A 72089-nucleotide genomic window follows, 5' to 3' on the forward strand; every position below is an offset into this window, starting at 1 on the left:
ACAGCTGTGCCACAGGCAGGGTCTGGCTGTGCCTGCTCTGCCTTCCTGGGGCAGGGGGCCTTTCTGACCACCAGAAGGTGAGAGGGACCCCGGAGCAAACCTTGGCAGGCTGTGAGGTGGCAATATGGGTACACAATGAGAGCAGTGGGGTGCATATATCCCAAAAGCAGAAGGACTTGGACACTTAACATCAAGGGGAAACCAAGGAAACCAAACACTGCGAGTTTTCAAGTGGCAGCTGAAGTGAGGTTGACATTTTTCCTTCAACCCATGAGCAGAGTCAGACAGATGTGAGTCAGCCTCAAATATTGTCTTTTCTCTGGTTTACAGCAGACACATACTTTAAAGTTCTGCCATATCATCCTTGTCATGAAATCTCCTGATTCAGAGACTTCTCTAAACCACCTAAGATTTTTGTGTGTGCTCTCCCTCCCCAATTGCTTGGAGTCCTGAAAACCACAGCCTTTGCTGGCAGACAATAAGTATTCAACAAGAAAAAAAAAATAAAAAAAAGAACGGCTCTTGAGGAGGCTTAGAACATGTCTCAACATTTTCTGCAGGTTTTTTCCTTTCTTGAGGCGATCAGAGCAATGCCTGAGTTTTGCACCTGCCATGGGCAAGTGCCTCTGTCTTTTAGTGAAATAACTTTATGCATTTTTAGTGCAAGCCCTGGCCTGCTTCGTATCCTGCTTTACCTGAATGATTATATCTTTTTTACTTCGTTAACTTTTCAATAGGCTATGAAAACAAAAGCTGTCACTCTGATACCTGCCATTTGATATTCAGCAATGCCTTCAGTACAAAAAGACCCCCTCCATCTCTCAGCCCCCGCCTCCAAGCATCACTTGGCATGATCCTGCTTGTAGCTGTTCACTATATCAATATGTAAAACCTTCCCCTGTCAATGTTTCTTTCAGCAGCAACCCTAACATCTGCAAGTATAAGCTTTGCTGCAGTTATATGAGTGAGTTTGATAGAGAAGTCAAATTTACTGTCCAGTGAAATGTCAGGCTGTGACCATTAGGGCATCTCAGGAAGTACCTGTTTGGGCAGACAAATCTACAAGGCCCAAGAAAACTTCTCTGTGTACGTACACAAAGGAAAATGTTATAATTTGGTATGGTTGGGCTTAAGAACTCTGGGAATTCCCAGAACTATGTTTCAGATTCACAGAAATCATAAAAATTAGTTCTGCGGTTAGCTCATGTTCTGTGGCAAGAAAAGAAGTCTTCTAAAGTCTGTTTTTCTAAGATATCTAGGTTTTATTTGACTGTATATCTAAATTATTACTTTGAAAGCCTCTACATCTATTAATGCTAGTAAAGGGATCCCTCTAGACTTCTGCAGTCCAAAGACAGACTCTTGGCTCTTCATAAGGGCCAGCTCTCAGAAGACAGATAGGGGGCTTAGAGTGGGTGGGCTATAACATCCTCATTTATTCAAATAACCTTCACTCGAGAGATTCCTCAGATGAGGAAAATCTGCCTGGGAAACACAGAGACCACATAATAGAGCAGTGTACAGCTCAACAGGCAGGAGGGTAGGTAAAAGTAAACAAAAGGATGTGTGTTTTGGGGGAGGAATATTTTTTTGGATGGATTCAAGCTGGAGGTGTAAGGGTACACAGAAAGCCACAAATTGCTGAGGACAGAGCAGTTTGCAGATCAAATGAATCTAATGTTGCTTTGGGATGTAATGGCCGTGATGAACTGATTTGCCAGCACTTTCTCCTGAGAAGAGATGGGAGAAAAACTCTGAATATGTTTCTGGTGGCCGCAGGTCTGGTGATTCAGGGAGCAGCTTTTTCAGTCACTGACTTGTTTTCTGCTCTATGTCCAAACATGGGTGCAGAGACTAGGGAACTGAAAGTCTGGGTTTCAATTGAAATGAATGCTTCTGGGTATCCCTGTTTAGAGTGAGCAGCTCTAATCCTGGACATTAAGAGAGCTATGGTTTGGGGCAGTGTTGGGCCTGTGTCCTCTGAACATGAGTCTTTTTATGTCCTCTCAGGTTGGGCAATACAACAGAAGGTTTTGATAACCTGTCTTCTGATGCCAAGGTAAGACAGTTATGAAAATGTAAATCAAATGTTTTTAGCATATCAAAACTCCAGTGATGTGAATGGGAACTAACAGGACCTTGCATTCTCAACAATTACCAAAATCAGGCCATTTCTACTTTCCGGTTTAACCGTGTGTCTACCTTCCTACATTCTTGCTTCTCTGTTTCACATTCATCTTTCTAAAATCCATTTTTCTTGCATCTGTCAAAGATTGTTGCAGACTGTACATTAAAACAGAAGATGACCAAACTCACTGTATTAATCAAAAAAATTCTCATAGATTGCTCCCTTTTTGGAAGAATTAAAGCGTCTCTCTGGAAAAATTTGTCTTTCCTAATGGGATTCTGAAGTATCTAGAATGCTGTAAGGATCTTATGGATAAATGTCAGTGCACCTCTCTACAAATCAAGCACTATTTTGAGACTGTGAATCATGATTTAATTGGATTTTAGGAAGAAGCCTGTGCAGCTAAATGCTCTAGGAAAGACAGAGAACTCTAAGAATGGACTTTTCAAAGCTTTTATTTGTTCCTTGCAAAAGTATCTCTTAAAATGTTCAAATTCTTGTCCATCTTATATCACTGGGGTTTAGCACGTTGTAAATGGTTTTGACATGAATCAAACATCTCCCTTTCCCCTTGGCTTTGAAACTCTTTTCCTGAAATTTGACTGGGTCTGTATAACCAGAGTCATTAATTCCTACTGTAATTTTATGTAGTGAATTTGTGCAAAGAACCTGGCAGTTTGACAGTAAATAATGATTCCAGGTCAAGAAATATGCTCTTAATTATTTCATGATCTCAGTGTCTTAAGGGAAGGCATTGAACAGGCCCTGGAGCAAGGAAATAAAATGTTTCTTAATTCCAAAAACCCCCCCCTGAATTAATTTCTGGGCTTTAGATAGATAGCATCTATTCTGTTCTTTAAGGTGTCAAACCTGTATTTCTTTGGCCAACTCTGAACTCAAGCACACAAAGTAATCCAAAGAAATGTTTAATTTTCTAGAAATATGTGGCCATATAATGAATCTTCTTGTTAAAATGGGGAAAATAGGGCATATTTTGGGTGCTTACACTTGAGTTTGGAATACCAGATTGCAGCACGTTTTTGAAAATATGACTAACATTTCAGGGGAATGTGATTCCAGTTTTCAAGTTCCACTGTTAGAACCTGTTGCAAGCTGGTGGTAAAACTCCTCTTTTGGCCTCCCAAATAGTGGCCCTACCTACAGTACAAAACATTCCTAGTTCTATCATCTTGGCATTAATTATCCTAATCTCTTTTCTAATGTTCAAGCTGTTAATTTAACCACGTTGTCTAAACTTGCATTGGAAATGGGGCTGGATTTGTTGCCTTGCATGTGCAGACAGAAAAGCTGAAGGTAGCTTATCAAAATAAGTATAAGATAACAGAACTCTGGGTTGGTAGAAAAAAAAAGAAAAGGAAAAAGAAATAAGATATTTGTGAGCTTTTTTTATTTTCAAAAATTGCAGAATCTGAGTTTATCTGAAGCTGGCTTTAAAAACAGGTGGAGCTTCAAAAAATCCACCTTCCTGAATACTTTCTCAAATAAAGAAAAACGTAATTTCTTAGCTCTGTCTGTGGGGATTTAAACACAGACCACTGAGCTATGAGCAGGATTTATGAATGTCAGATTCACAAATATCTTACTCTTCCTTTTATGGACCATGAAAATTGTTCCTGTCCATATTGAATTTTCATACAAATGCCAGTTTGCACACAGAAGTTTTGTAAGCATCGGTGAGTTAAATTAATCTCTTAATTGGCTGGCTAAGATTTCCAATGCAATGCAGACAGAGTGCCTTAATCCACATGAAACTGGTAAAGCTCCATAAAAATCCTAGTGGCAAACAGGTGTTTGTCACTAGATTCATTATAAGAAATCTTGTGGGCCAGGCCAGCTCAGCAGATGTGGCAGTGGCTGTGTGAGGTGTTGAGTGACCTGTCCCCTCCTTTCAGAAGGTAACGTGCTACCTCTGACACAACTGCCTTCAGACCACATAAGCAACTTCAGATTTTATGCTGACAATTCAACACTTTGCCCAAGCTTTAATCTAGAAAACTGTTGGCTTTTTTGTAGGGGGACACAACTGAGGAAATTAGTATGTAAGAATGGAAGGGGTCAGACTGGACAGGTACAATGGTCTGTTCTGGCCCCAGATGGTGGAAACTGGGAGCAGAATGTGGCATCCCCTCTGCTTGATTGACAATGAAAGAGTAGTACCATATAAATAATAGTTCCAGTAATTGTACATAAAATATACGAAATGTGCACTGATACTACAGTGTAAACAGTGGCTTGTATCAGTAATTTTATGTAAAATATGAATTCACATGGAACTGCCTTTTGTTGTTTGTTATACAGAATACATGCTTTCTGCCAAAAACATTGAGCAAAAATACATGAGGATAGGAAGGAGCTTTAAATGTTGAAAACCCTTGTGTCATCCCCTTTCCTCTGCTGCATTTCCTCTGTTTGAGAGCAAGGGCTCAGGGCCCGCCGTAACGGTCCATGTCCTAGCAGGGCTTTTCAAACATGGGCTTTTGCTCCTTCTATGCACTCCTCACTTGGCTGCCATTCCTTCTGACTCCAAAAGGAGCGAGTACAAATTAAAGAAAGAATGCAGCCCTAACGCCTACACCCAGAAGCTTTCAAAACAGAAGGCTGCTACACCTGTGGGGATAGAACAAGTGTATCAGTGTCCTGGGCTCTGCCCCGGCTCGTCTGCCTTTGTTAGCTGGAATGTGCCGATGAAACAATCAGGTGCAGTAGGCGCGTGGCAGCCTGCTTAAAAAACGATTCTTTGGAGACAGGGAGTGGGCTGTGAATCATGCATGCACATAATCTGATGATAACAATTTTAAATGTGGTGATTAGTGTATAATGGAAAGTATTGTGCTATTTGGTATGATTTGTCTGCCACTGCACTACCCAGTGTTTAAAAGGTCCCATCTTCTAGGCAAAACCTGATTCATTCTGTAGCAAAAGAATAAGGCAACTTTACGAGTGTTTAGGTACTTGCATCTTCCTCACATACCATATGCATGTGTGTACATACACAGACCTTTAGGCTCGCTGTCTCAGCCTAAAAGCATGGACATGCTCCTGGGCAGCTCACAAAACAGGATACCTCACCGTGGAGCTTACAGGCTCGGTTGTGAACTCCTAGTACAGGCAAAGGACTAGTACATGTGAACTCCACATACAGCCTTCAGGTGCCATGCAGGCATCTAGAAGTGCAGAAATGCCATTGAGAATACCACCCCAGACATCAAGATGCATCAAGTTGTTCAGCTTGACAAACGTGGCCAGCAGGATGCAGCTTTATGACTGGTCCTTTGCTTCAGGTACCTTTTGTGAGACTACAGCTCCAAGTATACATCTGTCCCCTTTGAATGCTGGGAGAACACGAGTAATCATCCATGCAATTGAGGGGTATTGGTGTTAAAAACATTAAAAATAGAGTGGGAATCTCTGGGGTTTGGTAGGAAAATTGTGAGGCAGAAAGGCTGTGTTTCAATTGTGCCAGTGATCAAAATGCACAATTATTTTTTTTCATTTTGGCACTAGACATATGTCATGTTTACTTTTGGTGAGATTCATTTTGGTGGTATCTTGTAGCATCAACTTTCCATTTCAGGTTTTAGCTCACTGGGCATTTATAGTCCAAATAGATTCAGGGCAAATACCTGTTGACAGGGAAAAAAAAACAAAGGAAGAAAACAAAAATAGTGAAGAAAAGCCATGGTGAGGCCAGGTGCCCTCATGAAGTCCTCTGACAAGATGAATCATGATTTGGGAGAATTAATAACTGTAGACAGCATTGTAAGTTTTTCCTTTTCTAAATCACTGAACCTGCATGTGTCCTTCCCATGAATACATAACAAATGTGATCAGGAAGTGAATTAATAGATCATTTGGCTTCTATTTACTCATATACAGGAGTTCGTAAAGAATACCTATTTTTCACATAGCTTTAGGGCCAGATGTAGTTCTTGCTTTGGCCAGCCAAGGTGTCAATCATGTATGAATGACATGCATAGGAAACCCAAAAGTGCAATTATTTTGGATATAATGAAAAGTTACATAAAATACATGAGTGCAATTTGTGCTTATAAATTTCATCTCAGTTTTAATCTTGAACAATGCCAGCTAGGGTGGAGGCTCTCCATCCAGCATTGGCACCCTGCTTCTGTTTGACTGAAGGATGTATCCAGAAAGATATTTCCATAATGAGACTTTGGATACCCCACTGAAGTGGCTGCCTGGATACTCATGTGAATCTGATGTAATCATGTTTGAAACACCAATGGCCAACTCTTATACAAGTCAATTGGATTGTAGACAGAAGTATTACTTTCCTGGAAGCATTTGCAATGAACCAAATCTTCAGTGTATGCACACACACCACACACACTCACACACACACACACACAAAGAATAAAAAGGAAAAAAAAAGGGGGAAAAAAGGTGGAGACTGTGTAAAAAGGGCAGCTATTGTTGGCAATGGAAAAGCTTCTAGACCCCACCTGCCTTGCTCGTGCCAGTATCTTTAAGTACCACCTTTCCTGACATGTTGACTTCACATTGCTGTCAAACCTGAGTATTAGGTGGATAGATATGCAAGCCCACACTAGCAGCCAGAACATTTAGGGGAAGTGTCAACAATTTTCTGCAAACACTGTATGTGGTATCTTGCTGGGAGTTTGCTCAGGAGCACATGCACAGTGTGAAGCAATGTGCTTGTATTTTACAAGCTGCACGTTGTGTGCCAGTCAACTGCACTGCCCAGCAATGGAAAAAATTACATTGATGGGGGATCTCTGACAGCTGAGGATCAGACAGTCGAGCCTGATGCCAAACAATAATAAATGTACATGTTGGGAAATCTCCCTGGATAACCGAGGTTACACTCTGACCTAAGTGATAGAAAAGTAAGAGAATAAATGCTCCTGCACACTAGTCTCTAAATCCCCAGACCTCACTGCGATGTAATAAACCTGACCTGATATTGCCCACAGTGCTGGAGATCCTGTTACCTACTCAATGAAAGGCTGCAGCTGCACAGGCATTTCAAGCAAGTGCAAGTCTGCTGCGGGACGGAGCAAAGCTGCAGCACCTGAGCAGCATCCTAGAGCAGGATCTAGGGCATGGTTGCTCGTTTTTGGAGGAGCCATGAAACCAGTAGCCAGGGCTGTTTAACAAAACTTAATCCTGCTTTGTTCATTGGGCTGCGGGCCTGGGAGGGGGAAGGTTATGTGTCAGGAGGTGCATTTGATGAGAAACTTTGCTGGTGAGGGCTTGTGAGTGGGACAGAGCACAAAGAGGTGTGTTGTGAAGTGAGGTGGGAGTTAACCTCTATTTGGGACTTAGCAGGAAAGGTAAGGTGGGGCAAAATTGTGATGGGCTTTGAAGATAAGGCCAAGAAATTTGTGCTGCATATGACGAAAAAGGGGAAGGGTTTACACCAAAGGTAGCACATAGCCATCAGTAGGAAAGAAAAGGTTAGCAGCAGCATTTTGATTATCTCAAGGGGGACCCTTTTATGGCTGTTAGAGCAGAGCAGAGCGGATTACAAAAGTCTGACGTAAGTTGTCCAAGACTTGGACAAGAGCTCTGCCCTTAGAGTTGGGTCTGGAAATCCTTGTCAGTTATGCTTAGCAGGCATTGTAAACATGCAAGGATAGACTTGTTTCTTAGCCTGGGGAACTTAAACAGATACACAAAAACCCTGACAGCTTTTAAGTGTGGCTCTCCTGTTTGTACTAATCACTGCAGCCCACTCTTACTGTTTCAAACCCAATAAAATGAGGAAATGAAAATGAAAACTAGCTCTGCTCTATGACTATCTTATCTCATTGTCGACTACAAGGGTAATTTGGCATTTTAAACCAATAGCTACTTGCTTACAAAGCCCCTTTTAATTAATGGAACTGGAAAATCTCTCTCAGAGCACAGATGTTAACCCCTTCGAAGTAATGTGAGTGAAGTCAGCTGCTTGTGATGATGCACAGCTCTCCCAGTTGGACAAAACTATACATCCTAATTCCAGGGTTCAGTTAAGCCCAAAGAATGGAAATAAATGTACACATGTTTCAAAAATCCTCTCTGACCGCTCTGCTTCTTTGTTGTTCTCCAGGGCAAAAAACCATCCATAGAACAGGGGCATTTTTTTCCATTTAATAACAGTGATACTAGTAATAATACTTCTCTTCTATTATATAAAATAGCCATCACAAGGGAAATTAAGACAATATTGTTTTTCCATTTGGAAACAATGGATTTTAATTCCATGAAAAGAACTGAGACAATCACAGTCTTCTCCCTACAGATATTCAGGCTGAAAATGAGGTGGAATACATTATATTGTAGTCTTAATGCATTCTTTTGATGAAGCCACAGAAATGCCACTAGCAACCTATGTAAAAAACTTACATACAGATTTTTCAATAAAATTTTCTCAGAGATAGGAGTTATCTAATATTTGTAGCAGTATACAGGGTATGTAATGAATTAATAATGTCTAGTATGTTCTAAAGAAACATATTTATATTGACCCAACTTATTTTTATGGTAAAACCTCCATTGAATTTTATACTACTACCATACCATGCCAACTAGCACCAACAGGTATGTAAGCTAAGGTAGGAAAATGAATTCTTTTTTTGTGGGTCGTCACAGCTTGCTTGCACTGGGGTAACTGGAATGCAAAGATCATACTGAGAAATCCTGTTATAAACAAGCTTGAAAAGAGGCATTGTACTTAAGTATAGCAAGAAAATTCTCAATAAATTCAGACCTTAGGGAAATTTTTGAATAATAAGCCCAACTTTACTGAGTCTGTGGTGATGGGATGAGGAATACAAAAACATCTACACATGATAGAGCACAGTGTTTAATTTGTGCAGGCCTGGCCTGCTCCCAAGTAAAACCTGCCTCCCCAAGTTGCTGAGGCTTGAGAAATAAAAGAGATACTTGGTGGGCAGATCAGTATTGTCTATGAGAGAGTCAAAGAAACATCCTGGGTGAACAGGGCTCCTGATTAGACCCCCTGTTTTCCAGATTTACCTGTGGTATCGTGTAAGAGACCCACCTGTCTGGAGATGACTGCAGCTCTGAGATTATCCTCTTTCCCTGACCTCCCTCTTAGCCACTGCAGCAGGTCCCTAGTGAGGTGGTGGCTGAGGTGTGAGCCAGAGCCAGGTGCGGACCCAGCTGCCCCCTTTCCCTCTCAGCTGCTGCTCCTATGGAGGAAAAGTGGGAGCTCAAGTGTGAGTCACCAAAGGCTGGGAGATGTCAAGGCACCTCCTGAACCACCTGCTGGCAAACACCCCTTCCTCACATCAGAAATAAAGTAGTTTGAATTAACTTTCCTATCTTTTGAATTCAAGAATGTTGTTTTGAACAATATAATGTAAGAAAAGTACTGGTGCTGTTTTTTTTTAAAAATAGTTTATCTGCCTCAACAGAAATATTATTTACAGGTGTCTGTGTAAACCAAGACACCATGGAAGAACTTCAGCATTGTAGCTGAAGACAGACTTGTGGCCCACTAAAAAAAGAATAGAAAACTGAAATACATTTTCCTCTTCCCTCATGCCAGCCCATTGTTAGAGCAGTGTGACAGTAAGTCAGGAGGGGCACTCTTGAATCACTTAATGCTGGTATATGACTACACTGTATGGTATTTCTTTTGTTGGCCATGCTGTATTTGAATGCCATATTTTCCTCTTGAAATGCTTTTATGATTTTTTTTCTCTTTTTGTTTTGGTTGTTTTCCTCTGGGCTTTTATATCCACCCTCCCACCTCCTCCCAAAAAAGGAGGAATTAAAGAAAAGCCCAAACCCCAGCAAGCTGCAAATGCTAAATATAATATTTTGTTACATAGGTTCACAAGCAAAGCTCTTTCTTTGGCTTATCTGTGTATTCATTCCACATATGTAGTGTCCAAAATTATGATTTCCCTCACACAAACCCATTTGCTCAAAAAAAAAGATGTTCAATGTGTTGTGTTCAAGCAAGAGCTGTTTAATTTTGGGTTTGGCGTTTTGCTGATTTAGTGCCCTTAGGAAGTATGATACATATCCATTCATGCATCATCTGTAAAAACTTGTGGATGTACATCCTAGCCTTTCATTAACGTTAATGGTGCCCAACCCCTGAATGTACACTGTGTCTTAGCACTCCACAAGTTAACTGAGTTCATGCCATAAACATCTTGTTCCCATTTTTGTAGCACAGGCTGACATTTTGGTGAGGAGAAGTGGAGGAGTTAAGATCTGCAATCTGACTGTGCACCTGAGAAGTTATTTCCTGCTCTTAAGCTGAAGAGTTTTCAGTGGATGCAGGCATCTGAAGAAAAATGCAACACTGTTTGCTTCCATTCCAACTATCTCCTTACAATCTTGCTAATTAAGCTGCTAGCAGTTGTATTAGGTGTGTTATTTTATGTACAATGTTGTAGTAATGAGATGAATGTTTAGCACCTTCTGCAGAGTGACGCTTGTACAAGGGCAGGGTTATATTTCCAATTGAAATAATATATTTAAATAATATGCGGAGAATGCACTGTTAAATAGAACTGATGAAATCTTGAGAAGTTTTGAGTCATGTGAAGCATTTTGACAGTTAAATATGAAGATATCATGGGCTTTTTTTTTTTCCTTAGAAGAAACCCCAAGTACCAAACTGTTATCAAGCTTATAGAATCTCCCCTGGGATTCAGCCAAAAGTCAACTATAGAGACAGTTCAGTGCAGATGTAACCAGCTGCAGGATCCCCTAATATAGTGGGAAAGAATCTGGTGTGAACATGCCACTGAAAGCTTTTTTGGCACAGTGCTTGTTTGTGTAATTCAGAACTTCAGCACAGGGTTTCTTTAATAAAATACTGATTCTACAGGGGCAAGATAACTTCCTCAGCTTGGTTAGCACTGGCCTGATGAGAAATTGAAATACATTTTTCCTAATCCTCCTTCATCTCTGCAGAAATCACTTTTTGATTGAGGTCGAACTTTAGCTTTGGCAAGTCATGCAGGCTCTCGTTAGGCTCTGATTGCATGCATATGATTGTCCAAAATGCACAGTAGGCAAAGGGTCAAGGATACAAAGGCTGCTGTTGTTTTTTTTTTCTTTTCCCCAATGCACCCAACATTGTGGAAAATATTTATCAGCCTTTGGTTTGTGTCCCTGAAGCTTCCCCCTTGATGCGCCTTTTCAGTGTTCCCCAAGGAATCCTGTTAAATTTGGATCCACTCATCCATAAAGTGGTGTGTGACTCCTATTATTTGTAAAATGAAATGGGTGGCAAGATGACAGTGGCTCAGAAAAGTTAAATCTCTTCATAGACCAGTATGTTTTTATTATGGGGTAACCACAGCACATGTGAATATCTGAAATACATTTAATTGCTGCAAACAGAGATGCTCTTTAGACACAGGCTCTTGTTACTGAGAAGTGGTGTTGACAGTCCCAGAGGGTATTTTGGGACTAAAGCCTCTGCAGATGAGGGTAAGGAAAGAAATTAAGACTCTGTTAGTATGTGGATCCGTGGCATCCACTTTGTTACAAGCACATCAAGGGTTGTGACTCACTAAATATGTGATGAAGCCACAAGATGAGGCAGTAAAAGCCTGCAAGGTGTGTTTGGCTTGGCTTGGCCTGGTCCCACGAGCTACTGGGAGGAGAAGGAGCTTCCATATGGGAAGAAACAATGGGGATATTTCTCTGTCTGAGAAATTTAAAACTCTACATCTACAGATGTATGCTATACAAATTGTTAACATCAAATACATTAAATGCAATCCTCCTCTATCTCAGGCTGAGAAAAGAGCTACATTTTGACTTATTCAAATAAGTGCAATTGTTGCCAGATAATTTTTATCTGTTAAATTAAGTCTGTTAATTTTCGAAATGGCAAATGAACTCTTTTTTACTATATTAGCTTTTTTTTTTCTTTCTTTTTTTTTTTTTTTGGCAAGGAAATAATGCACTGAAGAGCAATGCTCTTGAGAACTGATGAACTCAATACAGGGCGTGGCTGGTGGGGAAAAAAGCTCGGATGTGTCAGTGAAAAAAACAGTTATAGCAATATTGCTTCCTTTTGGGAGCTCTTTTTGGGAACTGTATCAAAAACAGAGGCAAACTATTAAATAGCAAAAATATGAGTATTTCACACTGAACAGAAATACTTTCAAAGCACTTTTTTGAGGGTCTGTGTTCTCCTTATAGTTCCTGAAAATTGTGTTTTACAAAGATGTCTCCAAAGGGAAATCTAAATCTCCATTTTTCCATAAAGGAAATACTTAATCCCAGTTGGCTATTCTTCCACTGATGCCATTTTTCTTTGTCTTTCTCCTTTCTTTTCATTCTTTGTGCTTTCTTTTGCTTCTTTAATTTTTTGTTTTATCTTAAAAAATCAAGATATTGGCAACAAAAATAATTATACTTCCCTCATTTAGAAGGACATTTAAAATAATTTTTTTTTGTTGAATTCCTGTCCCACCCTTATACTTGTGTGTAGCATGGATGTGCTCAAACTCCTGAAAGTAATGCAGATTCTCTGTTCCTTTTGCAAGTTGAAGACTCCAGCAGCAACTCAATGATAGTGTAATCCAAGAGGTGTTGTACTGGTAGCCAAGACATTCTATAGTTTCAAGTGAAAATACAGCCCTGCAGATTTTCTTCACCATTTCTTCCCACAAAATGATTTTGAGGGAAATTAGAGTAGTAAAAAAAATACACAGTGTCAGTGAGTTAGTCCTGACGTAGCGCACGGAATGCCAGTTATCGTACGTATGTGGTATAAAGTAACCTTGGTAGCATGAGACCAACGGGAGGACAGTTCTGCAGTTTGCAATTACTCACTCAGCATTGCTTTAATATGCAGGCCTGCATCAAATAAATAAATAGGTTCCTTTTTTTTTTTTTTTTCTTTTAATTGATTTAGGCTATTTTTAAAAATAAGATGATCTGAAGCCCAAATTTTACTCCCAGAAGGAAAACATTTGCAGCTTCAACACAGTTCTTTGTTAAAGCATCACTTTGATTTGCAGCTAGGAATCCTCAAGTGCCCTTAACTTTGACAGCTATTGACAGGAGTGGAGAGCACTCAAGGTGTCAGCCTCCTTTAGATTGACAGAAAGGCTTTGAATGGAGCTATAAAGCATAAGCTGCCATAAAGCTGAAGCCAAAGCCTTTAGCTGACTGTTTTAAAACCTCATAACCTTGGTGGATCAGGCTCTTGAGACTGGGAAGGTTTGTAACACACACTAACTAGAGGGTTACATACTGCAGGGCAATGTATCCAAATACGTGGGACCACAGCAGCATTCCCCGAGTCTGGGAATGGTCCCAGTTTATGTGTCAGCTGCCCTCTCATTTGACATACCAGGTCAGGGACCCAAAGTGCACAGCTCAAGTTTTAGTGCCTGAGTTAAGAGCCAGGGCTCTGCAGCTGGGTGCTTTAAGAACATATATCCAGGTTGGGCTGACAAAAGCATAGCATTTGTAATATATGCTTACTAGTGGTTACCTGAGAACCTTGAAAAAGTCCACAATTAGAAAACAAGACTGTAAATATGCAGAGGAATTTTAAGTGATTAGTATTTTCAAATAAACCAATTTGTTAATAACAGAAAACCTTTTTTTTCATGGTTCAGATTCAGAAAAACAGTTATGCTCACACTTAGTGCTAAGTATAGTGCCACTTGATGGAGAAAGTGAATGGTGCTTGAATATGGCATTTGGTGGCCATTAAAGGATTTCTTTTAATCAAAGCCTTTAACTGAATGAGATTATCAAGATGTTAGATTTTTTTTCTCTGGAACAATCTGCAAGGGTTTTCATGCTGTAAAATAGCTGGATGGTGACTATGTTTTCCTCTGACTATGTCAGAGAAAAAGTGTTTAAAAAGAATCACAAGTATCTGACACAAACAGCTAAATCCATGCTCCTGTATGCTTGATTCTTCCCTCCCCTTCAAAATATCATAAGCAAGAGCCTTTAATACTGAAATTGATAAACTGTGTGCCATGTTTTCATTTTGTTAAACTTGAAAATAAAATAAGTGCCATTGTGTGTGTTTAACTGGTGTAGGCAATAATGTGGATTTTATCCACAGAATACTTGTTTTTTAAATTATTTTCTCAATCTACATATATGCAAATTCAAATTGTCAGGTATGTTAGCTGTGATTAATTTTTAAAGGCCTGTCCTTTGAAATAAATCCTAATATTTGGTCCTTGAAGTAATATGTTTATTTCCACTGGATGTTATATTACGATTTATGAGATTAGTTCTACTCAAATGGGATTTTGCACCTTCTTTTGGGAGAGTAAAAAACTCCATTTCAGAGAAATCTTAGTAATTCAAACCAAACATCTATTGCTTAGTATACATTGCTTTTATTCTCTCTTGGGTCACCTGAGGCAATCCTGGACTAAAGGAGGCCATCAGATGGCTTCTCCCAGGGAAACATTTGTGGAATTGTCTGAATTGTATCAATGTCACATCTTGGTTTTGTAAAGACATTAACCAAAGTAGGAGGGCAGAGAGACGTTTTCCACCTGCATATTTTGGAATACAGGCCCACAAACAGGACGGCAGCCTCAGCTTTTCTGTGTACGACCAGATTGTTGGACTTCATTTGGCTGTCTGCTATGAATCTAATTTATCTGTAACAACAAGGTGGAACCAGAGGAAATATATTCCTGAGCGTTTTTGTTTTTCAGCTGCTTCTGAGAGTGTTCTCTCAAGTTCCATTTCTAGATGCTGTGGTGATAAGTTTGAGAAAAGTAGCTTTCCACATGGATATTTCTCCTTGATTGATCTTCCTTTCTTTGTGATCCTTGAATACAGACTTTTTTTAGACCTGAATTTCAGTGCTAGGTACCTTCTCTTCTCCTTAATATAAGGATTAAGCTGTTCAACTGAAATCAGACTTATGGCACTATTCAGAGTCAAATCACCTTCCTTGGGGTTAATATAAGATGTATTTACATTCTGTGATGGAAATCTTTCTCTCTGTGTGCTTCTCTTAATCTCTGTGTTATATATGAGTGAGTGTGACTTTGTTGAAACATTGACACAATTCTGTTGCTCTGGATTTCTCCACGTTCAACTAGATACAACTTTCCTGTGTTTCAAGCTTAACATATAATGTAAATGCAGTCTGTAATGATATGCATATCTACATATCATAATGCAGATCTTAAACAACTGATATATTCTCATATGGATAGCACCTTTAAAAGCTGACGAAAATGATTGGAGAGAGCAGAGGAAATAGAAGAAAATTGAACTTCTGCTTTATATAGTTGTTTAACTTGAAAAAGTGTTCAATAACTGTCCTAAGAAACAATGGCATAGTCAAATGCAACAAGTTGGTTTTATTGAATTGAGATAACTTCTACTGTTCATTTGTTCAAAGTCAACAAAGCAAACATAATCTGTTTCATGCTAATTAGAGAATCATCAGTAGTTTTGGTACTACAAGTATTTTGAGTCCTCACAAAATATAAATAGCCTTCCTTAAAATATTGCTATTTTCCAACAATCATCATAGGCAATGCAGACATCTAAGTTTTGTGAGCTGAATCTGCTGAAGTCACTTCCACAAGATCCAAGGGCAGAGGTGCTGAGCTAAGGATTACATTTTTCCAGGAGGGAATTGCAAGGACTTTGTTTCTTTCTCTCAGAATTAATTTATTCTCTATGCCAACCAGCGGCATGACTGCTTCTTCTTCAGACTACATTTGGGATATGCTATTATTCTCTTGCTGGTTGGCATTTTTTTCTCCCCAGTTTTTCTTTCTATTTGTTTGAGGGGGTATCTGTCTCCCAGAAGAGACGCTCTTCAAACACGAATTGCTGCTTTTTGGGGGAAATATAAAGGCTTGTTTCCCAGATGCCACATATTTTTTGTGTGCAATATGCATACTTGCCTGTGTGCATGCATACTTGTCAGTCTGTATAGACACACATGCACTCACACACGTGTTCTCTGCAACCTGAGTATCCTGGTAAGAGATTCAGGCCCCCTTAACTGTTTGGAGATTTTTTTCTGTTCTACTTTCTTGGCAGAGACACATCATTTAGCTCTGCAATGACTGAAGCAGAGTTCAGACTGCAGGGACAGAGACCTTCTGTCAGAATATACAGGGAATGTGTTACCTATAGTCACCTAGAAATCAGGTAGCTGCCATACCTATTCACAGAATAACCCTCACCTCTGTGGGGATCCTCTGACCCTTTCTGCAGCAGTGCTAAAAATAGTTCCTCAGGACTTTTTCAAGATATTGGAGAAACCTCAGGCTTGATTTAAAGTGTGAGTTTGAAAATTCTGAGCAGTGAGCATAGTGTGACAGAAAAATTATGTCCCAAATATAAAGGTATCCAGACTTCTTCAGCAGGCAGCAGACCACCTATGTGGCAGACTTGAGGTTCCTCCACAGCCACTAGTTGAATTTTCTGTGTATATGCCAAGGGGAAAACACTGAAAGGGCATTTTCTCTAACTGCACATTAGGGTCTTCTGGTCACTGCCCAAAGTGGAGGAATGATGCCTAGCAAACAACATTAATTACATATGCTGGTGATGCTCAGGAAAATGCTATTTAGCAACAGTTTGCCACCAGGAATGCTCCTCTGAATGGTTATGAATTCATGCATGATTAACACTTCATGATATTCTTCCAGCACTTGTAATGTACTTCAACCAGATCTCTAAAATGGCAAGTGATGTTTTTTCCACTTCTCTGTTTGTGTTTCTCTATTTGCGATCCAAGTGCATTATTGGCTAATGCAAAAGGCATCTAAAAAGGCAAACCAAAACAGTAGGCTGTCACCTCCAAGTACCTGGTATCCTTGTGGAATTTGAAACACATTTTGAGCTTTGGCATTAGCAGAAATGAAAGCATAACTTTTTACACATGCTAAACATTCCCCCAGACTCTAAAATATATTTTACAATCCATGCCAACTTACCTCTAGGCAAAGGGTTCCACAGGCCTTTGGAACTTGTCTAATTTTGATAAAAACTTGTGTGTACTCCCTTCACTGTTCAGTGTGTGGATATTAGAATAATATCTTGACCATCACAGTATAAATTATGTTAGGATGAAACATCTGTAATAATTTGTAATGATACTAATCTACAAAAGAAAGACAATTTTATGTATACATCTGAATTGCAGACTATATGCAAAAGCCAATAAACTTGGCTTATATTATAAAAAAGAAAAAAGTATACAGTATGCTAGATTTCATCTTATTTGATATTTACAAATCACATACCTTAAGATTATTGTAATTATAAACATGTGAATTGATCAAATTAAAATAGGAACTAACTTGGAAAATAAGTATTTTCCTCAAACCAAAATTAATATTTGTTAGGTTCAAAAACGCTTTGAACCACACAATCTGTTTCCTCAAGTCTTTGATTTGGCTTTCCTGACCCCAGGCATTCACTCTTCCATTGCCTTTCAGAAGTGCACTGACTTCCCCCTCCTTTGTATGATATCTAATGCATTTTCCTCAGTTTCCTACACACTGAAAACTTCTGCAGTATTTTCCAGATGACTGGAAAATTTCTGCAGTTCTCCTCTCCCACTTCAGTGACTCCCTTGCCTCTGGAGGACCTCGTGGCTGATAGATCCATCAGGATAACTACTGAAAGCATGCCACTCTCTCACCCCCATCTACAGCTAATGGGCTCTTTGCATTCCCTAATCAACCACATACTACAATGTCCTGTTGGTCTTGGATGGGGTAGAGTGGCTGGTATGGGGATACATTTTGGATTGGTGCTGAACACAGAGCTGATACAGAGATGCTTTTGTTATTGTTGAGCAGGCCCTGCACAGAGCCAAGGCCTTTCCTGCTTTTTGTAGTGCCACGCTGGTGGGGAGGCTGGGGTGCATGGGAGGGTGGCAGAAGACACAGCTGGAGCAGGTGATGCCAGCTGACCAAAGGGATGTTCCAGACCGTATGACTTCATGCCCAGGATATAAAGCTGTGGGGAAAAAAGAGGAGGAAGAGATGCTTCAGGTTCCAGAGCAGAGATTCCCCTACAGCCCACAGTAAAGATCATGGTGAAGAAGATTCTCACTCTGCAGACTCCACCTCCATGTGGACATGGAGGTCCACAATGGAGCAAATATCCACCTGCAGCTCATGGAGGAACCCACACTGGAGAAAGAGGATACCCAAAGGAGGCTGTGGCCTTGTAGGAAGCCTATGAAAGAGCAGGTTCTGGCAGAACCTGTGGCCCCCTGAAGAGCCCACACTGGAGCAGGTTTGCTGGCAGGACTTGTGACACCTTGGAGCCCCATGCTGAAGCAGTCTGTTCCTGAAGGGCTGCACCCCATGGAAGGGACCTATGCTGGAACATGGGAAAAGTACAAGAAGTCCTCCCCCTGAGGAGGAAGAATAAGCAGACACAATGTGTGATGAATAGACTGTACAGGATTTTAGATGAATTTCTTTAATTTTTGAGTAAATCTGTTATTGATAGAGTTAAATCAGGACAGAGTGAAGATGAAACCATGATCAATATACAGAGTCTCTCTGTCTGTGCATATATATGCACCACAGTGTTGCAGTGGTTCTCAAAAATGAAATTTTACTGGTAAACCCTGAGTAATGAATCCATGTGTCCTATGGACCACAGCTGAGGTTCTCACCCAAAAGCTCCTGCCTCGGTGTGGGACGTGATATAAAGCTGACTCTGTTTCCTGTGGTGACTATTTTCTAGGCCAGTTCCCCAATTTAAGTTAGAAGACCACGAGTAAACAGAGGCACAGTGTATTTGGCAGAGACCTGGTGTTAGGGGTGAAATAGGAATACCTGCCTGGTGCCCCCATCAAATCCTCCTCCAGCCATCTTCCATTTCCACAGCCTCGAGTGCTGGGCTGCTCCAGCGCATGGGCCTTGGGGCATTTGCATGGTTCCATGTCCAGAGGTACATCCACATAGGCTGGGTTGTGTGTTGCTGCTGGCTAGAGTTGCAGCCATGACTGCATAGAAAAGAACAGGATGTTCACGGTTACAAATGCACCACTAAGCTCTATTTATGTGTTTTCTGATTAGAAAGGGAGCAACTCATAATCTTTAATTAATGTTTTCTCATATGTCCCCAGTGAGATAGGGAAGTATGAACTCGGAAGAGAGACATGAGTTAACATTAGCCATCTAGAAGTTAGCTATCAAGTCTAAACCATCCATCTGGGCTCACTATTTAGGCAGGACAAAGAAAGAAATATATGGAGTAACTCTGAAGACAAATGGAGTCAATGAAGATAAGGTGAATCAGCATTTGGTTAAATCTATAGGAAGCCTGGTTGTCTGTTGAGGCATCTACTTTTTAGATGGCTGGAACAAGAGGAATTCCTTCACAAACATTTTAATAAGATACCTCAGGAAGCATTGAAATTACGCTAGGCTCCCCGACGCTAAGACAAGTCTTAACTCTCTGTCTTATCCATGCTCACATGGCCCTGCTTTGGCCATTTTAAGGGCTACCCTGTGCTAGTGATGCAGCACAAATTAGCTGCACAAGAGCACTCTCTGGTATCAATATCTACCTCGGATTTTGTCTACACACACAAACACTGATGCAGATATACTTTGGAGGCACAAAAGGAAAAGGATTTTGACTCTGCATTTTCCAAGAAATTATGAATTGACAGAAAAGATACCAAGGGAGCAGACTGAAAAAACCCTAACCCTCTCTGCTGAATGTGATTGGTGGATGTTTCATTTATCGGTAACTCATTCTGAATTGTTAATCTATTCATACCTTGCTCTGGTGCCCTGCTCTCGGTAACTGCAGCATGCAGGACTAATATTCTCACTAACTCTTATGCATTTGGCAATATGCTCTTGCCCAATTTTTACCGCCCCCCTAAGGAAATAAGAGCACTGTGTATTCTAGGAAAAAACACACTTTTAAAATATTCATATTTCCATGGTTGTGTGTGTGTCTGTTGTGTAAGTTTTCCTTGGTGGCAGTGAACAAAGTGCTCTTCTGTGGAGCAGGCTCTCCTGTCTCCTCTAGCAGACTCAGTGTCTGTACAGGGAATTCCTGTTCCTGGCCCAAACCCACAAGCCCTCGGCACTGGAGGACAAGGTCGGCCATCTCACACTCTCTCTTTCTCCTGGCCTGATAGTTGATCTCCGTGCTGGAGAAATGGGCTCTGAAGGAGAAAAAGAGGGGGGCCAAGGTGAAGGAGAGAGAGAGCACGTGTATGTACTTCTAACTTGTCCTGGGAACTTTGGCAAGCATTTCCTCCCCAAAGAAAGTTTGTTCAACTTTTGCAGAAGCCCTGATAGTCTCTGATTTACTTGGCTCTTCATGTAGATGAATTAGTGGTACTGAGTGTGTCATTTTACCAGCACTGTGACAGGCATCTCATTTCACACCTCCCATCTTCCATTCTGCCTGTGAAGAGTTTTCTTTCCCTTGTTGTAGCAGTGACTGAGAAACAGCATCCACTGCTAGGCAAAAATCTGCCTACAGAGAGCTTCCTCTGTTTAGACTTCAGTCAGAGGACCAATGAAGCATACTTTGTGGCTACTTATGGTCAGGGCGGTATGCATAGTTTTTTATAAGCTGCACACTGTCAAGACAGGTAATTGTGTAACCTTAGCTGCACTCTTTTTTTTCCCCCTTCCCCTAAGGCTGGAGTGGCACCTTGCATTCCAGCTGGTGCCGAGAGCAGGGCTAGCTGTGCTGTTCTACAATCTGGCTCGTGCTCTGTCCTTCACTGAGGAGGATGGTATCAACCCTTTAAGGCTCTCCCCTGGTGCATGTTCCTGGCTGATTGCTCTCCCTTTCATGCACAGTACAGGAAACTACAGGGCACAGTGTATGAGGCACCTTTTTTATCCTCTGCAGCTATGCTTTCCATTGAGAGAAAGGGTAATTATCCTATTTCTGTTTCAGTGTCAGGTACCACATGGTTTATGCATTTGTCTCTTTGAAAACATGTTTTGCTTTGATGTTTGCTTTTCTAATGGGGCTAGTTTGCATAATACCTTCTGCTGCAAAAGAATGCTGAATCTACAGATGAGCTATCACTTCTCAAAATACTGATTGCTATCAGCTGGCTTGCCGAAGGCCTTGGCTGTGGCTCTGCATGCGTGTGTCTGTGCGTGTGTGCACAGTCGGGGGAGGGAGGGAGAAGGTTAATTTCCTTTCTTTGACCAGTTTTGACATAATGCCTGAAATGAAAGAGGTGGATCCATCAGAACATTAACATTTACCTGCTTTCCCGGAGCTCCATAGCGAGCTCTCTACCTGTAAGGGTGAGGTTATACGTGGGTAAGGAGTGAGATGACAGGGAAAAGGGAAATGCTGTATTTGTGATACTGGTTTCTACAGTATTTCTGTCACAATCTTTTTTAGCTGAATTTTATACCTGTGGATTTTTCCCAGTGTTGACCTTTAGCAGTGAGGATGTCTAAAGTCACTTAGATAAAGCATACAGATGCAAAAGTCAGGTCAGGGGACATGAAGCAGAATAGTTGTAGGGAGTGTTAGGGGATATACATACATATATAAATATATATTTATATGCACACAGATACATGCATACATATGAGCAAATATGTGTGTGATATTTGCAGTGTGCTTCTTCCTTTTCTCAAATGATAGATTATAACTCACCCATGCAGACATCTCTCCAGTGAAATTCCCTATCTGCTGCCTACTGACCTGACCTCATTGCTTTTCTGTGCCTGGCCCTGATGCCTGATTAACTCATAGCAGGCAATAGGGATGTGGGGAAGGAAAGAAATCCTCATTTCCTCCTCTGGACAAAGAACCTGAACCACAGACTGCCCTTCCTCAGAGAATGCTCTGAGACAAAGCAGGGAACAGAGCTTAAAGAATTCCCACCAGCAGCAAAGCTTGAGAGTCAAATTTGAACATTTTGATCTCAGCTTGTTGCTTGCTGGACTAAAGCTCTAGGATGTTTTTTTTTTTTTTCCATAAAATTCAGGAACTGTCCTTCCTAGAGCATTGCACACTCCTCTGCCTTCAGGATTCATGTAAAACCCTCAAGGATTCAGAGCCCTATTTCAAGAAATATTCCTGCATTCCAATACCATCTGAATATATCTGTTTCTATCCCCCAGAAATGGGGTCCAATTTTTAGAGAAGAAACTTTCTCACAAGATTTTTGGAACTCCTTGGCTTTAGTGAGACAATTGGAAATACCATGAGAATGATAATTAAGAAAAATTTGTGCTGACATAATGCCTTCCATCTGTAGATCTGAAAAAGCTTTATGAACATTAATAAATTCATCCCCTTACTACCCTGTGAGACCAGGATATTATTGTCCCTGCTTTGCAGGGGGGTAATGAGGGGACTGTTAGGAATCTAAGGGCCTGGTCTAGCACTCACTGGAGCTTATGGGAAAATTCCCAGTGACTTTACTGGGAGCTGGATTGGCCTGCTGGCAGCTTCCTTCAGGCCACACAGTGAGTGAGCGATAGCTTTGGGAACGGGACCCAGAGCCACAGGACTGCTTTGTTCCTTTCCAACCCTTGACTTTCTTCAGGTCTTTCATTACTTTTCTGTCTGGATGAGGTGCCTGAAGTTGAAAGCATAAGGCAACAATATAGAAGGTTCATTTATAGCATTTCAAACCTCAAGAGAAAGCTTGGCTCTTATCTAGTCTGAGGGAGGAGTTTTAGCAAGACCCAATTTTTAAAGAGGTATCTAAGTACTCAGTTCCCACTTTTATGGGCAGGAGAGGCCTGAAGACCTTTAAAAATAAGTCTGTAAATAACAACCTTGCTCTGACCAGGTAAACTATCTCTTGTGTGAGCTCCTGGAGAAACTTAAGAGAGCTGAAACCTAGCTGAACCAAACCTTGCAAACAGGTCAGCTCCCCAGAGTGTGTTCCCACCCTGTGGAAACCTCTCCCCACCCAGGTATGCCCACAGATCAAAGCCACATCTGCTGCTACCAGGAGACACCTGCTTTACCTCAATGCAGCAGCCCACTGGCTCCCCCACCCCAGGGTGGCCCTGGCAGCTTGCCCCAGGCTCATACCCTCCTTTCCTGGCCTACCTGCCGGCCTTATTACCTTTCAGACTAGGTTCTCCTAACCACTTTTTAATCTTTTTTTGCAGCTGGGCTGCTTTCCACCTGCTCCCCGGGTTAACCCTTTCCTTGCCATCACAAACATTGCAGATGCATGTAGATATATGCACAGGAAATTCAGAGGTATGGGAGCTGAAGTCAGCACCGAGCAATGCAATGCGACCTTCCTAAGCACCCTGGTGACAGTGAGAATAGCAAGTGAGATTTCTGATTTGTGAGAAACAACTTGCTTTGGGGTTTTTTTGTGTTTTTTTTTTTTTTTTACTAACTGGGGACAGTTTGATGTTCTAAGCTCACCAGGAGGGATCCTGCAAGGCAGGGGAAGGGCTGGTCCTCCTGGGGCCCGTGCTTGCTCAGCAACTCAAGGCCGGCCATCTGGCACCAGCCCAGACCCACTCCAGAGCAGGGCCCGTCAGGAACTGACCTTGTGCTCTACACTTTCCCAGACCTTGAGCAGCCAGCACAAATCCAGGTAGGGTTGTGGGAAATCTATCCTGCCATTAGCAAAATCTTGTAGAGTTAGAGACTTTCCTACAATCCTCTTCAGTTGAGACTGCAAAAGAGCTTTTGAGCCATTTCCATGTTGAAAGTTTATATAAATTATTATTTTTTAATGAATTAAATCAAAAGAGAATAGCTTAAGTTTTGATTTGAGACAGTGAACTAAAGACAGAGGTAATGGAATAACCCTGGAGACTCCTTATAATTGAATTCAGTAACAGTCTGTGTAGCTGTTTTTGAAGGATTGTGACAAAATCGCACTACCCGGCAAGTACTTACACAGACTCCACAGTAGTCCCTTTCTGAAGCACTTCATACAAGGGAAAGTTGTTTAAGAGGGAGCTATGTTGCTCAGCAACACTGTATTTAATTTTTTTTCCTTTTTTTTAACATTTCATACCTCATGGGATTTTAGGCACTACTGCTAATTTATATGAAGGCTCCACTGTAGTTTTCTAAAGTTTATTTAACTGTATGAAAACATTTCCGAATAAATTATGTAATCTACAAGATATGTGTGTTATTTGTGTGCTCCTTTGCTGTTATTTCTGCTAAAGTACCATTTGATAGGTCTTGAAGCTGAACTGGGATATCATCTGTTCATTTACTGGTTGAAATTATTATTTGGGTAGTTTCGCCCTGCTGCCCACTGAGAGGTAGGGAGAACCCTTTTACAATTCAGACTATTATTTATCTTTATATATTTTATGCAACTAAAAAACTGGTTGAAAAGCATGCAGGGAAAGAAGAACTTTGAGCCTCTGTGAGAAGATTACAGTTACAAGTATTCAACCTGATTCCAAACACACAGTTCCCCTCCACCCATCATTTAAATAAATAAGATAGAGCAATCCCTAATAATTTCCCACTCTTACATACCCTGCTTATGGAATGACAAGAGTTATATGGATGTTTATGTGCCTATGTTCACTCTGCTAAATGCTGTTTCTTGAGAGTGACCATTAAGGAGTACAAATAAAGCCTGAGAAAGGTTTGTGGCTATAAATTGGTAAGGCAAGGTTTTCTTCACCCAGCTCCCCCTGCTCCTGGAAAGCTTCCACACCTTCTGGCCTCATTACCCATGTTCCTAGTTTCCTCATTACTTGGTCTCATCTACTGCTGGGCAAATCCTGCAAAACAGTATTCATAATATGTGTTCAAAGACAGCCCACACTAACTGACATGCCTCTTTAATGCACTTTCTGTGAACAGGGGGACAAGCAAATATTTGTTCACATAAATACTGCTGAAAGAGAATCTTCCATGGGTAACCACTGATGTCTGTAATTGCAGAAGGGTTGGGGCTTGGGGGGAAAAGGTGTGGAAGATGGGTTGGTATCATCATTTTGAAAGCACTTTGTGGGTTTGACAGTTAGGAAGTAAGTTATGTGATAACTTATTGTTTTGTGATAGCTTCTGCTCATCATGCTGCTCAGTCAAATTCCCAAATCCTCCCTTCAAGAAGAAAATCTCATTCCAGAGAGAAGAGTGAGCATGACCTGTTGGGTCAACTTGACAGCAATAAACTATCTGATGCATAATCAGGAGTAACTAATGGTTCTGTACGAGCCCAGGTCTTTCCAAGAGTAAGGCACAAGTGGAGTTGGAGGCTTGATGAGAAGTTGCAGAAGACAGAAAATATATCTATTTTTGTTCCCATCACTTAGAGGAGTCCCAGAATTAGGTCACCTCTAAGCTGGCAGGTACTTCAGGGGATCTCACTGCCTTCACCAGGGGCTTTGGCTGGTAATAAACTAAAAGAAGCTCTGACAGTGCCAGAGAGGATAGTTTGGTTCAGAAGAAAGCTTTTGCAATGTGAGGAGAGCTTAGATTGTGCTGTTTTCCATGGAGCTTAGGATATGGTTAACATTTATAAAAAAGGGGTGTTAGCTGCTTGAAAAATGAGAAAGGTTAACCTTAGTAACTGTGTATTTGCATTTCAAAGTGGTAATTATAGGTATGTGTACACACAATTAAATAGGCTGCACAGAGTGAAAATAAACAAATAATCAGTGCTATTAGGCAAGGCTTAATGAACATTTTTGTTATAACATAAATTAATATGTGTTCTTTGAAAGAACAACAAAATGAAGTTTTTCTGTTTGAGATTCTCAAGGATTATACAAACAACAAATGAGCTAAAAAAACTAAAGGTGTAAAACCCTTTGACACCAAAATGTACTTTTAAGCATCCAGAAATTAGACCTGGCCAGCTACCCCTATGCAAGCTTTTTCATTCCCTTTGGTAATACATTCAGCAAGTTCCTCTGAACTCTAGGCAATCAGACACATAGATGGCATACCTAAGGCTTGCTCCAGCAGGCTCCATTGACGTTTGCACTGTTGGAAGCCATTCTAACACAGCTTTTTATGAATATGTAACATGCAAACTGGATCTTGCCCAAGACCTGCTTCAGTTTTAATGACTCTGCTCCTGATTGCACACACTGACTGAAAACTGTTTATCTGTAGGTGAGCTAACCAGATCCAGGAAATGTTAGCCATTTTGACTTTGGGGTTTGGTGACAGGAATTGCACGCCAGCTGCTCTTTCTTGCAAACATTCCTCACATTTCTGACACACAGTAGGGTGGATGCATGTTGTGTAACAGCGTTTTAACCTTCTCATTTAACTGGTCAAGTGACAAAATGCTGAAAGAAAACTAGTGTGTTCAAATGACATTGGCCAATACTTATCTCACATACCAAATAACCACTCTATTTACTGTGGCTAGTCCTGAAAAAAAATCTCTTCTTGGAAAAAAAAGGGCTTTGTAAAATCCTGTCTTCACTGTGTTATACTGCCTGAGGACAGCAGCAACAGCAGAGTGACCTGCTCCAGCCACATGCCTTAAAGGATTGTCTCAAGAAAATTAGAGTGTAGCTGAGTCTCTGTGTCCATTCAGCCTAAGTAAAGGCTTCTGTGCAGAATGTGCTCTCTCAGTTTGCTCTGTCTTGGTTTTAGTTAGAACCTATTAATATCACCCTCTCTCATAAAATAATTCTTCAAATGTTTCAATTTACTCTTTCATTTTTCTTCTGATTTACGCATGGCTTGGACTGGGGTTCGATGCTGAGTTCAAATATGTTCCAAGCTTGTTTGCTAAACCTCATCATCCTCTTGCATTCTCAGCATGCTATTGTACTGCCTAATCCTTGGTGGTAATCTGCCTTTTCAGATCAGTGCTTTCCTGGTATTATCAGAGAGATCAAAAAGAGTTTTCAGCTGGCTGAAGGCATCACTTAACACAGTAGGGATATCTGGACCTGCATCTACCTATGTGTCTGCAGTTTAAAAATCTGAAAATGCTTTTGAAACAAACCAATAAAAATAAATTGGAATTGTAGCTTAGTTCTTAGTTAATGCAAAGCAAAATATAAGATGTAGAAAATAATTACACTGTCATTATATCACCTTCTAGGCAGCACTGTATTCAAGTCTAACAATTAGTATTTCCATTTCCACTTCCAGATCCATATAGAATCTCAGTTCACCAGACAGCTTAATTAGAAAGTTATGATTTTTCTATAGCCTTAAAATAGAAATGAGAAGATAAGGGAAGAAAAGAAAAGAAAAGAAAAGAAAAGAAAAGAAAAGAAAAGAAAAGAAAAGAAAAGAAAAGAAAAGAAAAGAAAGAAAAGGTATTGACAGTCCTGATTGAAATATTATTTCTCCCATAGCACATAATATATATGTACATCTAAAATATCTTCCTATAAAGATTTGGGTATTATTATTTGGTGGACAAAGCCACCAAACACCATAGAGTTTTTTACAAAGCTTACGGCTTTTTCTTCTGTTAAGAGGCAGGTTCTTAAAAAAAAACAAACAAACTTTTTTGACCAGTGGTAACTGTTGTAAAGATTTTTTCTTTGTTTTGATGTTCTTATCATCTCTATTCTTAACATAGAGATAAACTATTAAAAACTGATAGAAGGTTCTCACTAGGATAGAAATCAAGTGGTTTAACCACTTGTGGGAATTTAGAAATGTTGCAGGGGTTTTGTCAGACAGGATGCCTCCCAAAATGATGTTTCATATCCCTAAACTTAAGGCTGGCTGTGCAGGTGCTCTGATTTTGCATACAATTACGTTAAGTGGTATCAACCCCTCTACCAGATAAAGGCTGCAGCTCCATTGTGCTGGGAATGAACAGCAGTTTATGAGCATGTGAGGGCATAACTGACTTGAACCACAAGTAGGTTCTGAAGAAGTCAGCTGCAGGCAAGGCAGAGGCAAAGCAGTGGATGCATCTGAGACCAGCCATGTGGATATCCCTGATGTCCATTAGCACACTTGACGTGACTGGAGCAATAGTGAGCAGGGAAATGCCTGTGAAAGCAGTGCCAGGTCACCCCTGCTGCTGTTCCTAGAGCTGCCCTTCCCTCTGGCACTCTGAGCGAGCTGTGTTGTCTCTGCTTTGCACTCACAGGCTGCGTAATGGGCTTGGCAGGTTGCTCATGCTGTTGAGAAGTGTTGCCATGACTAATGTAGGAGGACAGCCTTCCCTTAAAGCTTTTGTACTCCAAAATTCCTTATAAAGCGGTGCTGTATAAAAATGGGACAAAATAGGAGATAAAAAGTGTTCACTAAATCTTCCCAGACTGAAACAAGTTTGGCACCATCAGCTTATGCTGTGGCCCAAGTCCTACAACTGGATGAGAGAATAGAAGTTCAGCATGGTCTAACAGAAACAAGATTTATGCTTATATTGGTCAGAAAATCTAGATAAGGAAGGGTAAGCAAGATATAGCCTAAGCCTGATATTAGTCCCTGATTATCACTAAGACCACGACACTACCCCCATCCCTGATGGCTGCTCTGGAAGGTCCTAGTGAACAAAAGCCAACAAAACCAGCATGAAATTGGAGGACATATGCAAGATGTGGCCTGTCCCTTAGTGAGGTCCCATTGTTTTCAGGTATCCGACAGGATGATATACTTTGCAGTCAGCACTTGCTGCTCCTTGTGGTGTGGTACAACCTGTTTGTGAGTTACATGTATATTCTTGCACAAAGTCTGTGAACGTGCATTGAACTCCTCTGCCTTTTCATCTCCTATGCAGGGTACTTGCAATGTTGTTCTCATTTTCTAATCAATTGCACTTGTTGCTTGGGGGCCTTTGCCTTCGTGTTGCTACACTGTATGAGCTGTCACGTCTATTTCTAGACACCTGTCATTATTGCACTTGGTAGAAGACACATTTCAGAGGTCTTTTTCCTTTCCTTCCCTTCTAAAAGGCTGTTTTGTGGAGTGAGAATGAACTTTTCTAGCATTTCTTCTTCCTCTAATAATGATCAATTTCTAGAATACTGCTATATATATACGCACACATGACTATTCATGATTTTTTTATATACAGTAAAGTTTCCTTTCGATAAGTATAATTTGGATTCAAATATTACTTTGTTTTGAAATTCTTTCCAATGTCTCCTTCTAATCTAACATATTCAATTTAAAAACAGGACAAACCAGAAAGAAATTCTCCCATAATGGTGATATAACAGCAACACAAAAAAAAACCCCAAAAAACCCAAAAACAAACAAGCAAAAAAATCAGTCACTATTGTTGCAATTGTTAGAATAAGAGAAAGAGCTTTTCTTGCCTGAATCAGCTAATTATGAGATCTGTTTCAGAGTAAAGTGTCTCTAGCAAAAAATTGCCCATGTCTCTGTAGACAGATACATAAGACCATTTCTTCCTCATCAGAGCCAACTTTAATTTTTTGTATCATATGTGGGGTTAGACATAACTGTTCTGGACAAAGACATGAAAATTATAGTTAAGTGAGTTGTTTCTTTCAAGCATTGTACTTGCTGTGTTAAGTGAATTTTTTGAATATTAATAAGTTGTTTTTTGTGGTGAGAGAATTACATCACAAGTAGAGGATACAGCTACCAAAATATTTCCTCAGTACCCCTGAGATGAACAAAACTATTATTTCTTTTGGCCACTGGCAGGTTGTAAACTTTATTCTTTGGCCTTTGATAGGCCTGCCCATCCATAGTTCTAAGATCCTTACAAAGGGATTGGCTAGGAACACTTATTTCTGTAGTTTGTAGAACAAAAAGGCGCAGAAATACAGAGTGAGAGGAGGAACATGTGCCCAAGCAGTGAGCCCTTGTGTGAAAGTGGGGCATAATTTGGCTGAGAACTCTTCTGAGTTACTTCTACTGCCTGAGTAGTTATCAATGCCTCTTACATGACATCTTTCAGCAATAGTTTATAAATAACAAAGGTAAACCAAAATTGATACTGAATGCAACCAGGCAGCAAAGGGTTGTGTTCAAAAGTTAGACTGCAACCAAGTTAGACTCTTCCTTGAATTACCTTGCATCTATCCATTAGATCTTACATTCCTGAAGTAAAACTACATGGTTAGTGGTTTATTATTCCTTTAAAACATTTGCAACACATCCCTTTTGGCATTCTGTAACATGAACCTGAAACATCCATGGACATGAAATCGGGTCCTTGAAATTTTTGTTTGCTACAGAATCTTTCTCCAGGATAGTGACAGGTTACTGGAAAAGACACCGATGTTGAGGTCTCAGTTTAAATCCTATATTCCAATGAAAACTGATTTTGTACAAAGAACAAATTACTATTAGCAGTCCAGAGAGGGCTTCTGCGGCACAGTTCACCAAATGGACTTAATACTTACCTGAGAGTTAAGAAACACAAGTCCAAAAACTTATTCTGAAGCAGATAGAACAGAAATATGAACTCAAGTTTTCCCACACTCTGGTAGGTGACCTAACCAAAAGGGAGACTTGGGACAGAGTTTCCACAGTTGTTCCCAGTTATTTGTTTGTCTCTTCCCACTCTCTGCCAACTCCACCCTTACATTTTGACCAAAAAATGATCATCACCCTGAGAAACTTTTCCTAAAACAAATCTAGTGAAAACTCACACAAATAGTTTTGGTTTCAAGGAATTTTTTAATATTTTTTTTATTTTCTTTTAAGAAAAAAAAACCCAAACCAAAAAAATCCCCAAACACTGAATTGAAAGCTTTCCAACAGGCTCTGCTTTGGTATTGTGTGACTGGATTATTTCCTGTGACATTAGAAAAGTAGTCTGTGTAGTTGTCATACACTCATGACTTCCATTTAACTAAGTACCAGTGTTTTGTATGCCTGGAGATACACTAGGACTCACCAAACTACCACAAATTCTATTGTATAATGAAGCAGAATTCTGCCCTCGTTTGCTTCTGTAGCAGTGCACTAAAAAAGTATTTTTGCCCTTTATTTTAGAAAGCTGAGGGAGAAAGAGAAACTGAAAAAATAACCATGATGTTTTCCAAGACTGATTACTTTCAAGCAGATTACATAGGCATAAAAACCAAATCAGTAATGTATGAAAAACAAATCAGTAATGTGTTTGTAAACTATTTCAGTATTCTCATTGTGCTCCCAGAATGAGATATTTTAAAATTAATGGAAGTGGTGGCCTTTGAGGCATGACATTTTCTAAGAAATACTGATGAGTTTCTAAGCTACAAACTCAAATAGAAAAAGAAGCTGCAGAAAATGAAGTGAACAAAAGGAGCTCTGATCTCTTTTAATGATGTTGTGTATGATCACTATTAAATTATACCTTTGACGTTATTAAGGCGTGTTAACAGACTCTGACAGAATCATGAAACAGGCCATTTTCCACCCTTTGTGGTGCCAAGGAATAGAACCCTGCTTCCCTGAAAATCTGAGGAAAATGTCAGATGAATGCCTATGAGGAGGAGGGTCTGGAAGCCATCATGTTTCAGGAGCTGTGCAAGGTCCCACATGATGCTCCCACAACTCTGCAGAACAGGCTTGGCCAACCACCACCTCTGGAAAAGCTGTTGAACTGAAATTTCAAGATACACTCTCCTTGCCTGTATAATACTGGTATTACTAACAGTCCTGGGAATCAGAATTGAGTTATGGGATTTCTGGTGGGCTTAGAGGAGAGAGGAAGAGAAGGTATCCCAGCATCTCCCATGCATCGCTGCCAGATGTGTGCTGCTCCCAGTTAGAAGTGATTTCAGTGCATGACTCATGAGGTGTCATTTCATTCTGCACTTGGTGCAAGGTTCCCTGAGCCTGCCAGATTTCCCTGTGACCAAAGTGCACATGTGATTCCCACCTAAATTTTTCCCCAATTAGCAGTTTTACTAGAGTGTCGGCAGTTCCACCCATTTGTGAATGTCAAAGCAAATATCTTGACCTTCAGTCATTGTTAACTTTAAACTAAATATAGAAAATTTCATTTTGCTCACTTCTTGTAGGAGAGATTTGGCTTTCCATCCAGTCTATGCAAGAAAAATAAATGAAACTTGTTAATAGAATCTGGCAGTACTACTGATCTTGTTATATGACTCCAGTAAGGGTGATAATATGAGAAGACAGAATGAATATTGTCCTGTTAAAGAAGTGTTTGCATAAAATTTTAAAAAACCTACATAAATTTGTTATTTAACTATTTCAACTAGTTTCAAGCATATATATTTATTAAAGATGAGTGACCAGTGTTCACGTTTATGTAACTTTGAAGCTAGCTGTTGGGTTCTAGGTAGGTGAAAGACCTACAGCTAATTGTGTTTGCTTTTATTGATTATTCCCCAGAGGATGTTTCAACATTTAATGGCAATCTAAACAGCTGAAAATTTTAGACTGAGAAATAGAGGTTTAATTTTAAGTGATGCATTACAATATGTGGGATTAAAGTGTTTTATACCTGAGCTTTTTGCTGTATACCACGTTTCTTCACTAGAATGCATCTGAGGAGTAGGATCACCATATCTCTTTCTTCTTGCCACAAGTAGTGTGTTGTCTGAGTCCTTTTAGCCCAAGGCTAGAAGGCCTTGCAGCTGAAAATTGAAAATTATTTCAGGTTCATTTTATTGCTGAATGGTTCTTTTGAAAGCTGAGGTTTTCTTAAGACAGGAGAAACTTCAGATGTAAAAATTGTGCTAATTCAAGAGCTCTAGTTATATGTCAGAATGTATTTTGTATGGAAAATTTTCAATTAGCTTTAGCTAATTTTTTTTTTGTGCTTGCAAAACTCTTGATAAGAATGAAGACAGTGTACATAAAGTAGTAGGCTCAACCATTAGATAAAAGGGTCTTGTAATGGGTTAAGTTAACTTTAAAATTTGCTTGCAAGTTGGAAGGTATAATAAAACATCTCCCCAAACCAAGAGACAGCCAGCAGGTCTAATTTTAGGGTTACCAGCTGTTTATATTTGGTGATGCCTGTCATTACAGAACAATTTCTGTGTCTGTGGCTAGAGATTCTAGTGCCAAACTGAAGAGTAATAGAGAGAGAGGAGCAGTGTAAATTGGTTAGCCTTTTCTTTGTGGCAAGCAGATTATCTGCTCATCAGTCTTACACTGTTAGTGGGTACTGGCCATCGTCATAGCTAGTTGGCTAAAAATGATCCCCAAATTAAGTTTTCTGCCTGTGTGAGCAAGACTGGCCCTTCTTCTTGAACTCTGGGCTGTGAGATCAGAACGGGAGACAGACAGAAAGGAAAGAGGGGAAAAAATGAAATTTGGCTGAACCACTTATATAATTGAGTAACTCAGTGTGTTAGTTATTTTATGATTTTTATTGGCCTTTTTAATGCCTAAGTGAGCGATATATGTTGCCAGATTATCATGTCATCTGGTACTTTTGTGGTATCCCCACAAGTTAGGAAAGTCTCATGAGAAAGCCAAATGTCATAGTTTGTTAGTGCTATAAAACACCAGAATGCTGCAAAACTATGAGGAAAACATAAAATCATAAGCTCTTCTGTATTTTCATGGTTATTGTCCTCTTTGAAAGGGCACATTTCTGAGAGGCCTTTGGTATAAGCCTTTCATGAGACATTTACAAGAACCCTCATATCAGTTCCCTCTGCCACAGTTTATACTAGGACTTTCCCAAGAAAGCATGTTGCTTCAGCCTCCTAATGACTTTTCAGAGATACTAAGATATCACAAAGTCCTTTTTCCCCAGAAAATTTCTAGTGAGATGCCTTTTGCTTGTGTAAACACCCAGTTCATCCTAAACCTAGCTGAATGAGAAAATTCACTTGAAATTAGTAGGGCAGTTCTAGGGGTATTTTTCTGGGTTTTTTTCTAGAACAAAAGATAGGAGCTTTTCCTCTAGCTGAAAGTTTATCTTTAATTCTCTTTAAGAATACCTGAGTACTCATTATTGTTGCTGTTACAGAAATATATGGATCTGTGACCCGATGTGAATCTTAACATGCTACTGAGTATGGAAAAGATACACCTTTGAGAGAAACTGGAGTTTAGACAAAACAAACCATGTACAAAATGGAGGAGCAAATCCATATTTCACAGCCAGGGATCTGGTGCAGAAAGAGACTGTAAGTTTCTCAAACCTTTCACAATAAATCCTCACTGTTCTAAGAAAAATCGTGATGTGGATCATAAGGAGTATCAAAAAGAATATAAAAAAATTGTGTGGCCAGCAGGACCAGGGCAGGGATTGTCCCACTGTACTCAGCATGGCTGAGTCCAAATCTCAAGCATGTCCAGAGAAGCTGGTGAAGGTTTATACAATGAAGTTGTATGAGGACCTGGGGTTGTTTATCCTGGAGAAGAGAAGGCTCCAGGGTGACCAGGGTGATCACTCTCTACAACCACCTGAGGAGGCTGTAGAAAACTAGGTGTTGGTCTCTTCTCTCAGGCAACAAATGAGAGGACAAGAGGAAATGGCCTCAAGTTATACCAGGGGAGGTTCAGGTAGGACACCAGGAAGAATTTCTGTATGGAAAGAGTTGTTAAGCATTGGAATGGACTGTCCAGGGAGGTGATGAGGTCAACACCCCTGGAGCTGTTCAAGAAATGACTGGACATGGCACTTAGTGCTATGGTCTAGTTGACAAACAGGTCAAAGGTTGGACTCAATGGCTGGGGAGTGTAATCCTGCAAGGATCCTGTGAAGTAGCTTTGTGGAGATTAATGAGAATTTGTAAATGAGCATTTATCCTTAATTAATATTTTTATTATTCTTTTACCTGTCCCAGAATCAGTATTATTTCAATAAGTATTGAGTACTTATTGAAAGCCTTGGTGAAACCAGACAGATTCACCCAAGTCAGTGAGGCAAAACTCACTGTCCATGCAAAAAATCTGGTTACAATGTGTTTTCTTTTGCAGTGAGCAGAAGGGGAATAGGAAACTTCCAAGTGTGGTTTGTGCTGCTAGTTTTTTAAGATATTTGAGTCAGGAAATCTCATGATTCTTGCGATGCAACAGAATGTCAGTTTTCTGTTGATGTCCCCACAAGCATGCAAAGATAAATGTATTGCTACCCTATTCTCAGAAAACATGGCTGAAGTCCATATTTTGTATGCTGTGCAGAGCATTAGATAACCAAAGAATCGTACTCATAAACCAGCTACTTTTCCTGAACTGCAGTAGTGCATTAGTACAAGACTAACTTATCCCTTTCAGGACTCCCTCTTGCCTGGGTGGATTGACACAGAAGCTCATTTGTTCTGTGCTAATTTAATGTTGATTTCTACTCCCTGTCACAATGAGCAAGGTAGAAGGTTTCTTTTAAAAACCAAGAAAGGAAAGCAATTTATCCAAGTTGTAGTGGAAAGCAGCAGATGACAAGGAATAGACCTGCCTTAATTACAAAATCATTTCATTGTTTTGTAGGATTAGAATATAACAGGCGTCCATACTCTGATGTGAAAACCTCATTTCTCTGCCAGCAGTTTGTTTTTTTGTTTGTTTCTAGCAAAGGATTCATTACTATTCTATTTGGTGACAATTATGAATGAAGAAAAGTAAATAATTCACACTAGGCACACTTCTTTTGTTTTCACAGTCCCTTTTTGTTTTCTGCTAACTATTATGTGCATTTTGTGTTCATTTCATACACTCTTACTCACATAAACTAACCCTGGGTGTGACAGTGACACCAAGTTGGATCATAGTGGCAGTAAGATTTTGGGAGCTGTCAGCTACTTAAAATGTGGCAGACAAATCGGAAGCTCTCTGCCTTTGCTGGTTTATATCTGAATTGTGCTTGGCACGTCTGTCTTATTTCCAAAAGAAACATAGAGTATAGTATGGCAGGCAGGCATGGTCACAACAGGTTACAGTGAGGTATGTCATTTCAGAGCATGCAATTTCCTCTTTGAGTCATTTTGCAAGAAAGGTTGAATCACTACATCCTCTTTTTTAACTGTGGTTCTGCCTCTGCATATCAATGCCATGACTATATCCGAGGTGGATGCACCTTTTCAATGTTAACAGGAGGTAAATGACACACACTGCAGGAGAGTGGCTGTTCCCTTTGCAAAGTTTTGGAAGAAGTCAAAAAACATGCAAAGTACATTTGCAACTTTCACAACTGATCAGACATGGAAACTGCTAGGGAAATAATATGGGATCTAAGTAATGAAAAAAAAAAGAAAATAAAATTTCTAACTTGTTTTGCTTTAAATTTGCTTTAATGTGAAGAGCTGAAGAATTCTGTCTCACAATTTTTCAGACAAGCAGGTTCAAACCATGCTAACCTGCTCTATCAAAGGAAAAAATAGCAGCATGATTTGCTCTTTTCAAATGTCTGTATTCCTCAGTCAAAGCCCAAACAGCTCTTTCATTTGGCAGGGTCCTATTTGTTTAGAGCTTTTAGAACTTTCTGTGTCACTAAAACTGCAGCTTTGACATCTGACATCCGTTTTTTTTCAGCCTTTCCACAGAAAGGTAGCAGCAATTCCCAGTGGCAGCTTCCCAGAGCAGAGGGACTACCTCAGTGGATAGTTCATTTGTTATGCAGCATCTGGGATTCTTTTCAGCGTCTCCAGTTACTGGCCTGATCCAATTTCCATTAACATCAAGTCTAAGATTCCCATGACTTCAGTGGGGACCAGAGCTAGATCTTAAAATTCTGTTGACACTAAACATTGGAACAGAAAATGGACTATGTTGCTGAGTTTCATGTAGAACAAAACAGATCTGAAGCTCTATGTTCATAAGCTATAAAGGATAGACAGAATACAAATACATGATGTTGCTAAGGGTTTTTTTTTTTATTGTTGTTGTTTATTTTTTACAGTGTTTGATGTCTAATATAGTAAACAAAATCACTTAATAGTCTCAGGATCATGAACTCCCCATTGTCACACTGTCTTCCTACGTGTGTGAAGGGATGACATCTGTTAATATTCTGATGTCTGTAAGATAAATCAGTGCCAACAGGAAAAGACAGCTCCATTAGAAACAAATGGTTCTAACACAATATCTTGTGACAGGTATTTGCAGTGCTTTGGAGGCACCATTTCAATACAAACTGTCATTACACATGGTGTTTAGGAACAGTGACTTGTCACTTGTAAATGGAGATACTGTTATGGAGCAAGAATTGTCATAAAAGACATTTAATTTAAGGGCAACCTCAAGGCTGAGGCTTTTGCTGTTTTTTATTAAGTACTCTCTTCTTAGTGTATGAAGCTACAGCCCAGCTGCTTATTGGCAACGCATAGATTTATAAGCAGTGGCAGAATTACCCCTTTTATAATGTCCTTGGGACTCAAGCAATGTGATCATTATAAAATAGTGCACTTACAAGCTTAACACATGCAGTATAATTTTGGTTTGATGTACACTGTGTAGGAAAAGATTATGTGCATAATGAGAGTGAAGTCATCTACTACTTGAACAGAGAGTGCCTTGCCAAGTGAGCTTCCCTCCCACAGGGATCCTCCAGAGTACAGCTGGGTGAAATAGTTTGCCCAGAGCCTGTTCTTGAGAAAGGCAGAGGATTTTCACTCATATAGTTATTCAGGTTGATTCAGTGCATAATTTTTCCTTGGAAAAAAAAAAATCAACACACAAAGCATCCAAAACTAACCAATCAATCAAATCAAAAATACAAAACCAAACTTGAATCAAAAAACCTTTCTCACCTTTTTTTTTACAAACATCAGTGTTTTAGAGCCTTGAGAAATGTAATAAACACAATAAAAATGTGGACTTCAAAGTACTGGTCCCCACCCTGTAAACAGAAGAGTTCAAGTGGGAGTTGATCATGGTTGTTCTAAATGAAATCCTGGTCTTGCCTGCTTATAAGATAAATACTGACTGGGGTTGTCTCAAAACATAGTGGGCTTCTCTTTACCCATTAGGTTTCACTCACTGACCTGTGAAAGCAACTCTGTGGCCCAGCTCAGACCAGGGCCCTTTTATTCCATCTAGCCTCTAAAACCCTCCTGCTTTACACTACTCTCTGAACTCTGGCTTTGCTCCACAAGCCAGGACAGAGAATAAGTATCTTTTTGTGCCTGCTAGGACACTTGAGGAGCATCATAATCACAAGAATCCCTTCCTCTACTGAGAATGCAATGTGTGCAGTGTGGGCTACCCTATCCTTTTGCAGGCTATGCAGTGGGAGACTAGGTTACTGTTGTGCTTTTGCTTCCACATTATGTACTCAAGGCTTACCCTACTGTTTGGAATTCTGCTGGGAAGGTTATAAAGATAGAGGCTATCTGAAAATCCAGGTCCAGGCCTGGCTTCATATTTTAAAGTTGCTAAGTCCAAGGCTGTTCAGAGCAAAAATGTTTGCTCTGGCCACTCATGGCCCTTTGTTTCTCTGTATGTGTGTATGTGTATGTGTCCTGGTTTAGGCTGGGATGGAGTTAATTTTCTTCTTAATAGATGGTACAGCGCTGTGTTTTGGATTTAGTATGAGAATAATGTTGATAACACACTGATGTTTTGGTTGTTGCTAAGTAGTGCTTACTCTAAATCAAGGACTTTTCAAGTCTCATGACCTGCCAGTGAGCAGGTGCACAAGGAGCCAGGAGGGAGCACAGCCAGGACAGCTGACCTGAACTGGCCAAAGGGATATTCCATACCACAGAGCATAATGACTAGTGTGATAACTGGAGGGTATTGACTGGGAGCCACCCATTGAGGCACAAGATGGGCACCAGTGAGTGGGGGGGTGAGTGATTTTATTGTGCATCACTTCTTTCTCTTGGGTTTTACTCCTCCCTCTCTCTACTTGTCATTATTATTATTATAATGTTTCAATTATTAAGCTGTTCTTAACTCATGAGTTTTACCTTTTTTATCTTGATTTTCCTCACCATCCCATGGAGGGGGGGAGGAGTGAGGAAGTGGCTGCACAGAGCTTAGCTGCCGATTGCAGTTAGCCCATATCAGTGTGAATACACCAGGCTGTCTGTGGAGTGTGTGGCTATGTGTGTGCTTGTTCATGTGCCAGCATAAGCCCCTGCATGTGGGTATAGCAAATACCATAAATGCAGGGATACAGCATCATTTATTCTTCCTATAAAAGAAGAAATTGAGTCATCTTTGGTCTATGTGCTGCTTACTAGAAGACAGGAGAAGTATAGGTTGTCATATGACAGCAAGACCTGATCCTCATGCCTACTTTTAAGCAAATTGCTCTTGCAATAAAGCCAATAGGTAGAAAGTTTGTTCAGACCAAATAAAAGGGATCTGCAGAGGCAGCCTCAGGAGTGTATGTGAAGCAGAGGAGGTAGCAATGTGGTAAGGGGACCAAAGAGGCCCCCTCATGTGCTCCTTCTCCACAGAGGAACACACCAGGCAGCACAGCACAGCCAGGCAGTGTTTGTTGAAAGAGCAGGGTGGCTGCTGTTCACCCCTTTGCTGTCTCTGGCTTGCCTCAGTGGTCGAGGTGAAAGCAGGAGGGGATGTGGCACAGCTGCCTCACCAAGTATCACCACTTTCAAATTCCACTTCTTATCTCAGCCCTTCTTCCTTGTTGCTAATTACCACCTACTCCAAGATGTCAAGAACATACTCCCAGGAATAAACTGCTAGATAAACAAACCCCAGACAAACATCAAAGCTTAAAACAAACTGATAAGTCCCTTTGATTGATTTTAAGGGTCGGTGGGGAGAGGTGTGTTTGGATTGGAAGGTGCAAATGTTGAGCGGACCAGCACCTGCTGCCTTGTGATCTCACCAAACCATTTGGCTTGAAAAGGCCAGGAGATAGGGAATCAGAAATCCATTTGGAGTTACAAAAGCAGCAGGGGAGGCTTAGATGAACAAAGGGGCTCTCCAGGCAGGGCCGTGTGCTGCTTTTTGTCAGCTTGGTATCACATTCCCTGCCCCAGCGTGACAGACAAATGCCAGGCCAGATGATGTGATACGATCAGCCTTGCTGGGATGAGGTCTGTACCTGTATTGTATGATGGCAGCAGATGCTGATTCAATACTGGGGCAAGCACAGAGTAAACCGAGGCTTCAACTTCTCAGCAAAAATTATTTCCAGGTACCTGTGTCAGAAGGCGGGAAGGGAGTTGTTCAGAGACAAGGACAGGCTTGGGATGTGCCTGTGTATGCACAGAGCACCGGTGAAAAATGCTCAGTTGGAGAATAAAACATGTATGTGACTGCAGAGCTCCCCCACCCCTTCCTGGGGTCTCTCAGGCTCTCAGGCCTGCTCTGCACAGACTGTGCTTACCTCAGCTGATGTAGGAATAAGAATCCAGCTCATGCCTACTAAACCAGAGATTAGTAGAGAAAGCTTACAAAGGCCTAAATATGCCTAAGATCAAAGTGGTACAATTTGCTGTGATAAAGCAGGATATCTTTCACTCTCGTAAGTTCCAGTGCTGCAAAAATACTTCCATGCTCTTGACTATGCACATACAATAATGCCACAGTTACTGATGGGCTCTCCATATGCTCAGTTAAGCAAGCAGAATACAAGGACTCAGACTCATATCAGCTAATATTATATACTTGTGTTTGTGCCTGAGGGCATCTAGGGGTGTCTCAAATGCTGCAGTGATGTGCTGAGGTGGATCTACACCATTTATGCTTTAACATTCCCTCTAAAGGTGACTCTCTGCAGAGGAGAGCAATCGCAGTGGAAAGGAGCACAGCATGACTGGGAATTCTGCTTTGATTGTACCATGCACAGTTAAAGGTGATAAAGGTGCAGCCTACACAGTTATTTTACTTACTTGTTTCCCTCAGTAAATGAGCTTTCTGATCTCTTACTAGAAAATGTTAGTTTTGTTCTAGGTTTTTTGGTAGGTTGTTTGTTTTTCCTCTGGCAATGAGGTGGGGGGGGGGGGGGAAGGGGGGGGGGAACTGTCTCTTTTTGGTTATGAATTTGCTGTAACTGATGAAATTTCCAATGCAAAGCTCATGTTTACCAAGCTTAGAAGCTCTAAAAAATCTTTCAGTTTTCCCTACTTCTTCAAGTGAACACAAAGGAAGTGAGACTAAAGAAATGATGGCTGGGTGAAAAAAAGACAGTTCGTGTTTCTGAAAAATGGAAGTGGGTGGATGTTTCAGAAATGCTTGATCAAGATTTGCAAAAAGCCAGGACCAGTGTCTAGGAATGTAGTTTACCCTCAGGAATAATAGGAGAAAAGTAATTTTAAGTAAACTACTGAAATTCTCAACTTGAATTTTCATCATACAAATCCAATTCTTAGATCATTACTTATCCAGTTATAGACTGGGAGACTGTGCTCGGTGAAAAACAAGCAATGGAGGTTGAATTTCTGCAAAATGAGTTTTCAAAACCATATTTATTTCAGGACAGAATGACTGACTCAGTCCTACTACTGGCATTGCCTACAGTGCTTAAATGGTGTTTCAAGATGCACCTTTCTATACAAGAAAATGATAGTAAAAATTCCCAGGCATGCTCCATTTCCCAGTGATTTTGACTGAAACTACTTGGAATGTATGCAATGACTCTAATATGACTGAAGAAATATTGATGTACATTGAAGAGATCAAGGAGGGACATGTTTTTCTGACTCTCTACTTACAAAAAAAAAAAAAAAAAAAAGAAAGCAACATCACCTCTCTGTGCATTAGACTTTCTGTCTACTGAAATGGCACAAAAAGAACATCTCTGAGGGCTTTCAGGGCTTTCCAGTGCCAATAGGGATGATTTATAGCTTCAGCACTATTTGTTTTAATCTCGGAGGGAGGGGAGGAGGAAGGGAATGGATTCGATGATACATAGAGAAACATTATTTCCCAAAGGCAGATTTTATTTCTTTAACAATTTATAAAGCTCCAGAAGTGAAATATCACTATTTTGGGACTGGTGTTATATATCAATGGGTTTAGCAGCTGCCAGGCTTATGCATGTATTTTGTACTGTACATACAGTGCAAAGGCCATTGATTCAACAGTGGTAACAGGGTCTTTATTGCCATTGTTGCAGTTGATCACCAAATTTTGACCTTAAGAGACAGACTGTGCACTAACAAATGTCAAAGGCAAAATTGTTGAATAAGCAGACCCTGTTCTACCTCTGCTAATCACCCTACTAACTACCTCAGCTGCTGCATCTCACTTATTCTGCTCTTTGCTAGTAGCAGATCTGACCACAGCTCTGTTCATTCTGCTGTCATGAACTGTGTAGGCATATAAATGTGATCAAATATTAAATATATTGATAAAAACTTTTTTTGAAGTCCAGTGGGGGGACGTGGATGTATACCTTGGGGGAGGCAGAAAAAACAAGTCTTGTGACTCTTACTGTAGTCATACTAGCTTGATAGCCCCTATAGAATACTACAGGGAGTACCTGGATTTGCAGGAAAAATACAAAAAGTCTGCTTTAAGGTGGAAAATCTAGTGATCAGTAGAGACAAGTTAGAAGATGGGTTTTTGAAGTCATAATCCAATTTTTGAAAGGTCTCAAAATGGTATAGATGATTGTATACAATTCACAGGTCACTCCATGACCATTTTCTGTCTGAATGCTGCTAATTATGAAACCAGAAAGTTTTTTCCTCTTGAGGCTTGAGGGAACTTGAGGTAATAAGACAGATAAGATAGTTCTCTTTTGGAAGGAAAAGATATATATTTCATTGTGGGGTTTTACACATAAAGCAGGAAAGAAACTTTCAGAGGGTCTCTGCAGCCCTCCCTTTTAAAAAGGGCTCTGTAATCATTGCCTGTTACCTAGGTTTTCATCTCAAAGCACAGTTGAGGTGAGAAAGGATATAGCTCTACTGAGATACAGACACTGTTCCCCTGTGTGTTTTCTCTCCCTTTTAACTTAGTTTTGTTTGTGTTGGAGAAAAATCTAGTTTTCAGCTCTGTGGCCACAGAGCCTTTACTGTCAGCAGAATCAGTGTATTTTCCCTAGGCAAAGGCAAAAGAGACAATGGCAGGACAGTATATACAGTGTGCATTGTTACAGCCTCAGCAGGGACTTCTGGTATGGGAATGATTATGGGAATACAGAGTGAACCAGGGCCATATCCTTCCCTGAGAGTGTTGGGACCCCAGAAAGCTCTTGCAGACACTGGTGCCCTTTACATTGCTTTTATTGGGTGCTAGCTCTCAGGATTTAGCTTATTATTATAGGATGTTTGAGTATTCACTTGCTTAGAAATAACTTAGGTCAGACTTTGCTGAAGACATACTTCACTTGAGATGCATCAAGATTCAAAAGTAGAGAATCAAAAGTTAGCTTAATAGTAATATCACTGTTGATCCAAGGCTTTGAAAAATTGCTGGTTATGGCAGTGAAATGGGGAGCAGCTTTACTCATTTCTGATGGAGCTTGCAAAGCAGAAGTCTGCTGATTTTTCAGCTCCTAAGAATGTCTGCATAGTTTGTTAATCCCTGGAAGTGGGAAGCCAGCTTTTAGCAACAGCATGAGGGACTGGACCTTTGTGTTTGCTAGCTCTGAAACCGGGATTTAGGCAGATTATTCTTCATTTCTCACAAAAGGGGAGTCATAGTGCTTGCTGAAGCCAAATGACAGTTGTGGGAGCTGAGACTTCAATTTACTACATACAACAGCAAAGCTAAGAGGAAGCCATGGCTGCCAGATGTTTGTTTTACATAATCCAGAGGATGCAGATGTCTTTCTTCAGCAATGGACATTTTGTGATATTGTTTAAAGGCTGGTACCTAAGGAGCTGTTTCTAGATTGTGACTTGAACTATGTCTGAGTGGAGTGGAGCAAGGATCCCTTTCCTCTTTGCAGGTTACCTGAGGCAGCTTGGAACCTGGGTGAAAGAATAGCTAGGGCTTTTTTAGCTTACTCTTACCAGATGGCTTACCAGGGGAAAATGGGTGAGAGAATAGCTAAAGTGGTGGCTTCCTTCCTGCAGCAGCCTATGATGAACCTGCAGAAAGGGAATGGAATGGAATGGAATGGAATGGAATAGAATAGAATAGAATAGAATAGAATAGAATAGAATAGAATAGAATAGAATAGAATAGAATATTTCAGTTGGAATTGACCTACAATGGTCATCTGGTCCAGCTGTCTGAGCACTTCAGGGCTGACCAGAAGCTGAAGTATGTAATTAAGAACATTGTCCAAATGCCTCTTAAACACTGATAGATTCAGGGCATCAACCTCCCTAGAAAGCCTGTTCCAGAGTTTGACCACTTTTGCTGTAAATAATTTCTCCCTAATATCCAGTCTAAAGACTACAGGCTGTAAGGAAGAAGAGCTTGAGAGGAGCATGAGGGAATCAGCCTTTCCCCAGCTGTTGGCTTGCAAGTGCAGCATCTTTGAAACCAGCCCTGTTAAAAAAGGACCACTTAAATGGTCTTTTTTTTATTATTGCCTACTGGGATGCCCTAAGGTTGCTAAAAATGTAGATACTAGGTCTTGATATCAAACAAGGCTTTTTTGACTTTCAGTAAAAATACAAGAGGGAGAGATGTTGGGACTGATGGATTTCCAAATAAACTATCCTTTGCATCATAGAAGAGTTTGTACTCTCTGTAAAAAGTCAAGGAGAGGAGTTAGAAATGAAACAGTGGAATAAAACAAGTCACAGATGCCATAAAGGATATCCAGAATTCAAACCATTAAGGTGATGGCTGTAAAACACTGGGTCCTCAAATGATAAAGTAGAGAGAAGCATAGATGCAACCTGAACAGAAATGAAGGAATATGAGTGCCTAAAAAGACAAATGTTTATTCTGCTGGCAACAAGGCTACATGGATGAACACATTTCTCTAAATGCTGTAGGTTACATCTGTACCAGTCACACATGCACATGCAAAGTCAAGCCTTGAGCAGTGGCTGATGATTGTTCCAGCAGTTCAGTTGTTTCCACAACATCAACAAACATTTTCCATATTATCTCTGCATGTGAGTTAGGTGATGGCACAAAGCAGGGATCTCTCTGAATAAGTAATCCATACACAGTCACCTTGCTTTTTTGGGAAAATTAATCTCTCTGAGTTACCTTGCCGTAACTCAGGCCACAGCCTGGGATCCCCTGATATTTCGCATGGTCTAGCTAATAACTTCATTGGTGCTTGCTCTAAAACTCTTTGGGTTCTCCTCTATTTCCTTTGATGGATAGAAATCTTTCTAATTTCAGCTATATTATATAGCCAGGCCCAATACAATCCCAGTGTTTACAGTAAATTACACTGCAAAAATCTGGCCAGGTGCAAGTGGCTTACAATGAAAATAGCCTGAGTGCATAAGTAAGCATAGGTCATCAAAAAATTCATGAAACAAGACATTGGAGAGATTGGTAGCCCTGAGTTAGAGCAGGGACCATGTTCTAGGAGAAAGTATGTCACTATATATGTGTGAATGCTCATGACTTGATCTTAGGCAGTAATCATAATTAGAAAAATTAAGGTTTCAATTGGCTTCAATCACACAAGAATGACATGTGGGGCTTCCCATGTAGAAAGATAGGGAACTACAAATCTTTGTAGACTTTGTCGCACTGTGCTACAGTTCAACACCAAAATATTCTCAATGTGAAAAAGGAAGAACAATCACCCTGGCTTTCACCCAGCATGCAAAGCCAAAGAAAGCATATATTGGAGGAGGTGGAGGCTGCTTCATGGTGAGATGAAGATGGAAGCATATTGGATCTGTAGACAGTGAGGATATAGAGCATTTCTTTAGCTTCAGGGAACACTGGGCAGAGAAAACTGTCAGTTCTGCAGTGAAGAGGTAACAATACACCTGTTGAAACAAGCACAGAACCAGTCAGAAAACTCATGCTTCTGATCCTAGACATCTGTTGACTTTTGAGAGACTCCAGCTGCACTCTGAAAAATGTAGAGTGTTTAGGAACTAAAGGGTGGGAAGAAGTTCAGTGATTTATAGGGATGCCTAACTTATCTTTCTAGATTCTGCACATGCTTATCAGAAGCCTGTGAACTCTTGAGACAGTTAGCACATAGTGGGCGTATGGTGAGATACCAACAAACAGGCATTTGAAGGAGTAAAGAAAAATGTAAGCGATATATCAGGCTTTAAGCACTATCAAGCAAGGCAGCCCTGGAACTATGGTGACTATGTCTACATAGACACACCTCTAAGCAAATGTGATTGTTCTTTTGGACCATGCACCAAAAATTATGCCCAAAGCAAAACCCATCCAAGGGATATCCTAGCATCAACAGTCTGCTTGCCTCTCCCTTAAATATCTGCAGTAAGTGACTATAAGTATTTTTATTTTTTTTTGAAACTTAGGGGACATCAAATATATATCATGTCTATAAAAGTAAGAAATCTTCAGGAGAAAAAAGAAAGAGTCAACAAGATTGTTTCTGATAATGTGAAGCTGTTTGGTTTTTCTTCTGAGCCAACCCAGACTGGGGATGTGGCAGACTGGGCAGGTGTAAGTGAAAAGCAGATGTGTCTGTCTGGCTCACACACGAACAAAGCATGGTGATGATGCCCTTGTTCAAGATTTGTATATTGATTAATTTTTGAGTACACCTGGCACTAGGTGGAGGGAAGGCTTGGACTCTGGTATTGAAGGCTGGCCAGTGTTCCTGGAGGACTAGACTGTCAAATGCTTATCTCTGGCACTGGAGGAACAAAGACGTTTGTGCATGTGGCCACAAGATGAATTTAGGCACCTCTCAGAATTGGAGAGCAAGGTAAGATGTTGCATGGACACACCTTGCAGGGTTTTAGAAGATGGGCTGTAAGAAGTAAAGGAAGCAGACTACAGCAATTGTCACCAGAGCTCTGATACACGGGGAAAGAGGTATCTTAGTACTGGAAAGGATGAAATTACTGAGATTTTGGAATACAGAAATCCAATTAATTTACCTTTGGGTGGAACATGAACATATGATCTCACCAAATCCATTAGAAAGCAATGTGTGAATAAGCTGATACTGAAAACATCAAAACTCCTATCCAGTGTAGAAGTTGAAACCACTTTGATCATGAAGGAAAGAGTAAGGCTCATGAGCATTTTGAGGGCTGACAGACACATATGCTGTATATCCTATTGTGAATATAAAGCATCTGGGACCCTGGAACAGAAGACAAAATCCCCAAGTATGCTTACAGTACCTTTCCATCCCTCGTGAGACACTTCAGGCAGCTGAAACAAATGTGCTAGGAACAGCAAAATGACTCATGCTCCAGCATTAATCGCTTCATAATAAAAGACCACAGGATGTTACTTTTTGTTTGGTGAGTAGTGACTATGGTGTGCAACACATGATCCTGAGTGCAGAGGGCCAAGCAATCATACTGTTGGATTTAGGGTAGGCATGAAAGCTTCTAGAGATGAGCCAGGAAACATACTCAGTGTCCAGACATGAAAGGCATACGTAGAACAGTGTGCATAGTGCAAAGTGCTGGCTGCAGCAGGAGACTATCTCTGATGACAGCCCAGGGAAACATTGTGAAGTGCTCTGTTCATACTGCAGAGCAGAAATTACATTGTTAAAATAAATTATAATCCAATTTCTAAAAGCTGGATTCTCTTTTTAGATGAAATCTTTGTCTTACAGGGCTATTTTTTCCACTAGTTATAATGTAGTACCTTAAACAGCCAGGAGCCAATGACTGCTGGAAGAGCATGAGATGGATGACTACCAACTTTCGGCGCAGGGAAAGCTGGGCAGAACTGTTGACTCACAGGTGTGTCACTAAATCACTCTGCCAGCTTGAATTGTTCCTCGGGTGATGCAGTCTGAGCACCACACCTGTCTAAGGGCTGTGCCTGCACAGATGAAGAAATATTAATCCAATTAGTTCATAAAGGGAAAAAGATTGAGAGGGGAGAGAAATAAATTTTTTCTCAGTATGCATGCACATGAAAGCAGGAAGCCTGAGGAAATCAGAAGAGCTGATTAGGTAAAGAACTGTTCAAAAGTAACTGTTCAAACACTGAACATGAATACATTCAGACTGGGAAATTAGGATGAATTTCTCACAAGAAATAGGAGGGGTAAAAAAGAGTTGTATCTAGTTCAGTAAGAAGCTCAATCAACTCAGGATGGGACAACATTTTCTAAGTTTGCAGGAGATAGATTCAGAGCTCCAAGATTTCCCTTTTCATCCAACATTCCTATACCTTAAAAAAGGGAATACCAAGATTTGCATTCAAATATGCTAACTTTAACTGTTGACAGCTTTAGGTATTCCAAGGCTGGTCTGTAATTGGGATATTTATGTACAAATTACCACATGGGCATCAATCCTCTGGTTTGTGCCATTGTGTGGCTTGCATGTACAAAAGAGGTTGTGCACTCAAATAGACTTGCTGTGTGTATGGAACTTATGCAAATTGTGAGCTATTTAAAAATCTTGAAGTGAAGAGATGAAAAAGCTTTGTCTGCTATAGCTGTTTGTTTCATTGCTGATTCCAGCATTCTCTAAGCCTCAGCATATGAGAAATGGACATTAATGAACCTTTCTGGAACATATTGGCCACACAGAAATAGAAATTTTAGTGTTTGGGTTGTTTTCCTAATTTTTTAAAAAGACTGCTAGTGGGAAAGCTCCCTCCTAAGATTGTTTGGATGACTTTCTAAAGGAAAACATTTTCTAAGATATCCTTATTTTTCACCAAAACAGCAGGAAAAAATCTTGATGCTGTCCTTTGGGGAAATACAGACTTAACAGGATATTCAGCTAACCTCAAAGTCATTGGGAGTGAAGATCTCTGAAATCTCACGAGCTGGAGCTCCAGTTTAGCAAAAGACTTTAGCACATCCTTAACATTAAACATGTGGGCTGTGCCTTTGAAGTCAGTAAGTGTACTCACATGCTTTCGTCTGCTGCTGGATTGGGCTTTGACCACCTGTTTTTTATCTCAGCAGGACAGAGCACCCAGTCATTCCCTATATCCCCTTACTCATGCTAGTGGCTCCTGAGCAGTCAATAGGCCCACTGTGCATGCAAAGCTGGCTCACTTCAGGCAACGTTAAGCCCACCAGTAGCACTGGAAATTTTGTACTGTTTGGCATTCTGCTTGGACTTCTTTTTAAAAATTTTGACTGATAATTCTGTTTGAGCTGCATTGCTCCAGGGATTCCTGCACTCTTCCCCTCCAAAAGCCAGACAGACTAGTTAATAAACATTCATAATTGCAGGCAGTCCAAGACAGAAATTAGCTTATCCCTTGTAAATTCATTTATTCACTTACTTGAGTCAAGCTTCCATTATTTTGTTTTTCTTATACCTGCTGGAGGGAACAGAAATCAACCCCCTGAGCTCCTTCAGGCAGCATATTCACTACTTTTTCTTTTAAAGTGCCAAAATACTCAATTTGTATTTTCTTCCTCAGTCTGCAAGGAAAATAAAGTAATGGAAATTTAACTCCAGTGAAAAATCAAGTGCATATAAAGTGCAATCTAATGAAGAAGATTTATTTTGAGTGTCCAGAGATATGGCTGCTAATTTCCTTTTCTGGGGCCCAGACTCTGAAAGTACCTTTCTTTTGGGGAATGGCTGTGTGCCACAGGCTGGTATCACTGGCCAGTTGTGCCCCTTTGCTGCTTATGGCCTGCCAGCTCCAACATTTTCCTGTATTGACAAACAGAGTCCTTGACCTACTTTTGGATTCTCTTCTCAGACTGATTTTGAGACCAATATTGTTTTACTGCATTTGTTGGAGTAACTACCACATGTAAAGCAGAGAGGGGAGAAGACAAGACTAGTGGAGGCAATAAATGGGATTTTACTAACAGTGGTTTTGGGTCTGTAGGCAGTTCCTTGTTCTCTGCCGTGCCACTGCTATCGAGTTGCACATGGTTTTCTGCTGACTGTTCTGGATATTCGCATTGCCTTCTAATGCCATTGGCAGATGCAATGATACATCCTGACATTGGCAGACTGAGGTCTAATTTTACTACCTAGAAAACATCAGTGAAAAGGAGTGAATTTTCACAGAACAGATTCAGGATATTGCCATTTCTTCTATGTTTATGAGAGGAAATGACCATTCTGCCCTGCATCAAATTTGCAGATGCTCCTTGGAACATTGTTCTTGATAAATTTGTAATGACAATGTCTCATTTTTCAAACCTACATTTTTTTGGAAGTAATGTCATACTGGGCAATGGAAAGTAATCTGCCTGGGTGGGAAAAGTAAAAATTATACTAAGAGAAAAAAAGAGAGTAAGGATGTTTACAGAGAATCAAGTTATGTAAAAGGAGTGGGGCCTGTGAGTTTTTTTCATTTCAAAGTTCTGTTGAATGAGATTTTGTTATTTCTTGTGGCTCAAATGACAATCAGACATCATCTTCTCATAAACAAATTGTAATACAAAGATCAAACCTTAGCCTACTTTTATAATTACTGGGTAAAGGAAAACAACCATAGTGGAAAAACAGCAGTGAAAAAAATCATACTTTTGGAACTCATCTGGCTCTTCTTTCATTTTACAACATTTGAAAATTCTTGTTAGGCAAATGCGCCTCAGGAGGAACTCATAAGTCAATAGGTTGAGGATTTTATGAATTAACTCTGAGCCACAATTTTTAGTTTTAGAAACTAAATGCCAGCACATTGTGTTGATTTAAACAACACACTCACCTATAATCCCCTCTGCCAATAGTGTAAGATGAATTAGAATCATATCTCAAATCTAGCTCTAAACTAGCAATCATTTAATCTCTTCATGCCTCTGTTAATTGCCAGCCTCTGATTTATATCACCAATACACAAAATGCTCCCATCTCATGGCAAACATCTTAATTGAGAAAGCAGAAGTACAGGGATGATATTGACTCAGGAAGATGGAGACAGACAAGTATGAACTTTCCATTATTCTGGATGCTGGTTATGAATGTTTTTCCTCTTCTGAACTTTGACTTGTTATGGTTGGAAAATCTTTACAGCAAGTAGCTGTAGATGCCATTCAGTGAATATTACATATCTGTTTGGCTCCTCTTCTAAATCCTTCATTAGAGCTTCAGCCAATCTGTGTAATCATTTCTGGTCAGTCTCATAACTTTTGTCTGCAAAAGATAGACTTCAGTGTCCATCCACTACCGCTTCCCTACAGTGTAATGGTCTTGTGCCAAATCAAAACACAGTGCAAGATTCCTTCCAATTTTCCTGAAACTTTATAAAAAGTATATTTACTCTCAAAGTAGGTTACTATTTCTGAAAACTGCTGTAGTGACAGACCTCCTGATTCAAACCTTCAACCACATAACAGAAAGAGCATGTTTAGCAGCAATAGAGCCTCATCTAGCCTTCATCTAGCCCTCATCTAACTTCTAGGGATGAGAGGAAATTCAGTTTCCATGCCCATTTAATTTTCACCTTCTCTGTTAGAACAGACAAGCAGGATGCTAGTTTTGGACTTTCTAGCCTATTTTAAGTCTGATCTGTGAAGTCTCATGACCTTAGGCCTATTGAATGAGCCTGACAATGAAGGACACAGAAAGGCTTAGGGCAGAACTACTGTACATTTAGAACAACAGAGACTGAAGACTTGTTATAAGAAAAAATAGATTACTTTTTATTTGCACTCTAATATCCTCAATTCAACCAGGCCCATTCACACATTTGTAGATGGTTTGGCAGGGCTGGAAGAGGTCTATAAAACCTGGATATTTGCACTGACCCTTCTTTTTCTTAGCTCCTCTGAAAAATTCTTCTTCCGATTGCTTTAATCCTTTTATATGCTACTTCTTTTCATGACAGCTCATTTGACTAGAGTTACAAATATTGAAAAAAATTGTCTCCAAAGAAGACCACACGTTTTGCTTGGTTGTAAGTTATTCCAATTTCCTTGGATTGCATGGGCAAGGCAGAGAGAGAAGGGAAAGAAACACTTCCCTGATGAGAGATACCCTTCCAGCCATATGGCTTCAGTGGGGAGAGAGGACAGGAGAGGCTGACAAAGGATTGTAGAAACAATAAAAGGCAACTGGTTTGTCATCATAAGAAGCTGCACAATGGAAGGAAGTTATATCCCTATTATGTATCAGATTGAGAGCTGTGAAAAAGGGTGTCTACTTTGTCATGCTGCATGTGTTTAATTTCCCTTTAGGAAACTGGCAGCAGTTACCAAGAACGAGACATACATGGCCTGAAGGACACAAAATATTGTGTGATTTCTCTATTAAATTCTCTTCTAGTCTGCTTTCACTGATTGACCAAATTAGATCACTTCTGCAATGAAGAGAAAGAGACCAATATGCAGGCTGTTCTTGCAAAACATGATAAAGCAGAATGAACACCTGGAAGACCCCAGAGCTAACACAGACCCCCCATGTCTTCCACACAAAGAGAGGTAGAGGCAAACTGGAAGCTAACAGAGAAGTTCACACACAAGGGCAACAGCTCAGACACTCAAGAAAGTAGGAGTTAAAACACAACTAAATGGATATCATTATACTCATACGGAAATGGCTGAAACAGAATCAAGATAGATTTTTTTTTTTAAATTCCATAAGATTTAGTTTTGTAATATTTATTTTCTGAGTGTTATTTCAGTTACAAAAGTTCAGCAAGAAAAGGGGGTTACTCCCCATGTGATCTAAGGACAAAAAATTGACATCTAAGAAGTATCAGGTGACAATTATAAAAGTTTGCACCAAAGAAGTATTCAATTTTAGTATTTAAAATATTTTCTTATAACCATTCATTTTAATTTCTAAATTTTCAACTTTTATAAAAAAAACCCTAAAATTCCTTTTTTTTTGCTAAAACCAGCTTTACTGTCAAGATATTTTCATTTTCCTTGTTACAATTCTTTCCATAGTTGAACTACAGTGATATACTTTACTATTCACGATTATGTTTTGCTGTATCATCAATGTTTTTCTATCACAAGTGTCCCCTAGAACTGACAGTAGAGGTAAGTGAAATATTTTTTCTCTTGCAAGAAAAGTCTTGGTTTTGTAAGCGATCTTATACAGAGCCTATTCTTACATTTCTGATTACTTTCCAGAATTTCTGATTACTTTCTCTGTTTTATAAATAGATGAAAATGGTCAGGCCAAGTCTGCACAACACATTTGAAAAGGGTTGGCCAGTATCTGTTAGAATAAACAAAAGTGAAATTGTATTTAAACTCCTCAAAGGAAAAGATGTCTAATAAGCATGATATTTTTATTTGGGGAATAGAAATGGTGAAGATTTTAAAAATCAGTGAAGTTAGAGCCAAAATATATCCAGAAACAGCATCCTGAAGAATCTGAAATATCTGTTTGGAAAATGACATGCAATCTTGTGTTAGAACTTTGTTGCCAAAGTTGTCTGGCTGCTTCCTGGGGATTATTGACTGCAAATCTCCAGTGTCTCACAGTGACATGATTGCCCCTTCTCTGTTTAGTTAATTGAAGATTTGAGTAATTCATGGTAAAGAGAGACAAACAGAAAGAGCAATAGTCTTGTGGTTGTTTTGTGGTGCAAACTTGAAGAGCCATACCCTTCCAATGAGTTAACACCTTGTCCCCAGAGTAAAGAAGGATAAAAATAAAGATCTGAACAGTATTGTTCCAGTTGAGTAAAATTAGAAGCCGTTTTTAACAGCCCTGGCTCTGCCATGCTATTGTTAGAACTTGTTCACTCGCTGAAGTGTTCTGCGTGACGCTACAGTGTGCGCTCCCTCCTCAGAGTGAGAGCTCTTCTCTGATCGCCTTCAGGAGCCAAGAATGTGCCGTATTAAATGGAGCAGCTATTAAAATGTGCATGAAAAAAACAATTTGCTTTGTGCCTAGTTATACCTTCAAGGGCGATCGTTATCAATGTATTTAATCTGAGTCTCTGTGTATAATCAAGCACCAGAACACAAAATGATTGTAAGCACAATAAAACCACGGCAGTAGGAAAGACAGTGGAGACAATTCAGTGATTTGCTGAAAAGTGTGTGGAGATTGAAAGAGGGGAGGAGAAGGAGGAGGAAGGAGAAGAGGAACCCTATGAATGACAGGGTTATCCTGTCATTCATTCTGTTTGAGTGTGGCTTTTTGCACAATTTATGCTAGCTGGTTGAGTGATCATCCTGAATGCTTTATAATGAAGAAGGATTTTTGTACAAAATTTACATGAACTGTAACCTGGACACTATATGGATAGCCAAAAAGACCCTAAATCAAAAGCACAACAAAGACCCTGCCTCTTTTAAATTATTGGAATAGATTCCTTCTTCCACTAATTTTTGCTGAAATCTTCATTTGCATGTCTTAATAAACTAGTCATGCCAGAATGACCCCAAAAGCATAAATTTCATAATAATATTCTTACTCTTCTGGGCCTCAGTTCAACAATTGCTAGCATATTTATGGCATTAGCAGACATGAATATTTTGTTAATAGAAGTGTATTATTATAAATATATGCTTTTGTTACCCTCTTCCTTGCAAAAGGGTATACCATGCCATGTGTTAGCAAGTGATGAAGTGTAAGGGAAAGAGTTAGGAAGGTAAAAGGGAACATGCACTCTTGGAAACACAGACAGACATTCTAGGTATGGAAAAAATGCACATCCTGCCAGGAATTCTTTCTCATTTCAGCATAAATGGAATTTTCATGTCAGTGATTCTGTATTGCTGCATGTGCAGGGAAAAACCTGTGGATTTAAATAGGCCTCTAGAATCTTGAGACAAGAAAGAGTAAATATTTGGTGGGCGTCCATGGAGGTAAACTTCACAGTGACATCTGAAAGTAGAAGGAAAACATCCTTGCAACACCAACCCTTCCTTTCTCTGATCCTTTTTCTTTCTGTGAACACTCCAAGTAATAGTTTGTGGCAGTATGAGGAAGTACCAGCGACACAATCTACCTGCAAATTCCACAGAAACTCAAAACTGCAGACCTCTAAGATTCATTTGGATCTAAAAACATGCCCAAATGGCTTTAAATGTCCATTCTAGAGTCTGGCTTCAAGATCATGATCTGCCTTGTAGAAAACCCCCAACAAAAAAGTGGGATAAATGAGGCACTGATAAAATCATATTCCTCTGCAACCTAGCCTGAATGTAATCTTGACTTCAAGGATTGTGCAAGACTGGGGATCTGGAAGCCCTCATAGGTGTCCTGAATCACTCTTTGCTTTCTGACATCCAGGCGCAGGAGTCTGCTGAAGGGTGCACTATGTCACGGTGCTGCCTCAGAACTGAAGCCAGGCCTTGATCCTCTGGACTGTTGAAAAGTTAGTGGAAAAGATGCAGGTAGACAATCGTTCCCACATAGCTCATTGCTTCACACATTTCTAACTGAACAACCAGGATCTAATCATATGTGTTTCTTACGTGAATAATATATCTGTTTCCGCCCCGTAAGAGCCTTTATTTTACTTTGAACTTTCATTATATCAGATTTTTTTGCAAGTGATAATTAAAACAGTAAGTACCTTTGTCTGGATTCAACTTTAGTAGAATTCTTTTCAGAAAGATACAAATTACATTCCCCTTTTCTAAAAATAGCATTGGTGCAGGGAGACCTGGTGAAGTCTCTGTCAAGTATTAGAAGGTCTATACAACAAGCTTTGATTTCCTCTACATAGAAGAATAACCTGGCAAAATTCAAGAGAACTGCAGACGTTGACTGGAAGAATTTCTAAGGCATTTGCCTCTCACTTACTGAAATGTGTTAGTCCTTGGACATGGTTCCTTCTTTGAATGTGGTAGTACTTAGAGCCTTGTGTTGCCTTTGATCACATGCTTTAATCATAGAAATTAGAGATGGAACAGACATATTCATTGATCTAGTCAATTTCCTGCTGCAGGATTGGTCTGCAGTTTATTTTTGAGGGCTTTCTAGTTCTTGCATTTCTCCCTGAGATCAATGGGAGTTCCTCACCCAAATCAAGGGCCGTGAATGGCTCATAACCTGTGAAACTCATATTGAATTGTATTTTTTACCATGTTGGGTGGCACAAATGGTGGAAATAATGGAGTGCTCTTCTCATACAGGTCAAAGTGAAGCATCTGATGGAGAAATGGTTCATTTGTGAAGGTATTAGCTGAGTAAAAGGAAAGGATATCTCAATTAGTTTTCAGTATATTCAGCTTTCTAAACAAGAGTACCTTCCTGTGCATATCCTCTGTCTTGTCTGTGCAATGTTTTCAGTCAGCTCTTCATTCTTCCTCATTGCTTTTCTCTACATGGAAGTGGTCAAGATTTTTCTCACTGTGTTTTACAAATGCTAAATTAGTGTTTTGCTGAGTGAAAAAGGTATCAATTTGTAACTGACCAGATGTGGTATATTATACAAATATTCACCAATTTTCCTTGAAATGCAACATTTAGCATTTAAGAGAGGAGAGTCATAAAGTTTTTCATCTCTTATGGTGAATTTTTAAGTTTTGTTCTTTGGAGAAATTGCTAGCAATTTGTCTAATCATTTATACTATGGAAATTATGATAGAAATTTTGCCTCAGGATTTCTGGTAAAACAATATTGTCTAATGCAATGATCATGCAGTAGGGGCTGTTTACACTTTTTTTTATTACTGAATTTGTTATAATCCCTGACCCTTTCCTCCACCCAGCATTCCCCACATTAATTGTTGTTTCACCTCAGAAGGTTCTGATGCTTTGCAATATTCCCCTGGCTGCCATGATACAGTCTATCTGGCATTTCCTTTTCAGTACAGTACTCTTCAAAGTAATTAAAAAATAAGCCACAACATGAAAAAGCCTGAATTCAGCTGTCAGGCATGTCTGCATATCATGGCACTGGTCCGACAGTAAGCTTCTTAAACGATGCCCTGCCACAGAGTTCCACACAATGGAAGATTGCCAAACAGTTTTTAATTCATATAATTTAAGCTTGGTGGCATGAATGACTAAGTGTGAAATACAGAAAACTGTCAAAAGAAGTCCAAATGCTTGCTGAACTACAGAATCTGATGTGACTTTTCAGCTTTCTCTGTGGTTTGGAGTCAGTGTTCATTATCCTACAACAAAACATAGCATCTCTAGTACCTGCTGCTTATGTAATACAGATAGAAATTCAGCCCTTTCCCTGAACTACGGCAGTGGAAAAAAGCAGCAGAAGAAAATGCATCATACGTGGTAGCAAACATGGAACTGCCCTTGCCCTAAATATATTTTAAGTGGGCATCTAATGAGCAGGACCAAAGGAATTCTATGGAGGAGGAAGTCTTAAAATAGTATGGCTGTGAGCTGAGCTGTGCGAGGTTTTTGGCTGTCTCTCAACCCACAGAAGGCAAAGTGTCACACAACAGCCTAGTGTTGCTGGGTGCAGGTCATTGTTAGTCCCCGCAGGAAAGGGATTAACTAGACAATTGCCTTTCTGCAGAGCAGAAACAAACTTCCCCATTAATTGCTACCAGCCTCTTCCTGTTCCAGTAGGTTACTCTGGCTTCTTTCACTGCAAAGCCTTTGCTATCAGAGCAGACAGCATCTATGGGCACAGGAGGCACTTCCCAATTAACTCTTTCTGTATTTGCTCTTCTGCATTGCAACCTGATGTGACAAAACTTGCCTTTTAGGGATAAAAAAAAATCTTAAAATTTACCAAGGAAAATTGATTATTACTATTATACACAGCCTGTAACTACAGCATAAACTCCTGTTCACTTTCAGTGTAATGAAAAACCCATGTTTTATCACTCCATTTTCAGAAGAAAAATTTATTTGTATGCTACTTGGTTTATATTTTTTTACCTTAGCTTGAATTGCAGTTGCATGAATTGTCATCCTGAAGCAGAGCAATAAACTAGCTGAAGTGTATTATCTTCCTTCCCTCCAGCTATAGTCCAGGCTAGATGCCTCTCAGAAAAGTGAGGCTGCATGGCTGAAAAAATGTGTATTTTCTGCCTCTTAGCTCATTGACTACCTACAAACAGAGCCTTTGTTTTATGCATATACCAAGGTACAAGAATCTTGTACTTTAGGTAAATACTACATTACTGCTGCTGAAGGACTGGCATCTTGTTCCTGTGTTAAAAAAAATAAATAATGCTTCACTTTTATCTTTATCTGAGGTTTGGAGAGGGGCATAATACAGTCTGATCTTGTTTCTTTTTTTGTTGTTTTATTGTGTGTTCACTTTCGTGTGGCTGAATATGTCAGAAACCATTCATAGAATTGACATATTTTCTTTTGCTATCACTTCTAGAAAAACTTCTAGTTACTCATAGTGGTAAATGGACTCTTTGAATATTTACCTCTTCTGTCTACTCTCCTGCCTCCTTCATGTACATCTATAGCTATTTTTTTTTTCCCAAATATTAAGATTCCTTCTAATGTAGATGTATTAAAAAAACAAATTTCCCCACTATCCTGCTATTAAAATTTGCCTCTTTGTGGACCCTGGAATTTCCTGCATTTTCTGGATTTTTGCTGTCACTGAGCAGGGTTTTGCTGACAATACCACTCTACTCTCTTGCAAGGCTACACTTCCTGCCTTCACATATTCTAGTAGCTTTTTTCATCTTCCAGTTTTTTCACTGGTGCTTATGCTCTTTTACTAATGTTTATTCCCCTTCCTCAGCCTGCATCAGACTTCACTCCTTACTTTTAAACTGGTCTGTATGTCCTCTCTGCTCATACACAGCCGGGGGGAATATGTCTTCTTATTTCCAAGGGTTTAAATGTTGTAATCACAATTACACATTTGGGGAAACACTCCTTGTTTTATATGTCAAGCACCTTTCCTCCTTTCTCAGAGAAACATGCGACCCTGCCGGGCTCCCAACTTGCACTTCTCTTCCTACTGGGAAAGACAACAAAACTCAGGAAAAACTAAAAACCCATAGAAAGTTCCTCACTGAAACTCTTTGCATACCACACTCAGGCACTGTAAAACATGAACTTTTTACCTGAAATACTATTATTAAGTTCAGTAAAGAGCACAAAAACTTGATTGTTTCCCAAAAGTGTTTTTCATGTGTTGCCTGAAATGTGTACGTTGAACCTGACACTTCAGAGGAAGAAAAGTATCCCATTTTGGTCATATGATCAGCTGTATGATGCTGAAAACATTAGGATATATTTCCTGTTACATTATTATTGATTATTACTTTGCAGTTCTCACTGGTAGCACTGTATATTCTGATTTTAAACTAGATAGCTTGAAAGTATATGCTAACCACTGTTTAGGAAATTGAATTAATGACTGAAAATGTAAATGACTACATATCTGATAAAGTTTGACTCTGCTATGATTTTTTTCCTCAGAAATGTAAGCCTTTTCTTTACCTACATAAAAAGGTAGCACTTTTAGTTCTTTGACTACTTGTGATCACATGATCTTCTGAATGCCCTATTTTCTAAGTGCAAAATTGATTTTCTGCATGTATGCTGCCATGAAGCCTTAGATCCTAGGCAGACAGGGTCTGAACCAGTGACTTGTGACACAATTAAAGACTTCAGTTTCTGTATCATAAGAGCTTGGTAAGTTTTGGAAACATTATTAATGGATGAGAGACCCATGCATGATTAGGGAACTGTGTTTCTGAATATTATAACTGCCATAACTTTATATTATCACATATAAAATAAAGAGCCCAAATATCTTTTTTCCAGATATTTTTTCTTGAAAGATGGAAGGGTTTCCAGGACTACCTCTGAGCAATGATGTTGTTGCTTAATAAAGTATATCTTTGGTTTCTACTTTGACTTCTCCTCCAGCCATGAATTAATTGATTCTACAATTTTAAACATTATAGAACATTTTATTATGAATACAGTGTTGCAGTTTCTTATAGGATCTTCAGTGCCAGACTCTACTACAGCAGAAACACAATGGTGATGTAGATGTGTCAAGGGGCTGCCAATGGCCCCAAGCAGAGACTTTATTTCTTGCTTGTCCTGAGAAAACTTCCAATCTCATTCCTTTAACAATGGGCAAAATTCTGTGATATCCTTTTGTTTATTGAATAGGACAACCTGGTTTTGAAGTCTAATAGATATATATATGCATAGGTGTACATTCATATATGTATATATGTACATTCATATATGTGAAGGTCTGTATATGGATATATTGCTCCTGCTGCTGGAGCAGTAGAAATGTGAAATAGCCTGTACTTCTGAAATGTTTCTTAGAAAATATCTTTGGATGAGCAATTGGGAAGAACCAAACACCTTGCACAGTTAAAGAAGGGCACGAAAAAGAGTACTTGGCAAAAGTGAATGCAGTAGGCCATTTTCCCCAGAATCCTGGCTGTCGTCTGTGGGACTGTGGGAGACAGAAGGACTATTTAAGTCAATGATTTGAAGGGCAGAACCAGTCTTCAGACACACATGCAGCTGTGAAGAAGTCACTATCTGCTACTCGCCTTCCCATTCCAGATGCTATACAGTATAAGAATTATTTTCCCTTTGGATCTCAAGAAATCCCTGTGGTCAGGTCTCTAACCTCTAACTTGACCATGGCCACCAAATGAATACTTTCCACTGAAGGGAAGTCTGCAGCAGAAACCAGTTGCCTGGACCTTTCTTCTGAGTTTTTATAAGACAGAACTGGTCTGTCTTAAGCAAGGGAGAGATCCTAGGAGTTACAAGTGAACTTTTGCTAAGGCATTTGCTTCACTAGGTCATGAGCTTTTTCTGTAAAGATTGATTCATATTAGGTTGTATAAGAAAATTATTGTGTGGATAACAAACCAACAGAAAGCAAAATATGGCAAAGTTTCTAATTCTGGTACTGAACAGTTGAAAGTCTGGTTTTCATTTGCAGCTTCATTAACAGATCAGTAAAGAGGCCAAAGAGAAACCCAATAAATGAATATATTAGAGAGAACTTTGTGAATGCTATTGAGGACAAAGATGGAAAAACCTCATAAACAACCAATGTTAAAAAATTTCCTTGAAATGCAACTGATTGTTGGGCTACTTAAATTGACTGCTAAAATGAGGTTAGGAAGGGTTTTGCTTTTTTTTTATTGTTATGTATCAGACTAAGGAAAAGCTGTGGGTGAGAGCTCCTGGTTTGCTCTCCTCTGTACTGTGGGTGTGGTCTGTTAGCTCCTAAGAGACCTAAATTCTCTATCAAATTCATAGCTTTTGAAGGGGCCCTGGGCAGTACAAAACATTATTTTTCATCTTTACAACTGTTTTGAAGTTGTTAGAGGACAATGGAGTAATTTTATGGCTTGAAGAACAAGGGGAATTGGCTGAAGGATCAACGCTCTGTGGAGCTTTCTAAAGGGAACACCTCAAACTACAAGGGCAGAATTCTTTGTGCCTCGTGAGCCTAATGAGTCTTGCATTCTCATTGCCAGCCAAGGGTTATCAGAAAGAAGGCCTATTTGCTGTGTGTTAAAATGAAAGGGAGAGATTTCTGCTGAAGGGATCCCTTCTGTTTTTCTAACAAATTGATTCTTTGTTTTGTCAAACCTTGAAGCATGTCACAATCTTCTGATGATCTAAGGCACGAGTCTCAAAATGAAATAATAGACTTTTGTTCTAACCCAGTCTCATGGAGAACAGTGCATGAGCATCAGTGCATGAGGCAGACGTGATGTTTCATGTTGCAGATCTGAGAGCACTCAAAAACCCCAGAACTAAATCCTGCCACATTTTACCTCTGATGCTGGAGGGCTGAGAGGGGGAGGAGGAGGCAAGGAGCCAGCAGAAGGAGCGTGTGGGCACCAGCCACTCACTGCCCGGCTGTCTTGTTGCCTTGAGAGCTGGAAGGGAAAAATTATCATTTGAATCTGCCTTTTGTCCCAGACATATGGCACCAGGAAATCACTAACTTGAGAGAAGGTGCTCTCAGCTTCTACTTACATCTCTTACTTGGCCCAGAAGACTGCTAAGAAAAGCACACTGAGCTCAGCTGGATGGAATGAGACTCAGTAGACGCCTGGTACTTATTGCTAACCATCATTTGTACAACCATAGTGACCTGCTCCCTCCCAGTATCACATGCTTTTTGGTGTTATAATTTCTGAGGCCTTGTCTCAGTAGTAGCCATTGGAATAAAAAATTCCACTTAGAACAAACTTCAGTTAAATCAAATGAGGTTACAGTCTGTTAGATCTGGGTAAATATTACAAATCTTAAATAGAAACAAACCTTTGCCTTTTTTATTTTTTTGTTATGATATTTCAGTTCAAAGTAACCAGCTCTAGATTATTTCTCTAGAAATTTCTCCATGTAGGTTGCATGTGTTACTACTTAATAATCTGATGCCAAGGCATTGGAAGCTGGAAAAAGATGACTACTTTTTCTGTGGTCTTGACTTTTACAAAGCCTGTAACGGGCTCAGTCTTAGCCCATTTTGTGCTGAGGTACTGAATTTAAACACTTGACATCAAAATTTTATCTTTAAGTACACTTCAGCATTATGCTCAAGGCTACCTTTTGTTCATTATAAGTCCTTTACACATGCCTTTGTAAGGAGAAAATCTTTAAAAATAAAATTTTAAAAACCTAGAGGAATTTAAAATTATAACCCTCCTTCCTTCTTATTTTATATATATATATATATATATTTATATATATATATATACACATTATTTTATATATATATGTATATAATGTAAATAATATATATGTAATACATAAGTATATATGTATTATATATATACATATATACATTATTTTGTATTACATACATAATACAATACATATAGTATTTTGACATGACTGATCTTGTAAATAAAGAATAGAAAGTTTTGATAGAGTAATTTTAAATTATTGTTCCTGTGTGCTGAAATAAACTGCCTATGCTAAGATGCAATGATTATTTTATGTTCTTTTTTTCTAGATAAGAGTAAAAGTCTAGCTAGAGTTTTCTCCCAGTAAAATTTCCTACAATTCACCCTTCAGTATTTTCCTCTCAGAAGCCCCAAGAGATATTTTAAAGCCTATGTGAAAGGTTAGATTATGACTCATAAAGACTGACTGACCAGTTTTTACTTCCAGATTCTAGTCTGAATCTATGTCCTGTATGTGTATGAAGAAGGGAGTTATTAAGTACAAATTAGGATTTTCCTAAGTGAATTGGGCTTTACGGTAAATATGCCAATTCAGGTAATTGAAATTCTTCAGCTTGGAACACTTGCAGTTCCCATTGTAGTAAAAAATACAATAAATAGCAAGACACAGCAGCATGCAAGTAGCTGTTCCATACTTGAAAAGTAGCAAGCTTTGAGGCACCATGCCAAAAGATCAAGGATGAGTGGGTTTTCTGAGTGTGAATTATTGTTCTGTAATTCATGCTCTGCTATAGAACACAGAACTGGTAAGATCATTAGGTGAATGAGCCTTAAATATTGCCAAATCAAATATTAGGTTGGTAACCCAGAAAGGTAGACTGGGGTTTCTACTCCCTTTGAATTTACAGAAAAAACAGAGGACAAATTAGCTTTACCAACAGTGAAGGTCTTGTGTGATCTTTTTGTGTCTAGATTTGCATGTTTTAACAGGAGATGAGTTTAGGCTAAACCCTCAGGCTGTAGACATTGCTGGAGGACAGAAACTTCGGAAGTTGAATATATATTCAGTAGTTTTACATTGTTAAGACACAAATACTATAGTCGTTCAGCATTACTTGTAAAGAAAAAGCATTGACAATATACAGCTGTCACAGAAGCTTTTAAATTTAGTCAAATATTATGATATCTGACCTATCTTTAAATGTTCCATTTGGGTTTTGGCTCAAGAGTTTGGAAGCTGTCTGGATGCCTGAGTTTTGTGACTTATAAAATTGGAAACATAACCAAGTGGTACCAAGCCCATGACTAGAGTCACATCTTCTGTTTACTCTGATAAAGAAGATCCACACTGTTGTCCTGCAGGCTTTCAGCTGGAAAGGAGAAAGTTGGCAATAGTGTCCCACCTAAACAGAGAAAACCTCCACTTAGTGCATATTGTCTGTTTAGATGGCATATTTTATCTGTGTTTGGACATAAAGGCCTAGTTCCTTAAAGGTGTTTATGAAACTCATTTCTGGACAGGTACCTAATTTCTCATGAAATTAAGCACTGGTATTTAAGAATTTATGGTGTTCATCTTTTAAGTGCTCAAAAATGAGAAAACGGTAGTGAAATAAAGCTGTCTTAACATTTTTCTCCTCTATAATAGCTCTGAAACTTTTTAAATGCAGCCTTTCTATTGTGGAGATAATTTCTGAGGTATGTTATAGAAGAACTTTAAAATCATGGTTCTTAGAGAGGTGGGTAGAAGTAATTTTTGACTGAAGAGATCCCTTGTCCTCTAGCTGATCATGATTTTGTCCACATTTTTTAATATTAATATTTTTCATGGAAGCATCCTGCTGGGGATCTCTCTCTTCCCAATGGAACTGGCAGCAAATAGGCCACTGTGAAAGGCAGTGTGTAGGATCACTGATGAAGACACGTTTCTCAGGTCTCATAGGTCCCTGCCCAACTGAATGACTTTGACTAGAGTTTTGCATGCTCACAGGGCAAAGGGACAGGTCTCAGAGCTGAGGCACCTCTGTTTAGTTGAATTTAAACTTTTGCATGTGGAGAATAAATGGATAAATGAATGAACATCTTTCATTGTCTCATTCACCTTCCAATTATCTTTTTGCAGAGTTTAAGAGACTGGCAGTAGTATTCATCTCCTCTGCCTTTTCAGAGCATTTGTGTTTGCCAGAAAAAACAGAATTTGACATTTTACCAATGTAACTGAGAGAGAAAATGGCAAAATTAAAACAAGACTAGGTTCACTCAGGGGCTACACTGATACTCGAGGGCAAAGAAAGGAGGTATTCAACAAGAACTTGAAGTACATACAATAATAAGCCTGAAGTCCTTAACAAAGGCTTCTGGCACTTACAGAGTGCAAGTAGTGAAGATTAATAAATGTGATTAAATTGAACCAGTTTTTGCTATAGGATGCTGAAGAGTTCAGAAACTTTCCACTGTCCCCTTGTCCCCTACAAAATTAAATTGTAGGAACTAAAACAGCTGTATTGCTTCATTAGGTAGAATACTAATACAGTTAATATACCGCTGATTAAGTCATTTTTAGGGAAGCCTAGAGACTGGATGTTTAGACGTCATAGTCCAATGGTTAGTCTGGAGAACGTGATAAAATTCACAGTTCTGAGAAAGATCTGTTGTCATATCTTAAAGAAACATTTTTTTCCTTGTTTCACTTGGTATTGTTGTTCATAAAAGGGATAAAATACCTATATTTTATTGGTTGAAAACATGATTCAAAACACCTTAATGTAATATCTCTTCCTTTTTTTCTCACTTAGAAGGAACAAGTAACAGAACAAGTAAAGCAGCCATTGTAACATTACTGAGTACCTTTTGGGGGTACTAATTAACAAATGATGCTCTGAAGAAGCAGAGGAGAAAGAAATATAGTATCTGCCTTTTAAACAGAGAGAGGAAGAAGACTTGAAAAATTAAGTCCAGCTGGCCTCATATCAATACTGGGAAAGATACAGAAACAATTTACTAAGCAGTCAATTTATAATTACTTAGGGATGATAAGAAAAAACCAATAAGAATTTATCAGGAAAAAGAATGTCGAGGCATTCTAATTATTTTCTTTGACAAGGTAGCTCTCCTTGTAAATATAGGGATGGAGTACATATGATATATGGGTTAATCTTGCATTTTGACTCATCCTCATACAGTTTTCTGACAAGCAAATAAAGGGAAAATGGCCTAAATGAAAGTATTACAAAGAGGCTGAAAGTCAGTGTTTGGAAACTGGTGTGAGTCGTTACTATTAAAATGGGTAGTTGGTAAATGCATTCTGGTCAGTATTTTGGGTGAGTGTATAGACTGTCATAACAAAATCTACAATATTCTGAGAATAAGGGAGATTGTAGGTGCTGCTTTCTAAGGCATAACAGACATTGAAAGTTACTGTGAAAAATTGGAAGAACGATCTGAAAGGAGTGTCAATAAATATTACAGTGAAGCACTGTTTCCAGGGAGGGACAATCACACACAAACACAGGGCAGGGAGTAACTGGCGACAGAGCAGAGCTGCAGAGAAGGGGCTGGGTGTGATTATCGACTGCAGAACAAGGATAACTCAAGAGCATGTATTTTTTTGAACGGCCACTTCATTCTGTGGTGAATTAAAAGAAAAGCTGTGTGTCAGGCAGAGGTAGGGGTTCCAGCCTACTTGGTGCTTTGGGTTCTGAGCTAGGAACTCGACCCAACTTTGGGCACCACTTTTTCAGGGAGTTGCAGACAAATTGGCGAGTGTCCAGAGGAGAGGAACGGGAATGATAAGCGGCTTAGAAAACATGACCTGTGAGGAAAGATTGAAGGAATTGGATTTGTTTAGTCTACAACAGAAGAGCCTGAGAGGGACATGATAACAGTCTTCAAGTATGTAGAAGGTTGTTGTAAAGTAGACAGTGATCAATTATACTCCAAGTCCACTGACAGAAAAAAATGATTGCTTTCATTTGAAATGAAGGAGGTTTAGGTTAGATATTGGAAAAATCCCACAAAAATAAAAATCTTTTCACCACACTGATTATACATAAGCATTTGAACAAGGTACCAAGGAAGTTTCAAGAGTTTTTAATGAATTCATTGATAAAATAAGTAAGGGTCAGAGAAAATGCAGGTATTTTCAGTGCAGGGATTCACTAAGTAAAGTACTAGGGTTCCTTTTTTGTCCTATATTCTCTGATTTCTAAAAAATAATCTGCTCTGTAAAAGTTACCTAAGCTTCAGTATAGCAAGAACTAATGAGTTTCCTAATTTATGCTAGGGTAATTTACTTTATTTGCATGTCTGAATTTGTCTTCTGGTTTTGTTTCTGAACAACAGGGGTACAGTTGTTCAAAAGAATTTCATGTAGTTACTTAAAAAAATCCAACAAAACACAAAAAAATCAACACTGTGTGTAGCAAGCCATTACTGCCGTTTTTATCTGAAGTTTTTGTAAAACTAAGCAAATGAGGCATTTAAAGTTTTAAGTTTATCTCTTACAGCACAAAGGCCATCAGTGACCTAGTGGGTGTATTTATTTCCCAGACAGCATTAACTTATTTTTGTGTTTCTGATATACTTGTAACTATGGAATTTTCCCTATAGAACTGCAAATATGAAAACATCATTATCACCATCTGACCTTCCCAGCACATTAGCAATGAAGATATCAGGGAAGGTGAGGTAAACCTAGACTGTGTATTGCAGAGACTGATAGGCAGACATTCCCTTCTGCTGAATCTGCTTTGAGAGTGCTAAGTTCCAACAAAGGAATAACAAGGCAGGTGAGAAAAGACAGCATCTAAAACCACCAGAGGAAGATCTGCCAGAGCCAAGTGCTTATGACTAAGCTCTTGCCCTGTGTTCAGAAGGCATAAAAACAAGGCATCTAACTCTCTTCTGTTGCTGTTTTTTGCCATTCAGTGCAGTTATTTGTGATTTATTTGCAACACAGGTTACGGAAAGGAGATATTTACTTGTTACAGGTTAATACCTACAGATGGAACCCCAAAGGACTTCCTGTGTCACAGAACCCAGACCTGTTACTGCAAATTTTCAGTCCATCTGTCCTAAAACTAATGATGAACAGCAGTGAGAAGCTCAGCCAAGTGCATGTCTAGCATTTCCCAGCTGGGACTGCAAGTCAAAAGCAGGGAAGGAATTGGTATATGAATTTTTCTCATTTCTAGGTTGTTGGATTAAACTGATTAATCTATTGGAAGGAGGCAAGTTAAAGGGATTAGGAATGCATTTCAATAAACAACAAATAAGAGGTGTGAGGAGAAAAGTTCTGTTTAAAGCTTAGAGTTGGCTGTCATCATTTGGTATCAATCCATTTATATGTTTAATTACATGTTTATGGATCAAATTGCAGTTAAGACCAGGTAAATTTTTTGTTAAAAGTTCTTTTCAAATATGTTGGTATTAACTTTTCATCTGATCTGGATAGACTCCTCAATTTTTTACCTTTTTTCACATTTTACCTACTTAAAATGTTGTATCCTTTCCCCCTGAGCATTATGGAACCCTCAGGAAATATAGCCCCTATATAGCATATCAAAAGAGTCAGTAATCAAAAGGGGTTTCCAAGTTTGAACTAGCATAAGGCCTCCCTCCTTTCCATTTCCTTCTAATGGTCTACTTTTGTCTTATGAGAAATCAGCCATTTATAAATGATAAGCAGGACAAAATTACAGTTTATGCAGAGCAAAGGAGCACAAAAATATTGCATCCTCAATTCAGCCTTAAACTTTGCCTTTTTTAACCTACAAGCTCCACAAAAGCTGTTCTTTTACCTAGTTTATTAGCAATATTTAAAAAATGCTAGACACAACACTGCTGGAGACTTGTCTTTTCAGTGATACCTAAATCATTGCACATACCCACCATAATCCTGAAAGAATCCCTAAGATACCTCACTGGAGTCCATGCCCAGGTGGATTTTCAGCTCTCACCTTTCTGACCCTGCTTGAAACTCCTCATTGACTCACATATTTCAACCCCTTTCATTGTCTTTTTCTTGGTCACTCTCTTAGGGCCACCTTTCTCTACATGTCTTAATCTATATTTTTTTTGTTCTTGATGTTCCTAGAGTGTACTTCACTCCCAGTTTAGCTGGCTATTCCTTCCCTCCACATGGACTACAAACTACTTATTTTTGTAAAGAGACAGCACCACATCCCACAGCAGGATCTGCTAGAGTTCATTAAATGACATTATTTTTTTTGTTTAGGCATCAGGGTTATTCATTACATTTTCCTTTCACATACTGTTCGACATAATCCCCTTCTCTCCAAATAGAGATGCCCAAAAGGTCTTCAAGAATCCAAGATATCATAGCTGTGTTTATGCTGATAAACCTCCATGGGCAGGGACTGTTCTCTTGTCCCTGTCACAGAGCATGTGGTGCTGTGTCTCCTCTGAGCATATGGTTTCTGGGTGGATCTAAGGTATAACTTTAAGTGGTTTTCTTCAGGTGTGCTCAGTAAGGTGAGGACTCTCGTTCTGCCAGTAAGAGCCAAGGTTTCATAGGTTATGTTGCATGCCTTGGTGCAAAGTTGTGGAGAGATATTTGAATGCAGAAAGCCTGTGCAGGTAGTATCAGAGGACAGCACAGGCTCTAAATTGTTGTAGTCTCACCCATATTACTTGCTGGGAAGTGCTCCCTACCATGTGTGCTGTCCCATCAGTCATGTCTGGACATTATTACTGAAAAGTGGTAGTTGGCACAGGCAGCTCAGTGATCAAGTTCACTCTCTGGCCTTGATTTATTTAGTGATATAGATATAGTCTATGTTTTGGACATGCTGTACAGACCATTATCTGTTTTATTTTTGCTCTTATGTACTAAGGCAATGTGTAACATATCAGACACTAACCACTAACGTTTTTTAGGATATTTTCAACCGCAAGATTTTTTTTTATGACAATAATAGCAATAATTAAGAAATGAGTGCCAAAATGTAGCTCATGTTTTGCATGTTACAGCTATTCTCCAAATCAGAGAAATGTCCTGTGCTAGGAAATAAGAAGCAAAGGGTGGCAAAGTTCATGGACAGTAACTTTTTTTTGAGCTGGAGACCTTTCTAGACATGTTTATTATCATTTTGTTCTGATTCAAATGCAGGTTTAACAGCAAAATAAAAAGATGTCTTGTTTAAAGGAAGATGTAACTCATTTTATGAACAAGAACAGCAAACAGCTGCTTCCATATGTTGCTAGTATCAGGAAAAATTCTTTTTTAAATGGCATCTTTAAGATTAAACTCTGTGCTGAAAATAAACACAACAAAAGCGTGAGATGATTGAGGAGAACAGTGACCCACTCCAGGAGAAAATACACTTTGTTTCAGCTGGTGATGAATCTGCATGACCCAGACAGAGAGTTCCAACATGGACTATCACTGTATTCTGCAGTATTTTGACATGTAATATAAATGTCTGTGATAAGGGATAAAAGGCACATTGGACCATCTGTGCTAGTTTTAAACCTGTTTGTCCAACTTTGGGATGTTGTAACCTTTTTTTATTTGTTGAAAGTGAATTTTTAACATAGTTTGGACCTAATTCTGCTTTCTGTAGTATGTCTATTAGAAAATGTTTTAAGTGCAGCCCTCTGTTAGCCAGATTGAAACACAGTTCACGAAGGTGTCATCATGCTCTCTTTGAAGTTGAAGGGAGACACATCTGCCTTGAATGAGAGCAGGATCAAATCACCTAAGCAAATGGTTGATTAATCAGATAGTGCCAAGGAAGCCAAGTATGGTTTGAGACCTTCTGTAAAGGAGACAAAGCTCTGGCTTCAGTTTAATGATGAAGTCTTTTTCTCCATAATGGCTAGAGTGTGAATCTCCTGCTGTCATTCTCATGCCTCCAGATTTGCGTTTAGTCTTATAGGTCTTTCTTCTCTAATAAATCCGAAGAGAGCAGTGAGATTTGCAAGCACAATTAGGACTGTCTAGTTCTTGTAGCCTGCTCCTGTAACCTCTGATCACCTGCTCCTTGCTATGCTTTCATACAATCCCCTCTTTATGAGTTTTTTTGCATTACTTCAAAGGGTTTTGTAACACAATCTAAGGAATCATATATATTTGGTAACATGCTATCACTTTTTGATTGCAAAATAACTTTTAAGAGCTCATCTTTTACATGGGGGAAACTTTGCTTCAAAACTGCTGCTTGAAGATTAGTTGAAGAATGTGTGGAAGGCTTGTGTGGGTATGCTTGTCCAGAAACATACACACGCCAGTTAGATAAGCTTCATGATTTTTTTTCCAGACATCTTCAAAAGGGAATGAAATCTGCTTTTGCATTACTGGTTTGCAATATTTTCATTATATAAAGAATGATTTTGGGTGTGGTTTTTTTTTTTTTTTTTTTTTTTTTTACTTTGGTAGCCATATATTTACTTTTTATTATGGATGGATGGATGGATGGAAAATCTTGAAAAGATGAGCCACCTACTGACAGTGTAGAGAGCCTGAAATAGTAGCTCCGAGGCATTTGAGTTCTCATTTCAGCATCTCACTGACTCTGACTGCAGCACCCATCTCCGTACAACAAGCTGGATGGTTTATCCTGGTCCCTCCCACCCCTGTATTTCGATTGATCTGGGATTTCAGAAATTGCTACAGTCCCAGGATTACAGAAAACCTCTTCCTGGGTGTGTGAAAGGCACCACTCTGCAGCCATTTAGCCTTCACTACAGTATTCTGTCGTTTTTAAGATGATCACAGCCAATGTATATTGCTGTGGGTTATATCATCTGCCTTCTCTGTTTTGCCAGAGTTTTGTTTTTAATCATGTCACTCTTGCTGTGTTTCATATCTCTGCAATCAGATGCATGTCCTTTACAGTGCTGCGGTCTGGACTGAGAACATGCATTTCAGGCTTGTACATATCCAGGCAAAGTGAGTGAAGGAGAACCCAAATAGCTAGCAACTATTGCTTTCTGTGTCTGCTGTGGAAGATTTATCTGGATATACAGTTGTATACTGGTTTAAACAGGGAAGTGACATTTAGAAAAAATCCACTTTGGGGGATGTTATTGAAAGAACTTAAATGCATGTTATGATTAACTTGCCAAAGCTACTAGGAGTAAACACATCCTTAACGTAGCCTAAGACGTCTTCACATAAAACTCTTTCCCACATCCCACTCCCTCCCCTTCACCTCCCAAGTTTCATCCTAGCCTAAGGCAGTAAAATCCGTAGGGTGGGGGTTTCCTTAAGCACATTGTATATGAGAGTATGTGACTTATCATCTCTGTGCCTCATTTACAGTGAGACTTAGCAGCTGCTTCGCAAACATGTGATACATTGAGCTTTGTATAATAGTTCACTTGAAGGTCTTTGCACAGTTCAGGCATGTCAGCTGAGTACCTTCAAGCAGTGCAGGGACTTGTAATTAGAGTGGCCCGAGGCTGCTTTCCTTTCTGAGGGGCTTTGTCTTCCCCGTGGATACCAGTGGCATTCTGTATCCAGAGGCTTGCCATCGGAGTGCACCAGCGTGGGCTCAGCGGGCGGTAGGGGGGTTCCGAGGTATGTCAGGAACTGAAAACAGGTATGAGAGTTCAAGCCTAGACAAAGGTCTTGTTAGTCATCTGAGCACAAAGCATGCAGCACCTTGCCTCTCTGCTGGATCCCGCAGCAGGTAAAGAAAGAATCGCCCTGTGCTTCACTTCAGAGGAGTTATGCCCCAGTCCCTTTCCAAAATAAACAATCCACTGTGTTTATCTGTAATGACTTTTGCCACTTTAAGCAAGCTGGCTGATGCAGACATTCTTGGGAGGATGTCAAAGGAAGAAACACAGTTTTCTAAG

Source organism: Agelaius phoeniceus, chromosome 1 (genome assembly GCF_051311805.1).
Source record: "Agelaius phoeniceus isolate bAgePho1 chromosome 1, bAgePho1.hap1, whole genome shotgun sequence".
NCBI classification, from domain to species: Eukaryota; Metazoa; Chordata; class Aves; order Passeriformes; family Icteridae; genus Agelaius; species Agelaius phoeniceus.